Below are 54,516 nucleotides of genomic sequence, written 5' to 3'. Positions count from 1 at the left end.
CCTCGGGATCACATGAATCACACAGACCTGCATTTACAAAATCCAATCTTCACGAAGATGATTTCCTCAGGGACATCATCTGCTTAGCTCCCTGCCTCTCAGGAGACCTGCCACCGAAGAAGCCAGCAGCATTCAAGACATGATGGACATTCAAAAGAATTCAGATTAGTCATCACCAGTATACCAAAAAAAAAGAAAAAAAAAAAAAAAGCCCAACAGTATGTTCACCTTACTCAGAGGTTTCCAACACATTTTATTTTGTAGAGCACTGGTTTGTCGCTTTTGAGGACCAACATGTGTATAAATCCATGTCGGGTCCCGCACAGCGTACTTATGGCTTGAGTTCCAATCCCACTTGCAGAAAGGCTGCCTCTCTGGCTCCTCGTGAGGGTGCATCCAAGCGAGCCTCTTCTGGGGGCTTCATCTCCAAGGGGCGCTTCCTTGGGGAGGACAGGCAGGCTCTGATGTCCAGGCTTTGGTGCCTGGAGGCAGGAGGCGTGGGAGGCTCCTGGGCCAGGTGCTGTTTCTCTCAGGCGGACACTCGAGGAGTCAGCGCTTGTGCTTAATGACCACAGTCCCTCTCCCTTTTGTGGGTTACAACAGAGGGAAGCCTCTGTTCTTAAGTAACACGGATAAACACCTTTTTAGATCGCCTATTTGGTTCTAGAACTACAAAATTTAATTCAAAGAAAATATAGGTCCCATAAAAGACTTTAAAAAGTTTCTTTTAGATTTATTCACTTATTTGAGAGGGAGGGAGGGGAGAGAGAGAGAGAGAGAGAGAGAGAGAGAGAGAGAACATGCACACAGAATGGAAGGGAGAAGCAGCCCATGCCCCACCCTCTCAGCTGAGCAGGGAGTCCTGACTAGCTGGGGGCCTGATCCCAGGATCCTGAGATCATGATCTGAGCCGAAGGCAGACATTTAACCAACTGATCCACCGAGTCACACCTTCACTGAAAGAAATCTTTAAAACCAAACAAGAACTTTTCCTCTTTGATTTGATTTTCTACATGGAATCCTCCTTTTACACAAGGACTTCTTGTATATTTTTTAACTTAAAATCAAGATCATGAAAGAGTTGTATCCCTAAATATCTAGTGCGGTCAGTGGCTCTGTAATCTTCAAACAGAAAAAGCTGAACCTGTTACCAAAGCCTTCAAAGACAGAAAAGTGTATGGATAGTAAGTAGAAATAACAACATCTGGAAAAGTAGCTATTCATACTTTACCAAAAGTTAAAAACTGGCAACCACTGATCTTTTTACTCTCTCCACCAGTACTGCGTTTCCAGATTATCAGAATTGGGATCCTAGAGCATTTGATCTTGTCAGATGGCTTTTTTCACTCAGAAATATGCTTTTAAGGGTCCTCCATGTCATTTATGGCTTGATCGCTCATTTCTTTGTAGAACTGACTAATATTCCTTTGCCTGGGTGGACCTGTTACTTATCCATTCACCTGCTGAGAGACTTCTTGGTTGCTTCCAAGTTTTGGCAGATACGGGTAAAGCTGTGAAGAGATCCGGGTACAAGTTTTTGGGTGGACAGAAGTTGTCACATTCAGTTCGGTAAATACCAAGGAGCAGGACCGCTGATCGTATTAGTATGTGGGTTTTTTTTTTTTTTAAGATTTTATTTATTTATTCATAGAGATGCAGAGAGAGAGCGAGGCAGAGACACAGGCAGAGGGAGAAGCAGGCTCCATGCAGAGAGCCCGACGTGGGACTCCATCCAGGGTCTCCAGGATCACGCCCCAGGCTGCATGCTTCGCTAAACACTGCGCCACCGGGGCTGCCCTAGTATAGGTCTTATAAGGACTTTGTCCCAGTCTGTGGCCTGTCTCTTCATTCTTAGCATCTTTCACAGAGTAGAGATTTTTTTTGGTATAAATTCCAACTTGTCAATTTTTTCTCTGAGGATCATTGCCTTCGTATTGTATCTAAACAGTCATAACTAAAACTAATGTCCTCTTTTCATTTCCGATTTTGATTATTTATATTTTTCTCTTTTTTTTCTCAGTTATTCCAACTAAAGGTTTACCCATTTTATCTTTTCAAATGATCAGTTATTAATTTCATTGATTTTTTTATTTCAAAGATTTTATTTATTTATGATAGACATAGAGAGAGAGAGGCAGAGACACAGGCAGAGGGAGAGGGAGAAGCAGGCTCCATGCCGGGAGCCCAACGCGGGACTCGATCCCCGGGACTCCAGGATCGCACCCTGGGCCAAAGGCAGGCGCTAAACCGCTGAGCCACCCAGGGATCCCCTCATTGATCTTTTCTATTATCAGTTTCATCTTTTTCATTTATTTCTGCTCTGATTATTGTTTCCTTCTCTTTATAATTCCTTTAGGTGTAAAATTTTATTGTTTATTGGAGGTATTTCCTGCTTTTTGAGGTAGGCCTGTATTGCTATTACCTTCCCTCTTAGAATCATTTTGCTGCAGCTTACAAATTTTGCTGTATTGTATTTCTGTTTTCATTTGTCTCTAGGTATTTTTCCTCCTTCGATTTCTTTGATGACTTGTTGAGCATGTTGCTTAATTTCCACATTTTGGGGGATCTTTGTGTGATTAATTTTTATTTTCATACCACTGTGGTTGGAAAAGATGCTTGAGATAGTTACATTTTCCTAATTGTCCTGTGTCCTTTGTGTGCTCTGTTGTAGAGAATGTCCCATGTACATGTGAGAATAATATGTACAACCGCTGCTTTGGGGTGGAATGTTCTACATGTACGTATTAGGTGGTTCTGGTTTAATTGAAAACCATCAATTCCTTATTGATCTTTTTCTCTGGATGATGTATCTTGTACCCACCTACATTGGGGAAAGGGGCCTGGGTGTAAGTTACTCCGAGTTGAGATAACCAGGGATGGGAAGCAGAGGGAATGCTGCTCTGGAAATAGTAGACAAGGACTGAGACAGCAAGTGAGACCCAGGCCCCAACCTGCCACAGGGAACAGCCTGCCTTGAGAGCCTTCCGGAGCCTGGCCATTTCCTGGAGTGGTTCCAGTAAGCCTGATGAGTTACCCACTTCTCAGGAACTTCACAAACTGTCAAGATGTGCCACATTCCTGTCTGCATGATATCTAATTAATGGTGCCCCTCGTTACATACTTCAGACATCACCCCTGCCCAAACCCTCGTCCCCACCCTCCTTCCTCCCTACCTACCAGGACATATATCAGCCCCTCTCAGTGGGTTCAGGACTGGACATCACATTCTGCTTCTGTTAAAATCCCTGAGGCAGGGAATAACAACATGGAGTCAGGCATGCAGTGAATGAGAAAGAAAAAATAGGCTAATCTCTCAAAACATTTGAGTCATGTATGGCTATGTGAAATCTTTTCTACAACTTTTATAGAAGAAGGTGTACCTAGAACTAAGAAGAAACCAGCATTTAGCTGGTCAGTCACAGAAAGCCTATAAAGATGGGACAAATCCTCAATCTCATTATTATGAAAGGAATGCAAATTCTAATAACCACTTATATGTTTGCTTTCCTTTTACATAGTCAAAATTAAAAGGATTTGGACCATCTAATGCAGGCACAGCTTAGAGACACCCTTGGCCAAGAGACATTCTGAAATGGAATGGCCCTTTAGAGTTGCCTTGAGTTTGGGCTGAGAAGTGTCAGCTTTCATACCCCCTACGCAGTACCAGCTCTAACCGCTGTACCAGCCAGTGGACACAGGGCAGGGACATGAACCTAGACCAAGGCAGCTCTGCAGCTGAGGCCCTCCCTAGAGGGCTGACAGAAAGAACATCTGCTGACAGCCCTTTCAAAGCTAGAGATAATATTCTTTTTTCTTTTCTTTTTTGTTTTTAGGGAGCGAAAGTGCACACAACATATCAGCTGTTGAGAGGAGGTGGTAGGGAGAAGGAGAGGGGTAGAGAGTCTTAAGCAGGCTCCAGGCCCAGAGTTCAGGTGCAGAGCCCAACGTGGCGCATGATCTCACAACTCAGAGATCATGGACCTGAGCTGAAATCAAAAGTCGGACACTCAACAGACTGAAGCCACCCAGGGGCTCCCCAATTCTTTATTCCTGAAAAGAATCTGAACAGTGCTGCATGCCCCCACAGTATATTATCCTGTTTATCCTCTACTGTCACCCTAGAGGTCAGACATATGTGTTGCTACCTTACAGTAAGGAAACAGGCTCGGGAATGTTAACTTTTAGGAAGTGGCAGAGCCAGAGTCCCAAAACCTTCCACGTTCCTGTGAAATCCCCCTCCTCCAAAGCTTCCAGGGGGACCATCTGTGTTCAGGGAGGGGAAGCCCAGAATCATTATGCTAGGGCTTCATTTGCAAGGCTTTCCTCTGTAGAGAGTCAATCAGAAGCGTGCCTGCTTTATTACATGGTCCTTATAAACAATAAACATAGAAAAACAGCTTTGTAACAACATCATCACCCCCCTTCTTAACACCAGCTCATTTTTTAAACTTGTCTAACCCTCTAGCTTAAACCTAGCTATCCTCACAATAGGTTTGTCCCTGAGTCATTGTGAAGGCATAGTTAGCATCCAGTTGTCCTTGGAAGTACGAGCTAAGATTTTACCTTAGTTAAAAATATCTAACACAACACCATCTCACCTCTGTGAGGATGAATACTGCCAAGAAAACCAGAAAAAATAACAACACAAAAATAGAATAACAAGTACTGGTGGGGATTGTAGAGAATAATTAGAACTTTCATGTAATGTTGGCAAGAATGCAAAATTGGTGCAGCCACTATTGAAAAACAGTATGAGGGTTCCCTCAAAAAATTAAAAATAGAAAAACCATATGATCCATCACCCCCATTTCTGGGTATATATACCAAAAAATTGACAGCAAGTTTCCAGGGGCGCCTGGGTGGCTCGGTCACTTAAGTGTCTGATTCCTGATCTCAGTTCAGGACTTGATCTCGGGTTGTGAGTGCCTCCATGCCTTGCATGGAGCCTTACTTAAAAATATGTATCTTTGGGCGCTTGCAGTGGTTCAATCGGTGAGTGTCTGCCGTTGGCTCAGTTTCATAATCCCAAAGTTCTGGAATCAAGTCTCTCTCAGACTCTCAGTAGGGTACCCACTTCTCCCTCTGCCTATTGTCTCTCCCTCCCTCTCTCTGTCTCTGATGAATAAATAAATATTAAAAATATACATATAATATATGTATCTGGAATAAAAGAAAGCAATGTGTCTAAGAGATATTTGTACACCATGTTCATAGCAATTTTCACATTTGATGAAAGATGGAAGCAAACCACATGTCAACAGACTGATGAATGGATAAGCAAAACTGGGTATATCCATACAATATAATATTACTCAGCGCTCAAAAAGAAGGAAATTTTCACACATCACCTACTACATATATCAACTCTGAGGACATTATGCTAAGTGACATAGCCAGTCACAGAATGACAAATACTGTAGGACCACCCCCTGTCTGAGTTATCATTGTAGTCAAATTCATAGGGATGGAAAGTAGAATGGTGGGTGCCAGGACCTGGGGGAGAGGGAATGGGGAGTTAGTGTTTAATGAGGACAGAGTTTCAGTTTTTCAAGCCAAAGAGTCCTAGAGATGGATGACGGTGATGGTTGCACAACGATTAGATTGTACTTAATGCCACTGAATTAGAGGCCTAAAAATGATGATGGTGGTAAATTGTGTTATGTGCATTTTGCTACCATTTAAAAAATTCTTTAAGAATACTGAACCTAGGGGCTATTGGGGACACCTGGGGGCATGCTCATTTACTTAAGCCTCTGTCTTCTGCTCAGGTCATGATCTCGGGGTCCTGGGATTGAGCTGTACTTTAGGTTCCCCACCCTGTGATGTGTCTGCTTCTCCATCACCCTCTGCCCCTCCCTGTGCAGGATCCACCCATGGCCAAAAACAAACAAACAAAAAACAAAACTGGGGTGCCTAGCAAGCTCAGTTGGTAGAGCATCTGATTCTTGATGGCAGATTCATGAGTTCAAGGACCAAACTGGGTATAGAGATTACATTTTTAAAAATGAATAAAACTTAAAAAATAAAGAATATAAAACTAAAACTTACAAAATGTTGAATTCAACGGAAACATTTTCTAGAGTTCTGATGAGTGAGCAAAAACTCAGCCACAGTCACCACTTTTCCAGTGCCCCGCCCCCCCATACCACCACCTATAGGGGAGAGGTTTGGTGAAGAGAGCCCTGGAATTTGAAGTGGTTGGAACTGGGACACCTGGGTGGCTCAGTGGTTGAGCATATGCCTTGGGCTCAGGGCATGATCCCACCCAGAGTCCTGGGATTCGGTCCTGCAACAGGCTCCCCAGAGGGAGCCTGCTTCTCCCTCTATCTATGTCTCTGCCTCTGTGTGTGTGTGTGTAAGTCTCATGAGTAAATAAGTAAAATATATTTCAAAAAAAAGGAGAAGTGGTTGAAACATTCAGAAAAAAACATGTCTGGGAATCATAATGGGTACCGTGCAGGTAAAGTGTCTACATTCCAAGAAGACACTCTCTTATGTAGGAGGGACAGCTACAAAAATGAGAAGTTTGGTGTTCACATTGAACAAGCCATAAATAGTACGTGCCTCGAGTGTGAGTGTGCTGGAAGTGGTCACGGGGGACAGGAGGGGCAAAGGAATAGACAGGGCTGATCAAAGAGCCTACCCTCTCTATTTGGGAAGGCAGGGTCTTAACATGAAAAAAAAAGAACATCATCCCTTCCGGAAAAGTCAAGGGCCAAGTGATGGGCTATGCTGTACATACAGGATGGGTACGGGAGCTGAGTTGCCGGCCTGCCCGGGGTTAGTAGGAAAAGGTCTTGCAACAGGTGGATTTGGTTTGAACCATGCAGCCATATTACTAGGATTGGCTTTGGGAAAAGGTTACCACCCTTTGTTGATTCAATCAGAAGCTTTTCAAACTGCTTCAGTCTGTGGCTCACAAAGGAGGAACTCAAGCAGATACCAGGAGCCAAGGTCTGTTTTTCTGAGGCTGTCAGTGCCAATCATCAACGAAAGGGACCCTTTCTATTTGTTTTGGTCTGCACTTGGAGTACCTCCTATAGCCCTTGGAAGTGAGCCTCTGGGGAAATAAAAGGTTAGCCCAGGATAAATCCCTCCCCTTTACAGCCACTGGGAAACCAGGCTGCTCCTCATTCTGCCAAGATCCGGTGGTAATCCCGTCCCAGCTCTCCATTCTACAGCTGATCCTCCTGCCCACCTCTCCCAGGTGGGTCCACACAGACAAAAGGAGCCGTCCTAACTCCTCCACTTGTTGTCTTTCTTTGACATCTAGTCCTATTGCGCTGAATAGGAATGGATGCTTGGATGTTTGGGAAATGAATTCATGGACACCAGGGACACAGAACAAATGGGAAATGGATTGTTTCCTGAGAGACTAGTTGGCAACCAGAAATGCCTAAGGGACATAAACTGTGCTGTCTGCTTTCCTATTGAAGTTTATTTTTTCAAATGTATTTGAAATTTGAAGAGTTAAAAAATGTTTTTGCTAGAACAGTGCTCCATACATGCTGATTACACCGTATTCCTTATGTACATTTTATGTACAATTCTTCCATAATCCAATTTCCTTAAACCCTGTCAGGGATAGTCTTACCTTCTCCAGTTTCCAGCCAGATGTGAACTTAAACTGTGTGTCCTCCTGCACCTAGGTGCTCAGTAGGTTAAGCATCTACCTTTGGCTCATCTCATGATCTAGGTTCCTGGGGATCGAGCCCTCATTAGGCAAAGAGTCTGCTTCTTCCCTCTCCCTCTGAGCTCTCTCACAAGGAAGAAAGAGAAGGAAAGAAAGCGTCCTCAAAGAAACCAACAAAAAAGGTGAACGTCCATTTAGAACAACTTCTGCTTAGCAGATTGAAAGAAAAGGACTCCTTGTTATTCCTGATCTAAATTCTAACTGGTATGCTTAATAATCAGTAGTATGTGTCTTTGCTACCCTCAGCTGGTGTAGAAACACAGCTCTGTATTACAAGAAAGTCCCCATGGGGCACCTGGGTGGCTCAGTGGGTTAAACATCTCTGCCTTAGGCTCAGGTCCTGGGGTTGAGCCCCCATCGGGTTCCCTGCCCAGCGGGCAGTCTGCTTCTCCCACTCCCTCTGCCCCTCCAACCTGCTGCTCCTTGTGCTCTCTCTAACATAAATAAATAATCTTTAAATGAAAAAAAAAAAAAACAAATTTCCCCAGTTCCTGCCCATTAGAAATCGAAACTAACAATTTCCCTGTACCTTGAGAGAGTTTAGGTTTCATTCATAAATGCTGAGGGTTCCAGCTGCCTAACTAGCAGAGGAAGTCACCTTTGTCTTCCTTCTTCAGCAACAGAGAAAGATTTGGAAAAATTCTGGCTTTTCTTTAAGCAAGCTGGCTGGGTTGGAAGAGTCATGCAAGGACTCAAGGACACAAGGACATGTGTCAGAGCATGAACATCCACCCTTGTCCTCACTCCACAATGCCCCTTCATTAAACGTGTGTGTAGAGGACAGTGTTCTAGATCTGAGAAGTCTCTCATGCCATGAAATCAGTGGGTGGTGGGATTTCCAGAAGAGGGATGCGAAAAAGTCAGCAGACCCTGAGTTTCAAAGCTTTCCTTCTTGCTTGGGCAAAGAGCTAACTGGATGAAAGTAACTGAACACACTTAAATTAGACATCAGTGACCTTTATTAGGTGCAAAGTAGTATTCCTGACAATAGTAATATGCCACTGTTACACCTGTTCATCCATTAAAGCAACAGCCCCTCACCCAGAGCTAACCAGATCCCATAAAGTTCCCTGTAAGTGCGTTGTGATCTTCATAACAAGTGACAGGAAAGATTAGGACAGCTCATTAATAAAACAGGTTCCATAGGCATCTTGATTCCTTTTGGTTTCCTCTCAAAGAGCTCCAGCAGACGGCCACTTCAAAGGTTGGTCCTTCTTCCTTTCACCAAGCTGTCCTCCCAGTCTAAAGACATCCTGGAAATAAAGCCAACCACAAGGAGTCCACGGAACACTGGGAATGTGTTCAGCATAAGAAAAAAGTAGATTTCTAGCATCTACGAATAGTTAAGTGGAAAAACTCTCACAGTGGTCCTATCAGTAAATAAACCATTTTTTAAGACTCCCAATAATTTACTTGTCAACATCTGAAATCATGTTGAACAAACTGAGAGAGCCAGACGCCAGTCAGGCCAGTCAGCCTGTGCCAATTGGTGCTCCTGTTGACTACAGGTGTCCTCAACAGGCTTAGCATGCTGTTTGGTCAAGAAGACCTGTACTCCTTGTCTGGCTTTCCTTTAGCCACTCGCTGCCTCATCTAGAGTGATCTGCTCCTCAGTGAAAATCAGGTCATGATTTGGTATTGGGGTGATTTGGTATTATTGCTTTGTTCTTCATCAAACAACTGAGACTTTTGAGTCAACAAACTTTCTTGGGGCACCTGGGTTGCTCAGTCAGAGTCCAACTCATCTCAGGGTTCTGGGATGGACTCTGTGTTGGGTCCTGGCTCAGTGGGGAATCTGCTGGAGATTCCCTCCCTCTCCTTCTGCCCATACCCCCACCTCCTGCTCACGTTCTCTCTCTCTCTCCTCTCTCTCTCTCTCTCTCTCTCTCAAATAATTGAAATAAATACTGGCGGCAGTTCATTCATTTACAACCCTGACAAACTGCCAACACAATATATGCTTTTGTTTTCTGCTGCAAGAATCAGTGTGTTGCCCGGAAGCCCCACTTCACAAATAGGATGCCTTCATAAAAGCGTTTTAAAAAACTGGGCAAAGAGAGAAGGACAAGACTTCCCACCAACGGCAAATGAGAAATGAGAGTCTTTTCTGATATGGGGTAGATTCATAGGTTCTAAAGGGAGAAGGGGCCAAGGGGGAAGTAAGATTCTTCAGCTGGGAATGACTTTCAGAAGGTGATTCCCAGTGGCCCAGTAGCGTAGTGCTGGTGTGCGGTACTCTTCACAGTACTAGAGGGGCCGAGTTATCATTACATTCAGTCTACGTGGAGGTCCTGTCACCCCCTAGGAAAACATATATTGGTGATTTCTGCAAATTGGAACATAGGATCAGCCTCTTGGTTCGGAGGCTAAAATGTCTTTGTCTACCAGGCAAATATGTTTATTTCTTTGGCTTGACTGTAATTTGTCTGGGGATCATCGGCAGCACTGAATGCCCACTAGCTACACGCAACTACTTTACAAGTGTTGTGTATTAAGTAGCAAAGCATATGAAATAATGTCTCATGTCCCCTCTTGATAAGCATCAGTGGTTTCTGCCATCAGCTCCGTGGAACCCCAGATGCTAACTGACCCACACAGAAACCTGCTTGAGAATTGCTTCTGGGACAGTTATTGGATCTGCATATATGTAAATACTCTGTTGTAGAGAAATTAAGGGAGGCCTATGGGTAATATCCCAAACCTTTAACTTTCCTTATGTGCATTCAGAAGGTGGCTTTTGTTGCTCATTTGCTCTCCTCCAGATCTGCTGTTTCCTTTCCTACCTGCCTGTCCTGGAACAGGATAGCCTACACAGCACAGGGCGGCCAAAAGACATAAAGAAGTCTGGGATGCTCAGGTGCCCCACGTGGGGGAAGCAAGTATTAGCTGAAATTCTCAGTGGATCTCAGCAAGGCTTCTGCACGGTGCTCTAAACAATGCACATTATGCTTCCAAATTAAATCAGGGATAACAGAGTTGCCGGGTGGCTCAGCTGGTTAAGCCTCTATGTTCCACTTAGTTCATGATCTCAGGTTGCTGGATTGATCCCAACATCAGGCTCCCTGCTCAGCAGGAAGTCTACTTCTTCCTCTCCCTCTTTCTCTCCCCACTGCTCATGCTCTCTCTCCCTCTCTCTTTCTTTCTCAAATAAATAAAGAATATCTTTAAAAAAATAGATATGAGTATTGTCATGCATTGAAGAAAATAGTCTTATAAATCTTTCATCTCATACAAACGTACCTGCAAGCTGGTATCTTTCGGAATTCCGTATAATCTGTGTACTAACTCCATAACTTCCCTCTCAACGATTTCTTGACTGGTGCCTTTCACATCGATGTAGTGGCAGTCAGCACTGGCGAAATGGCAGGAAATTGCCTGTGCAGGGTGAAATGATTAATATTGGGGGAGAAAAAAATCTGTTAACAGCAACAACCAAACAGAAAGTCTTCTTTTAGAACATCAGCTATTTCACTAGCATTTGATTTCTAGAATGTTCCATCGTGTCTTGGATTAGCCTCTTTGGGGTTGGAGTCTTTTCTCCCCCTAGGTACAGCTAAAGGCTGACTGAGAAATTCCAAGAGGTTTTAAGCTCCCTGGGATACTTGTTTTCAAAATGGGCTGAGAACATAATGACAAGAGTAAGAGGACTTTAAACTTTTTAACATGTGATTTATCTAGCTAGTGCATATCCCCCAGTCCTAAACAGGAATGGGTTCCAGGGTTCTTCATCCTCTTCTTAGTCACAGAAGTTAGTTACTCAGCTGAGTTTGTGGTGCTTTGTTATTTTAATGTCTAAAGATCAGGGAAATCAACATTAAAAATACCTTGCAAAGGAAAATAATATACACACCCACCCCTTTCAAATCAAAAGGACATTTGAAGTCCAAGATCATTCACATAAGGTACACATCTTGTTTCCTTCTTAAGGGAAAGGAGGTTACTTGGTTCTCCCCATTCTTTTTTTTTTTTTTTTTTTTTTTTTTAAGATTTACTTATTTATTCATTCAGAGAGAGCGAAGAGAGAGGCAGAGACACAGGCAGAGGGAGAAGCAGGCTCCCTGCAGGAAGCCCAATATGGGACTCGATCTTGGGTCTTCAGGACCACACCCCAGGCTGCTCGCCACGCTAAACCGCTGGGCCACCGGGGCTGCCCGGTTGTTCCCATTCTTGAAAAGGTTATCAGCAGATAAACTTAAAACTCACTTTCCTAGTCGCATGTTAGTTCTCTTCTCTTGAGATGACCTCACCTCTCAGAAGGGCTGTCTGCTTTGCTTACAACATGAGATTTGTAGACAGTGGAGTCACAAATTCCATTTCCTTTTTTTTTTTAATTTTTATTATATATATATATATTTTAAATTTGTTCACGAGAGACACAGAGGGGAGCAGAGACACAGGCAATGGAGAAGCAGACTCCATGCAAGCAGCGCGATGTAGGACTGGATCCCCGGACTGGGATCACCCCCCTGAGCCAAGGCAGACGCTCAACCGCTGAGCCACACAGGGACCCCCATTTCCCATGGAAGCCCCCAAACCACACCAAGAAAAAGTGACATCCAAGGGGATAAGTACATTACCATATATGCATTTTTAAGTCTTTTTGTAGGGGTTCATCTTTTCCCAAATAAAGTAGTTCAAAAACTATTGAAAAATTACAAAGTTAGGATATTATCAATCACATTACTTGGTTTCTTATCATTTACCTTTTAGTTTCATACAGTAATCACTTTATACTATATTTTCAGGTTTTGACATGAGATCTTTCAGTATGTTGTTATCCTACTCAGTTTATAACCCTGATCATATAGGAAGTAATATAATTCTCTAACTCATACAGACTTTAAGACTATTTGTCTTAGCTTGCTGTTTTGATACAGATGCATATACATAAAATTCCATTTTTTATATCAAGTTGAATTTTGACACCAAGGACACATGATAAATGGCCAAATTCATGAATTTCATGAACATTCATATTATTTATGTCATTGTGGCTGTACCCCTGCTTGTACAGTTCTGAGGATCATGTTGGTGGGGAGTCTGATCTAGTCTTTATTTAAAATTTTGGCATTGTGTTCATCAAGGTATTTTTTGCATTGATTTTGATTTTCTAAATACTGCCTTAAACTATCATTTAACTTGATTGTTGAGGTGTTTGGCACCATCCCCCAACCCCTGCTAAATTTTCCCTGGAGGAGAGGGCTTTCTTGCCTCACCCTCATCCTGGCCCTGTTGACCTGGTGGAAATATGAATGAATGGAAGATGAAACATGGTAGCTAACCCTGCACCTAGGGAGACAATGGGTGTTGGTGTGACAAACTGGCACGCTTCACTCAACCCCAAAAACCCCCTATATATCGTAATAAGAGCCATGTAATGTGGAATAATGTCAGTCCACAGTACTGTCAGAGCTGCTGAATTTTTGAGAAGAGAGAAATCTGGGAATATGGGAAATTTTGTCAAATTTTAATGCAAGCAATGAAATCAATAGGTTTTTAATATATTCATAGCTAAGGGGCAAAAACCATGGCTCGCTGCTAAATCTTATTTCTGGGCAGCCAATTCAATAACAAAGCTATTATAAACTGCCGTCATAAATGGTTCCTATATCCATTTCCCATTTTAAGATTTTAGTACATCATCCATTCTTTCTGTCTCCAAAAGCACAGGCTGTGGGCTACCAAGCAACTCTATGAATGTTCCTAATTCACGATCAGTAGGATTGGGAACCGGAGGTCACATGGCCTCCTACTGATAACTTAGCAAAAAAGAATGTGGTATCAAATATATTTCCTGGTAAATAAACCAGAGCAAGAGCAGTTTAGTTAAACATCACAAATCTCATAAAGTTTCACATATCTTGACATTTTTGCTTCTAACCTATTCGTCTTTGGAAAGCACGGTGATGTAATGCATACCTTGCGGTATCCTTGAGTTCTGTTCCAGCCAGATCCGTGGATGAGCAAAGGATGAAAGAAAACGGTGTCTCCTTTCTCCATCACGAGGTGCACGCGGGGGCTGTTTTCATCATAGTCCTGGATCCCATAGAACATTAAGTTCACGCCCCCCTAGAACACATAAGAGAACCCAACTCTGTATTTGAGGAACCCAATGACTAAAAAGTAGATTTCCTAAGTTCTTCCAAGAGAAAGATAAATAGATTCTTAACAGGTACTGCAAATATACAAAAGCTTCTCAGATGTGTGGCTGTGAAAGTCACATTGTGATATTAAAATCATGGATTTAGGGAGGCAAAGGAAGATGCTGAAATTTCTTCTCACCCTTCATAACTGTATTATATTGAGGATCTAGATCAACGTTGCATGTTGCAGTTAACATGGGAGATCACCTTTCAAGCCTGAATGTATAATCATTCTTTCCCAGGATGATATTCTCCTCACCTAGAACTTTGCCTGAACCATTCTTCTATAACTCAGGAGTACCTCTAAGAAGCTAATTGTTCTCCCAAACCAGCAGAGAGAAAATCTCAATTTTTCTCAGCTCAGAAAGCACTGATGTCACATGCAGAGTAAGGAAAGAAAAACAGTAAATTAAAACATTCTGTTTTTTATAACTATTTCCCAAGTCAGTTATTTCATTAAGTAATAGTTATGGTGGAAGGACGGCATCACATTTCCCTTCCTGAGACTGTGCCACATTCTTCTGGGGAAAGGACTGCTTTCCTGCTGGACTCAGTTGTGGTTTTCATCCAGTGCACTTCTCTCCTGGCCAGGGTTGATACGTGACCTAAGCTAAGTCAATCTAACCGCCCACTGTGGTCACTTTGAATCTGAGCAGAAGATGGAAGGCACTGGTCATGATCACAGTTCAGTTGACCCCACCAGGTGCCCCACCCCGAGTGTTCCCACTGAACATAACCCCCACTCTCCTGCTCATCAGAGCTAGCCAGCCTTTCCATGGACTCAGCAGGTGCCTGCCACCCTCCAAAACACTTCGTTTGGCTTAAGTCAGCCACAGCCCACTTCTGTTGCCTGCACCAAACTTTCCCCAAAACTCAACTGAATTTGTGAATCTCACAGTTTCAGTTATATCAGAATCCAGACCCCAGTATTTTCCTTGGCACTAATCCTCAGTGCAAGAATCTAATTGAGACAGAAGTCCTGAAAGCCATATTCTTTACTTCCTACAGACCACATTCATTCTTCCTGCGTTAACAACCCGTGCTCTTCTCTTTCTGACCATCATTATGGGATTTCAAGACCATATTGTCTGATACCTAAAACACTTATCATCTCCTCTCTGGTTTCTCTGCCTCTGGAGCCCTACCTCCAGTATATCCTGCTCTAAGCCTCTAGATTATCATTATTGAAGGATCAATTTGATCTCACCATTCATGGGCTCAAAAGCCTTCTATACTCTTCCATCCTCAACTAGCTCAATTCCATACACCATGTAACAGTCATGCAATGGAATACTACTCATGCTTCCCCAGAGTCTTCATTGGTCTCTCTAGCAGTAAAGAGATGATTCCTCTCTCTTCTTTATGCCAAGAGCCATCAATCAGTGGGTAAGAAGTAGTTGGCACTTTACACATGCATGTGGTGTTGCAAGTGTTGACATCTTACCTGTGCAATTGGGCTTGATAATTTCATATCCTATATAGTACCTACCAAAGTGCCCCACACTGGTCAGCTTTCCAACACTTCTTGATGGAAAAATGGTTATTTTACCTGACATCCTTGAATCTTCCCTGACCCTAATTGTAAATCCTATAATGATGTTTTGTAAGGAAGGAAATGCCATCTGATTGTTAAAGCTCTTTAGGGAGAGTGATGTGAAATCAAAACAAACAATATTCTGGTTAAGATTTCTCCTCTAGGGGTGCCTGGGTGGCTCAGTCAGTTGGGCGTCCAAGTCTTGATGCCAACCCAGGTCATGATCTCAGGGTGCGAAGTTCAAGCCACATATCTGACTCGTGCTCAGCAGAGTCTGCTTGTCCCTCTCCCTTCCCCTTTGTCTCTCTCCTCCCCTCCTCTCCCATTGCTTGTGCTCTTTCTCTCTCTCTCAAATAAATAAATAAAATCTTAAAAGAAAACAACGACAAAAACAAACAAAAAACAGATTCTTCCTCTGAGCTAGAACATGAGACCCCTAACTCTGGGAAAGGAACAATGGGTAGTGGAAGGGGAGGCAGGCAGGGCGATGGGGTGACTGGGTGACAGGCATCGAGGGGGGCACTTGACAGGATGAGCACTGGGTATTATACTATAGGTTGAAAAATCGAACCCTATAAAAAAATACAAAAAAAAGCTAACCTAAAAAAAAACAAAAAACAAAAAACAACAACAAAAAAATGATGCCTCCTCTACGCAGACATACCTCCCATTGGGGATAATTGTGTGGCTTCAGATAGCCTTTGTGTGTGCCTGGGAACACACACAGACAGCCATTGTTCCTGTCGATGTGCTCCATGGCTGTCCAAGCACAGACAATTTTATTGCTGGGCCTGAAGGGGAAGTAGTGCAGATCCTGGTGCAAGGGATGGCGGGATGTCTTCTTGCCTGAAACAGAACCTGCTGTTAATACACACTTGCATCTCAGATTTCATCTCTTTTGCCTGCAAAACCACAGCAATGACTATTCCCACAAAACCCAAAGAAGTGAAACAACATTATTGAGAATCAGTCCAGAGAGATAAGCATCAAATTTGAATATCAAATCCACAGGACAACTCCAGATCCTCTATTTTTTTTCTGGGTTTCTGGGAGCCGAGGACTTACTGACACACAACATTCACTAGCAATTCATACACATGTCATGAATTCTATTGTGTTTTATTCCTTTGTAATTGTGGTTTGGGCATAGAAGCTAGAATTCAAAAAGTAAAAAAAAAGTTTGAGTAATTGAAGAGAGCAACCAAATTTGAGGTTCCCTGTTAGCCTTTTAAGTGGCTGATGCAAAAAATATCAGCTAACTAAGTTAATAAAAGGCCTCTAAGGGCTCTTGGGTGGCTCAGTGGGTTAAGCATTTGCCTTTTCTCAGCTCAGGATCTCAGGGCCCTGGGATCAAGCTGCAAAGGGTTCTGCTTAGCAGGGAATCTGCTTCTCTCTCTTCCTCTATGGTGTCTCTCCCTCTCTCTCAAAAAAATTAATAAAATCTTTAAAAGTAAGAAAAAATAACCATATAGTTGACATCTGAAATCCCTACTCCACGATTCTTATGATACATACTGGTTTTTTTTACATACTGTTTTAAGACTTAAAAGTATATACACATTTTTTTTAAAGATTTTATTTATTTATTCATGAGAGACACAGAGAGTGAGAGAGAGGCAGAGACACAGGCAGAGGGAGAAGCAGGCTCTATGCAGGGAGCCTGACATGGGACTGGATCACTGGTCTCCAGGATCACACCCTGGGGTGAAGGTGGCGCCAACCGCTGAACCACCTGGGCTGCCCTTATTTTATGTTTTTAAAGATCTTATTATTTATTCATGAGAGTCACAGACACAGGCAGAGAGAGAAGCAGGCTCCCTGCGAGGAGCCTGATGTACGACTAGATCCCAGGACCCAAGGATCACCACCTGAGCCAAAGGCAGACCCTCAACCACTGGGCCACCCAGGCGTCCCCACATTTGTTTTTTAATATTCAGCAGTTATACACAAAGCGATCCTTTGAATCCTTGAAACTTTTTCTTACTTTACCTTTCTCTATTTTTTTTTTTTTTTTTGGCTTCTACTTAACAAATAAAACCACTTTACCAGAATCTGGAGGTTTGTTTATAAGCATTGCATGCATGGCCATAATATTGGGTCCAGTGAAGCACTCCACATATTTCAGAATCTAAGAGTAAAGAGTTGCATGAGAAATCAAATAAACAACCACGTAGTACAATGTACACTTATTTGTACAAGAGTCAAAATGCACATAGTTATACAAAACACTTGGTAGAAGTGCCTGGGTGAGTCTGTTGCTTAAGCATCCAACTCCTGATTTCAGCTCAGGTCATGTTCTCAGGGTCATAGGATACAGGTCTGCCTTGGGGTCCTTGCACAGTAATGGGTCTACTTCAGGTTTTCTCCTTCTGCCTCTCCCTCTCTATCAAACAATTATTTAAAGGAAAAAAAAAAAAGTTGGTATTTCCCAACGTTGCAAACAAAGAATGAAAAACTCAGCACTGGAAATCTGTAACACTCTGAATTAAACAGGTTTTTTTTTTTTTTAAAGATTTTATTTATTTATTCATGAGAGATATAGAGAAAGCGAGGCAGAGACACAGGTCGAGGGAGAAGCAGGTTCCATGCCAAGAGCCCGACTTGGGACTCGATCCCAGGTCTCCAGGATCACACCCTGGGCCAAAGGCAGCGCTAAACTGCTGGGCCACCGGGGCTGCCCTTAAACAGGCTTTTTAAGCCAGTTGGAAACCAAACCCCATTTTCTATGAGAATGCGAAGAGTTTCTCTCAGCTTTCGACTGGGAAGGGCAGGAATACCCTCCTTTCACCTGACACTGTCCATAGATGCCCAGGGAGAAGGCACCTTCCTCTTCCCCTCACGGAGACTCTTCATAAGAAGGGACCACGAGGGGCACCTGGCTGGCTCAATCACTAGAACATGAACCTGTTGATCTCGGGGTCGTGACTGCAAGCTACTCCTAGAGTGTAGAAGTCACTTTTTAAAAAGGTGGTAGGGGGACACCATTGCAGCTCAGTCAGTTAAGCATCTGCCTTCAGTTCAGGTCATGATCCCCATGTCCAGCTCCCTGCTCAGAGAGGTGTCAGCTTCTCCCTCTCCCTCTGCCCCTCCCTGCCACTCATGATCTCTCTTGATCTCACTCACTTTCTCTCTCAAATAAGTAGAATCATTAAAGAGAATAATAAATGAAAGGACCATGAGAGGCCCCAATAACGTGCAGCTGCCATGCAGAGCCCAGGGGACAAGAGAACAGCAACAGGGGGACACTTCACAGTCAGGCCACCTCCCTTTCCACAGCTCTTCACTGAGGGCTACAAACCAGACAGTGATAGAAAAGGACACGCAGCAGGGAGTGAGATGAACAGGTCCCTCCTCCCATGGCATCTATATTCTGTTGGAAGGATGTTAAATAATGACATGGGCACTGGTGCTTGACAGCAAGGTGCAGTTACAGAGTATGAGGAAGCAGAGGCGGGGTGGGGAGGCTGAATTTGGCCAAAGGTCTGGCAGCGGGTGTGCTCCCTCCTACATCTAACCCACTAGGGAGGAAAGCACTCAGCTTTGCATGCCTACCACCTGCCAGGCGCTTTATGTGTCAGCCACTTAAGTCTCACAACAATCCCTGAAAAGTAATGCCCCCAGGAATTAAAGATCCTTTAAATGATCATTATCCTGCAGATAATAAAGTGCCCAAGGTGGCAGAGCAATTTCAACGAAAAGGACGGTATTCCATCTCCAGTTCTGTCTGACTTCAAAAAATGAAGCCTCTTCTACTGCTTTCTCACTACTTGATCTCCCGTATAAGCCATATTGGCAATTTGAGCATGAAACACTCGAAATGGTCCCAAATCCTAGGAGTCGGGGCTCATATTTGTTTTTTTTTTATAAAGGGTGTCATCTTTTATATTTTCTTGTGATATTTTCTTTGAAGAATATATTCCTCAAATATATTTCTTCATATACTTTCCTTTCCTGTTTCCTGGTTTTAAGTAATCTCTATCGCTTGAGCCCACGACTCTGAGATCAAGACTCACATGCTCCATCGGGCCATGCCTGCCCAGCATCTCCTACCAGTATTTTCTAAACTTCAGTGACTCAAGAGACATTTTACCATTTCTAGCATATGTTGCTAACTGCCCAATATTAGTCAATAATTTTCCTAAATTAACTCATGTCTTATCCTGATTAATAATATTCCTGAAGTCATAGGTTTGATGCACCAGCTACTTTTTCCAATACATATTGAAATAAATACCCAACTACTATATCGTACCCACCTCCTAAAAGTCATTGCATGAACCAGTAGGTGCATGGTGCACACTTGAGAACAGTGGGAACCCTGGAGGCCTCCGGGTACCCAGGGCCTCAGGCAACACAAGTTGCCTCTAACTTCAAGCTTTTCCTCCTTGATTGATGCTCACAAGTTCCATTTCCATTGCAAGACTTGAGGTTGGGAAGAATAGATGATTCAGGGACCTTGTCCCCCTTTGTCCCCAACCCAAGGGGCTGGACATGATAGGTGGCCTGCCTGTACAGTCTTCTCTCATGAGGAAAATATTCTTTCTTTTTTTTTAACATTTGTTTAAAGATCTTTTTAAATTTTAAGTAATATCCACACACAACCGGGACTCTTGGGTGGCTCAGGGTTGAGCCTCTGCCTTTGGCTCAGGGTGTGATCACAGTCCAGGTAACAAGTCCGGCATCGGGCTCTGTGTGAGGAGTCTGCTTCTCCCTCTGCCTATGTCTCTGCCTCTCTCTCTGTGTCTCTCATGAATAAATAAATAAAATCTTTAAAAAATAATAAAAATAAAACTAAAAGCATTTGAAATAAATGGTTCATAAACTGTGGTACATTGACACAATGGGATGCTATGCAGAAGTTTGCAAGTATGATATAGATATAGATACACGTGATAATATGTAAGTCATATGGGAAGATGTCTGAGGTCTATTATAAGTGGACAAAACACAGTGACAACCAGTTTGTTCCCGTGTTACACAAAAGGTGGGAACCCTGGAGGCCTCATCGTGATTCATCTAACACAAGTTACCTCTAACTTCAAGCTTTTCCTCCTTGATCGATGCTCACAAGTTCCATTTCTATTGCAAGACTTGAGGTTGGGAAGAATAGATGATTCAGGGGCCATGTCCCCCTTTGTCCCCAACCCAAGGGGCTGGACATGATAGGTGGCCTGCCTGTACAGTCTTTTCTCATGAGGACAATTTTCTTCCTTTTTTTAATTATTTATTTAAGTATTTTTTTTTCTAAATTTTAAATAATCTCCACATGCAACTGGGACACCGGGGTGGCTCAGCGATTGAGCATCTGCCTTTGGCTCAGGGCATGATCCCAGTCCAGAGATCAAGTCCTGCGCAGGCTCCATGTGAAGAGCCTGCCTCTGCCTCTGTCTCTGCCTCTCTCTCTGCGTCTCTCATGAATATCTCATGAATATCCTGAGTATCTCACTTGGTTAAATGTCCACCTCTGGGTTGGGGCTCAGGTTATGATCTTGGTCTAAGGATCCAGCACTGTGTCGTCCTCTGCACTCAGCAGGGAGTCTGCCTGAGGATTCTCCCCTCTACCTCAACCTGTGCCTTGTCCCCTTCTCATGCCAAAAATAAATGCATAAATCTTAAAAAAAAAGTGCATACCTCTTAAAAACTAAAAGATCCCCCATGCTCTACCAACTAAAGCAGCCAGGTTCCCATTAAGTCAAATTATCTACTAGCATTTGGGGTTATAATTTCCAAAATGTTCTATATGCAAAGTGCCCCTTAAAAAAAAGTGTGCCATGTGTCAAGGGACACATGAGTGGCTCAGTGTTGAGTGTCTGTCTTTGACTCAGGTCATGGTCCTGGGGTCCTGGAATCAAGTCTTACATCAGGCTTCCCACAGGTAGCTTATTCTCAATCTGCCTATGTCTCTGCCTGTCTCTGTGTCTCATGAAAAAATAAAATCTTTAAAAAACAATAAACAATCTAAAACCATTCTAAATAAATTATCCATAAACTGTCATATATTTATGCAGAAATTTGCAAGTATGATATAGATACATAAGTGATAATATGTAAGTGATATGGAAAGATGTCTGAGATCTATTATAAGTGGACAAGACTCGGTGACAACCAGTTTGTTCCCGTGATACACAAAACGTGGGGGGTTACGTATGCATTTTCATGGCCATGAAAGAATTCTAGTTGAATACACCTAAAAGCTTGGCAGTGAGTGGGGCTGAACGTTGGGAGACTTCACTTTACATGTTCTATATTATGTGGATAACTTTATAAACATGATTTATGCTTAAAGAATGAGAATTTTTTAGACAAGTTTAACTCTAAAGACCTACTTAAACCTCTACTACCAGATTCACAGAAACAAAAGCAACAATAAATGGATGTATAGTGAGTGGGATCTGCAATGTGACTCCTGTTGATATGCCCATATTCAGTGTGAGAGAGGCTCCCCCTCTCCACTGCAGAATTCCCGCCCTTCTCCACCAGGTTAATTACCAAGCGCCAGAGCAGGGTATCTCCACCTGGCCAGTATTGACATGTGGGGCCGGATAATTCATTAATTGGGGGGAGGGGCTGTTCTGTGCATTATAGGCTCCCTGGGCTCCATTAGCGGCATGCCCAGGCTCTACAGACCAAACCTTGTGACAACCCTACAGGGCTCCAGGCGCCACCAGATGTGCTCCTCCAACTGAGAACCACTGCTCTACAACCACCAGAGAGGGGCTCAGAGAAAGGAAAAGCAGCAATTCCTGGGGCAGGCATGTCGGTGGGCTGTTAACCTAAAAACAAAGAAAACACAGGAAGGTTCTCCAACCTCAGGGAGAGTGCAGTATCTGAAGAGTTCCTTGTCTTCTTGGAAGTCTTGGATCTTTGAAATCATCCTTTCACTTGGAATATATTCTGATTTTGCAATGGACACATCTCTCATTATTATCATTTGTTTTGGTTTCACCTCCCCTCTGCAGATCCTTTCAAACTGGTCCCTAGGAAATGAAATTGGCAGATGATGTCATTACTGCAGGCTCCAGGCACCTGCCTGGCCAGTTCTGTGGAAAGATCCACAAAGATTGAGGAGATGGTGTCTCTGCACCAAGTTGACCTCCAGGCCAGACTGAGCAGCTCTGAGCATAGGGTGAGGAAATGGCCAGCTCACAAGCCCCTGCCTCCTCACTGTGAGGCCAGAATTCGCTGTGAGAACTCACATCTTCCTTAGCCTAAGAAAACAGTGGGGGAAAATTTGTGATTTGGTTGCATCTGAGTAACAATGGCAAATACTTCTCTCCTCCATTCCATGGGCCAGGCCCGGTTGGAAGCACTCTGTGTGTCTTTTACCTTATTCAGTCCTCACAACAACACTAGGGCTCAGTACTATTATCCCCATTTTACAGATGAGAAAGGAGAGGCATGGAATGTAAATTGCCCCAGGGCACACAAGATTAAGTAGAAGGGCTAAGATTAAAGCCAGCCCTTCTTGCTCCAGAGCTCATGTTCCCAACCAGTTCCCAAGTAACCAGTCCCTGAAAAATATCTGAACATGCACACACTACTCTTACTACCCATGTTCCCATTGCAAACATACAACATATTTCTTAAAATAATGAAAGGTTACTGTACCTAAAGCGTTGAATGTCCGGGTCAGACACCAAACTTTTAATGACAAGAAACCCATTTTCTTCATAAAATTTTCTCTGTTCTAGGCTTAGGACATCATTATCCTGAGTATACCTAAAGGAAAGAAAACTTTCAAATAAGTCCAACTGAAAAATCACAACCCAACACTATGTATCAAGAACCTGAGAAATGTTTCTACTACTCTTCCATCCGGCATTTCTATTTTTTATTTACTCTAAGAAAATATCTGAACCTTTTTATTTAATGTCTAATGGTTTCTTTTAAGTTTGTTCATTTTTTTTAAAAGTAATCCCTATATCCATATCCCATATGGAGTTCGAACTCATAACCCCAAGATCAAGAGTCATGTGCTCTTCTGACTGAGCAAGCCAGGAACCCCTAAACTCAACATGTATTTAGAAAAGGTCTATGGGATCCCTGGGTGGCGCAGCGGTTTGGCGCCTGCCTTTGGCCCAGGGCGCGATCCTGGAGACCCGGGATCGAATCCCACGTCGGGCTCCCGGTGCATGGAGCCTGCTTCTCCCTCTGCCTGTGTCTCTGCCTCTCTCTCCCTCTGTGACTATCATAAATAAATAAAAATTTAAAAAAAAAAAAAAATATTAAAAAAAAAAGAAAAGGTCTAAATCCAAAACATTAACTACTGTCACCAAAAAATAGAAGAATAATTAATTACTTATGTCCACTCAATGGGATAGATAGGACTCGGGCTTTAAAAGTGAAGAGCATGTGCCCTGGGGTGGCTTAGTCGGTTAGGTGCAAACTGGTAATTTCACATCAGGTCATGATCTCATGGGTCCTGAGATTGAGCCCATGGCTTACTATGGCCTCAGTGGGGAATCTGCTTGAGATTCTCTCCCTCTGTCCCTCTCTCACTCACTACCCCTTATGCTTTCTCTCTCTTAATTAAATAAATCTTTAAGGGATCCCTGGGTGGCGCAGCGGTTTGGCGCCTGTCTTTGGCTCAGGGCGCGATCCTGGAGACCTGGGATCGAATCCCACGTCGGGCTCCCGGTGCATGGAGCCTGCTTCTCCCTCTGCCTGTGTCTCTGCCTCTCTCTCTCTCTCTCTCTGTGACTATCGTAAATAAATAATTAAAAAAAATAATAAAAAAAATTAAAAAAATAAAAAATAAAAAAATAAATAAATCTTTAAAAAAAATGAAGGACTTAATAGCATGGACAGTGCTTATAATAGTAAAATATACTTAGATTTGCACAAAACCAAGACACTACTTGAAATTAATGAAGAGAAATTTTTTTAAAAACATGTTTTTAAGTGATTGCCTTATGTAATGGAATTATGAATGATTTTTTAAAATTCCTTTTATTTCTCTGATTTTGTAATTTGTTTTGTAAGGAATAAGTATGGTTTTTAGGTGGGAATCAAATCCAGTAGATTTTATATTTTAATTTTATTTTAAATATAACAGATTTTATGTTTTATATTAAATCATACATTCTCAAAAAAAATCATACATTCTCAGAAGAAATCAAAGTTGAAAAATCCAAGTCAGTTTATGCACAACTCAGAGCATCCCATCCATTAATTTACATCAGAATTGTGGCTCTATGATAATATTCCATGGATATCATGTCTTCTCCTACAAAGATAATTTAAGATAAACCAAAGATACTACCTAATAGAGCAGTATGACCACACACTAAGGGCTAACTTCAATGAGGTGTAACATGCCTGAATGTGAAATAACCGGGGTAGGGGATCCCTGGGTGGCTCAGTGCTTAGCACCTGCTTCCACCCAGGGCATGATCCTGGAGTTCCGGGATTCAGTCCGGATCAGGCTCCCTGCATGGAGCCTGCTTCTCCCTCTGCCTGTGTCTCTGCCTCTCTGTCTCTCTGTCTCTCTGATGAATAAAAAAATAAATAATCTTTAAAAAGAATTAATCAGATTATACACTTCTAAAATTTTTTGCCTTTCTAAATGTTAAAATACATATAAAAATTAAGTCAAGGTCTTCAACATTTTCCCTAGGTTTAATTAGAACAAGTCCAGGCAACAGAGGATTTTTATAATGAATTATTTTTTTAAAATATTTTATTTATTTATTTATTTATTTATTTATTTATTTATTTATTTATTTATTTATTTACGAGAGAGAGAGAGAGAGACAGACAGACAGACAGGCAGAGGGAGAAGCAGGCTCCATGCAGGGAGCCCGACGCAGGACTCGATCCCAGGTCTCCAGGATCAGGCCCTGGGCTGAAGGAAGGCTCTAAACCACAGAGCCACCCAAGCTGCCCCATGAATTATATTTTTAATTTTATTTATTCTCTTTAGGGATGGAGGGAGGGAGGACAGGCAGGGCAGGGTGAGCAGAGACGGAAAGGGGCAAGCAGACTCCCTGCTGTGTACAGAGCCCTCCATGGGGCTCCATTCCATTATCCTGAGACCATGACCTGAGCAGAAATCAAGAGTCAGATGCTTAACACACTGAGCCACCCAAGCGCCCCACCCCCTGTGTAATAAATTCACCGGACAACATGATATGTTGTATTTTATATCTTTTTTAAAAATATTTATTTATTGTTTGTTTTTTTGTTTATTTGAGACACAGAGAGAGAGGCAGAGAGATAGAGGGAGAAGCAGGCTCCTCACAGGGAGCCTGATGTGGGACCTGATCCCTGGACAGGGATCACGCCCTGAGTTGAAGGCAGATGCTCAACTGCTGAGCTACCCAGGCATCCCCTGTATTTTATATCTTAATTACCACTAGAAAAAGCTGTATATATGTATATCATATGGTTTTTAATGACCATTAGATCTACTTACTGGAATTGTGGAGGATGGAAGCTGTTTGGAGACACAGCTCCCGAAGTGGGGTAAGCTACCTACAATATGAATTAAGGCAAATAAAATTAAATTTCAGAGTCAGCATTTTCTGGAACCCACAGTTGGCCCTGGATTAGCCCTCATCCGGGAAGTCACACAGAGCTGATGACAGGTATGCGCCCTTGCTTCCATCATTTCAATTCACAAAGTCCTGAGGAGGGGCTGGAAGCCCCAAGACCTTTATCAGCATTCCAGCTGCCCAGAGAAGGTGGCCTGGACCCCTGGGCTCAGTAACTGGTCCAAGGTCACCCAGCAGAGAATGGCTGAGCCCACACTTGAGCCATCACTGTTTCCTTCATAGATTTCCCTAGTTTATTCTATGTGACTATTCCTTCCACTAAACTACTGAACAAATAAACATTGTAAGGTTCATGTCTAACAGTGAGGAGCAATGTACTCTTCAAAAGAAGTATTGAAGTTAGTGGCAGTCCAGACCAAAATAGGAGAAGGAGTAAGGCTCGTTTAAAAAATTAAATAAAGAGTCCATTAAATCAACAGGCTCCACTCCAGAGCTGAGCTAGAAACAGGAATCAGATGCCTCGTGGACTGAGCCACCCAGGGGCCCATGATATCAAATGTTAACAGCAGTACCAGACTGGACCCAGTTATCCCTAGTCCCAGTATGTTGGTGCTTCTCACTGTTGGGCATGTATCCGAAACAAGTGAAAACAGATGGCTGGGCCCCACTCCCAGGTGTTTGGAGTCCAGGGTCAGAGATGAGCCTGGAATCTGCCTTTCTAGCAAGTTTCCAGCTGCTGTTGACGGTGCCCGTCCCGGGAACACACTGCTTTAGTTAAATGGCTTCGGTCAAGAGTGTGCCTCTCCCCTGGCCTGGGTTTCTGCTTTCTGGCCCGTCGGATGAGATCACCTCATCAGCCTTGTGGGAGGGCGGCTGGACTTTCGTTTACCGCTGCATCGCGGCTTGGAACTCAGAGCAATCCTACAACAGCCAGTCTCATTTGTAGGAAAGGTTTCAGGACCCTGCCCACAGCAGGACAGAGACTAGTCCCGCGGCTTAAGGGAAAATCGCGCGCAGCGTTTCCCAGGCTCCCCGAAGTGGCCCCCAGAGGGATCAGGAGGACCCGGTTTCTATCCCGGCAACTTGGTGTCCCTGTCCTGCAGCGACGTGTCCTGGATGCCACAGCAGTGGCGCCCACGGCGCCTGCGAGCTGCCCTCGTGAAGGCCGAGGCCGCGGAGAGCGCGGGCCCCTGGGCGCGGCGGGCGGCGGGCGGCGGCGGGCGCAACAGCAGGTGTACCGGGCAGGAGGGGAGCGCCGGGGCCCGCCGGCCAGTAGCGGGGCTCCCCCCGCGGAGGGGCCGGGCCCGGCCCGGGGGTCCCGCTTGCCGCCCCGACCCGCCCGCCCGCCCCGCCCGCCACGGGCAGGCTCCGCGCGTCTGGTGCCGGGCACCGTGCTTCGTCCTTTCCCCGGGCTCCGGGCGGGCCGCGGCCAGAGGCCCGGGGAGGCTGCGCGCACGCCCGCCTGCTCTCGCCCCGCCGGCGGGGCCCCGGGCCCCGGGACGGCCGGGAACGCCGGGGGCTGGGGGCGCGCATCAGCCCCGGGGCCCGCACTGCCCGGCGCCCTCCCGGCGGCCGGATGCCCCCCTGCCTGCCTGCCGCGCTTGCCCCCGCCCGGGACGACCCGGAAACAGGACGGGACCATTCACGGGGACGCGGGCGCCGACCCAAGGGGACCCTGGAGGCCACCCCTCCTGCAGCCCGAGCTCCGCAGCCCAAAGGATACGCGGTCCTGGCGGAGGTCTGGCCGAGGTGTCCCAGCACGACGCGCAGGCGGGCGGCTGCCTGGCGCTGGTTCATGGCCGCGACAGGAGACGGCTCAGCAGGGTCTCGGGCGTCGGCCTCCGCCTCGGCCTCGGCCTCGTTCCGGGCGGCGGGCGGGGCGACGAGCGGACGTCGGTCTGGAGGAGGGCGTGGAGCGCCCGGATTCTGCGTGGTGCGGAGATGCCCCGGGCCTCCTGGGTCCACGCACTGGGCGCCCCGGGCGGAGAGGAGGGATGCCCGCACACCCTGCTCCTCGAGATCGCAGAGATCCTTTCAAGGGCTTCTAACCCGGTGAAGGTCGTCCAGGGAGAAGTGAGCCAACACATGACCCATGCTCCCAACCGGGACTTTCAGTCTGTTTAATCCCACGTGACTGTGCCCCTCCCTCCCTGTGCAGATGCTCTGACAATTCACATGGTCGTTCACCCATACAAGTAGGTGCTGATCCAAAGAGGAATTTGGGGATCCAGTCTGAGGTTGCCGAAACATACTGGCTTCTCATTCAAGAAAAGAAAGTCCCTGAAGGAATGACTCTGAAGCTAGTGTGATCCACAGTCTAGTATTTTAAATTTTCTAAAACTCTGAAGTTTTATCTTCTCTCTCTCTTTTTAAATTCATTTATTTGAACTAATTTCTACTCAACATGAGGCTCGAAATGACCACCCCAACATCAGTAGTTCAGGATCCACCAACCAAGCCAGGCCTTCCCTTCTCTTCCCTTCCCCTCCTTTTCTTTCCGTTCCGTTCCAACAATTCAGTTTCTTTGGGGGTAAGTATGCATGATACTGCCACCACCATCGAGGTCATAACCACCATCCCTTCTCAAAATTTTCTCCCATACTCTTCACCTCACTATTTTGTTTGTATGTGGGAAGAACACAAGATAAGATCCACTGTCTTAGCAAATTTTTAAGTATATATTGCAACATTGCTAGCTGTAGACACTAGCTGTATTATAGACTTCTCGAACCACTTATGTAGCTTCACTGAAAGTTTGTAGCCTTAAACCGTCACCTCTCCATTCTCCCCTCTCTTTAACCCCTGGTAACCACCATTGTCTCTGCTTCTGTGAGTTTGACTCTTAAATTCCTTGGGTAAGTGGGAGAAGGAGGTACCTGTCTCTCTGTGACTGGCCTATCTCACTTAACCTAGTGCCCTCAAGCTGCATCCATGTTGTCACAAAATGGTAGGATGTCCTTCCTCACTAATGCTGAATCATATTCCATTGTATGTGTGTACCTTGTTTTCGTTACCTTTTCACTTGTTGACCACCACTTAGGTTTGCTTTATCTTGCCTCTTGTGAATAGTGCTAGGTGGAGGTGGGAGTGCAGATATCTCTTGGAGATCTAATTTCAGTTCCTTTGGATAGATACCCAGAAGTGGGATTACTGGATCATATGGCAGTTCTTTTTTTATTTTTATTTTTTTTTAAATAAGAGAGACACAGAGAGAGAGAGAGAGAGAGAGAGAGAGGAAGAGACAGAGACCTAGGCAGAGGTGGAAACAGGCTCCCTGCGGGGAGCCCAATGTGGGACTTGATCCCAGGCCCCGGGATCACCACCTGAGCCAAAGGCAGACGCTCAACCACGGAACCACCCAGGCGCCCCTCATATGGTAGTTCTAGTTCAAATTTTTGAGGAACTTCCATACTGCTTTCCATAATGACTGTAAGAACTAGAAATTCTTTCTAGAATATCTTTTCATCCAGTCTCTGCAGATGATTGACATAGCATCTCATTGTTTCTTTTTTCTTCTTCATTTTTCTCATTGTTTCTTTGTCTTAAGAGTTACTTCAGGAATGTCTCACCTTAGAAATATGTCATCATTTTGGTTTCTTCTTAAGATTTTATTCATCAATTTGAAGAGAGAGATAAAGGAAGTAGGGGTTAGGAGCAGAAGCAGTGCGACAACAGAGTACATGCTTAGTGCACAGCCTGATACAGGTGTCAATCCTAGAACTCCAGAATCATGACCTGAGCTGAAGGTGGACGCCTAACCAACTGAGCCACCCAGGTGCCCCCCATATGCACTATTCTCTCTAGTGAGAAAAGGTGCAAAATTACTGTTGAAAGTAAATTATATTATCTATGCAACCAATACCTTGTCTAGAGAAAAAGGGTGCTCCGAGCTTGGGGGATGAGAAGCTCAAGGAGGTAGGTTGGGGGAAATCTAGACCTCTCTCTGTGTACCCACATACATGCACACACAAGATACTTATGTATCTGAAGCATCATTATCTATGCTTGCTTTATTACTTCTAAAAATAAAGAAAAGCATCGCAGTAGTAGTACAGTATAGCTATTCTGGTCTCTCTTTACAGAATAAAACTGTAAAACTTAGAATTCGGTTATAACTCCTTGAAAGGCAACGCTAAATTCAGACCAAAACTGCTGGCTCAAACATCTCAGATCAGAACAACTTAAAGCACTCCCATTATTCATCATAAGGCATGCAGAATTGCAGACTACAACGTACTAAGTTATTTTAAAAATATTTGGCCAAAAAGTACATATTGCTTACACAGTAAGTATTTCAGCATCTCTTCCTAGGCAGAATTCCAAGTTTCAACACAGCCTGCGCAAATATAACAAGCTGAGCCTTGATATTGACAGGTAATTCCTGTTGCCCATAGGAATAACCTACCTCACCAGGGCCGTGCCCTTTCAGACTGTAGTTTTAAATGCCGTGCATTTTAACAAGCTGTATTTTTGTGTTTTTTTTTGTTTGTTTTTTGTTTTTTTTAAATTTATTTATTCATGATAGTCACACACACAGAGAGAGAGAGAGAGAGAGAGAGGCAGAGACACAGGCAGAGGAGAAGAAGCAGGCTCCATGCACCAGGAGCCCGATGTGGGATTTGATCCCGGGTCTCCAGGATCGCGCCCTGGGCCAAAGGCAGGCGCCAAACCTCTGCGCCACCCAGGGATCCCAACAAGCTATATTTTTGGATAAATCATAGGATTTAAGGAGAACAACTCACTATACCAAGTCAATGTGAAGTTTTAAAATGCTATCAGGAAGCCAAATAATTGTCTATTTATTAAGTATTCACCAAATTGGAAGATCTCCTACACAGATTTTGCTAAGAGGTCAAATATTCAATCACTTGATTCTTCAAGGAACTCTCCAAATTCTTGGGCGTGGGTGCGTGTTTGCTGGGCCCAGAGTGGTGCTGCCAGAGCAACTGCACTTTCCTTCCCTCCTTTGCCTCTTCCTGGCCCTCTGGGACACTCCTCAGATCTGTGGTCCCAACTTCAGTGCACGGAGCCACCTGGGATGCTGGTGGAAGACAGACTCCCTGGGCCACCCAGAACTCGGATCCTGCGGGTCTGTGGCGAGACCCGAGACCGTGCCCGTGACAAGCACCCCCAGATGATCTGGAATGCACTCTGGGAAACCCTGCTTTAAAGACCAGTTCTTCCTCCTCGGGATCACATGAATCACACAGACCTGCATTTTACAAAATCCAATCTTCACGAAGATGATTTCCTCAGGGACATCATCTGCTTAGCTCCCTGCCTCTCAGGAGACCTGCCACCGAAGAAGCCAGCAGCATTCAAGACATGATGGACATTCAAAAGAATTCAGATTTAGTCATCACCAGTATACCAAAAAAAAAGAAAAAAAAAAAAAAAGCCCAACAGTATGTTCACCTTACTCAGAGGGTTTCCAACACATTTTATTTTGTAGAGCACTGGTTTGTCGCTTTTGAGGACCAACATGTGTATAAATCCCTGTCGGGTCCGCACAGCGTACTTATGGCTTGAGTTCCAATCCCACTTGCAGAAAGGCTGCCCTCTGGCTCCTCGTGGAGGGTGCATCCAAGCCGAGCCTCTTCTGGGGCTTCATCTCCAAGGGGCGCTTCCTTTGGGGAGGACAGGCAGGCTCTGATGTCCAGGCTTTGGTGCCTGGAGGCAGGAGGCGTTGGGAGGCTCCTGGGCCAGGTGCTGTTTCTCCTCAGGCGGACACTCGAGGAGTCAGCGCTTGTGCTTAATGACCACAGTCCCTCTCACTTTTGTGGGTTACAACAGAGGGAAGCCTCTGTTCTTAAGTAACACGGATAAACACCTTTTTAGATCGCCTATTTGTTCTAGAACTACAAATTTAATTCAAGAAAATATAGGTCCCATAAAGACTTTAAAAAGTTTCTTTTAAGATTTATTCACTTATTTGAGAGGGAGGGAGGAAGAGAGAGAGAGAGAGAGAGAGATGAGAGAGAGAGAGAGAGAGAAAGAGAACATGCACACAGAAGGAAAGGGAGAAGCAGCCCATGCCCCACCCCTCTCAGCTGAGCAGGGAGTCTGACTAGCTGGGGGCCTGATCCCAGGATCCTGAGATCATGATCTGAGCCGAAGGCAGACATTTAACCAACTGATCCACCGAGTCACACCTTCACTGAAAGAAATCTTTAAAACCAAACAAGAACTTTTCCTCTTTGATTTGATTTTCTACATGGAATCCTCCTTTACACAAGACTTCTTGTATATTTTTTAACTTAAAATCAAGATCATGAAAGAGTGTATCCCTAAATATCTAGATGCTGTCAGTGGCTCTGTAATCTTCAAAACAGAAAAAGCTGAAACCTGTTACCAAAGCCTTCAAAGACAGAAAAGTGTATGGATTAGTAAGTAGAAATAACACATCTGGAAAAGTAGCTATTCATACTTTACCAAAAGTTAAAAACTGGCAACCACTGATCTTTTTTACTCTCTCCACAGTACTGCGTTTTCCAGATTATCAGAATTGGGATCCTAGAGCATTTGATCTTGTCAGATTGGCTTTTTTCACTCAGAAATATGCTTTTAAGGGTCCTCCATGTCATTTATGGCTTGATCGCTCATTTCTTTGTAGAACTGACTAATATTCCTTTGCCTGGGTGGACCTGTTTACTTATCCATTCACCTGCTGAGAGACTTCTTGGTTGCTTCCAAGTTTTGGCAGATACGGGTAAAGCTGTGAAGAGATCCGGGTACAAGTTTTTGGGTGGACAGAAGTTGTCACATTCAGTTCGGTAAATACCAAGGAGCAGGACCGCTGGATCGTATTAGTATGTGGGTTTTTTTTTTTTTTAAGATTTTATTTATTTATTCATATAGATGCAGAGAGAGAGAGAGAGAGAGAGGCAGAGACACAGGCAGAGGGAGAAGCAGGCTCCATGCAGAGAGCCCGACGGGGGACTCCATCCAGGGTCTCCAGGATCACGCCCCAGGCTGCATGCTTCGCTAAACCACTGCGCCACCGGGGCTGCCCTAGTATAGGTCTTATAAGGACTTTGTCCCAGTCTGTGGCCTGTCTCTTCATTCTTAGCATCTTTCACAGAGTAGAAGTATTTTTTTTTGGTATAAATTCCAACTTGTCAATTTTTTCTTTGAGGATCATTGCCTTCGGTATTGTATCTAAACAGTCATAACTAAAACTAATGTCCTCTTTCATTTCCGATTTTGATTATTTATATTTTTCTCTTTTTTTTCTCAGTTATTCCAACTAAAGGTTTACCCATTTTATCTTTTCAAATGATCAGTTATTAATTTCATTGATTTTTTTTATTTCAAAGATTTTATTTATTTATGATAGACATAGATGAGAGAGAGGCAGAGACACAGGCAGAGGGAGAGGGAGAAGCAGGCTCCATGCCGGGAGCCCAACGCGGGACTCGATCCCGGGACTCCAGGATCGCACCCTGGGCCAAAGGCAGGCGCTAAACCGCTGAGCCACCCAGGGATCCCCTCATGATCTTTTCTATTTATCATTTTCATCTTTTTTCATTTATTTCTGCTCTGAATTATTGTTTCCTTCTCTTTATAATTCCTTTAGGTGTAAAATTTTATTGTTTATTGGAGGTATTTCCTGCTTTTTGAGGTAGGCCTGTATTGCTATTACCTTCCCTCTTAGAATCATTTGCTGCAGCTTACAAATTTTGCTGTATTGTATTTCTGTTTTCATTGTCTCTAGGTATTTTTCCTCCTTCGATTTCTTTGATGACTTGTTGAGCATGTTGCTTAATTTCCACATTTTGGGGGGATCTTTGTGTGATTAATTTTTATTTTTCATACCACTGTGGTTGTGAAAAGATGCTTGAGATAGTTACATTTTCCTAATTTGTCCTGTGTCCTTTGTGTGCTCTGTTGTAGAGGAGAATGTCCCATGACATGTGAGAATAATATGTACACCGCTGCTTGGGGTGGAATGTTTCTACATGTACGTATTAGGTGGTTCTGGTTCTTTAATGAAAACCATTCAATTCCTTATTGATCTTTTTCTATGGATGATGTATCTTGTACCCACCTACATTGGGGGGAAAGGGGCCAGTGGGTGTACGTTACTCCGAGTTGAGATAACAGGGATGGGAAGCAGAGGGAATGCTGCTCTGGAAATAGTTAGAAAGGACTGAGACAGCAAGTGAGACCCAGGCCCCAACCTGCCACAGGGAACAGCCTGCCTTGAGAGCCTTCCGGAGCCCTGGCCATTTTTCCGGGAGTGGGTTCCAGTAAGCCTGATGAGTTACCCCACTTCTCAGGAACTTCACAAACTGTCAAGATTGTGCCACATTCCTGTCTGCATGATATCTAATTAATGGTGCCCTCGTTACCATACTTCAGACATCACCCCTGCCCAAACCCTCGTCCCCACCCTCCTTCCTCCCTACCTACCAGGACATATATCAGCCCCTCTCAGTGGGTTTCAGGACTGGACATCACATTCTGCTCTGTTAAAATCCCTGAGGCAGGGAATAACAACATGGAGTCAGGCATGCAGTGAATGAGAAGAAAAATAGGCTAATCTCTCAAAACATTTGAGTCATGTATGGCTATGTGAAATCTTTTCTACAACTTTTATAGAAGAAGGTGTACCTAGAACTAAGAAGAAACCAGCATTAGCTGGTCAGTCACAGAAAGCCTATAAAGATGGACAAATCCCTCAATCTCATATTATGAAGGAATGCAAATTCTAATAACCACTTATATGTTGCTTTCCTTTTACATAGTCAAAATTAAAAGGATTTGGACCATCTAATGCAGGCACAGCTTAGAGACACCCTTGGCCAAGAGACATTCTTGAAATGGAATGGACCCTTTAGAGTTGCCTTGAGTTGGGCTGAGAAGTGTCAGCTTTCATACCCCCTACGCAGTACCAGCTCTAACGCTGTACCAGCCAGTGGACACAGGGCAGGGACATGACCTAGACCAAGGCAGCTCTGCAGCTGAGGCCCTCCCTAGAGGGCTGACAGAAAGAACATCTGCTGACAGCCCTTTCAAAGCTAGAGATAATATTCTTTTTTCTTTTCTTTTTTGTTTTTAGGGAGCGAAAGTGCACACACATATCAGCTGTTGAGAGGAGGTGGTAGGGAGAAGGAGAGGGGTAGAGAGTCTTAAGCAGGCTCCAGGCCCAGAGTTCAGGTGCAGAGCCCAACGTGGCGCATGATCTCACAACTCAGAGATCATGACCTGAGCTGAAATCAAAAGTCGGACACTCAACAGGAATGAGCCACCCAGGGGCCCCAATTCTTTATTCCTGAAAAGAATCTGAACAGTGCTGCATGCCCCCACAGTATATTATCCTTGTTTATCCTCTCACTGTCACCTCAGAGGTCAGACATATGTGTTGCTACCTTACAGTAAGGGAAACAGGCTCGGGAATGTTAACTTTTAGGAAGTGGCAGAGCCAGAGTCCCAAAACCTTCCACGTTCCTGTGAAATCCCCCTCCTCCAAAGCTTCCAGGGGGACCATCTGTGTTCAGGGAGGGGAAGCCCAGAATCATTATGCTAGGGCTTCATTTGCAACGGCTTTCCTCTGTAGAGTCAATCAGAAAGCGTGCCTGCTTTATTACATGGTCCTTATAAACAATAAACATAGAAAACAGCTTTTGTAACATCATCACCCCCCCTTCTTAACACCAGCTCATTTTTTTAAAACTTGTCTAACCCTCTAGCTTAAACCTAGCTATCCTCACAATAGGTTTGTCCCTGAGTCATGTGAAGGCATAGTTAGCATCCAGTTGTCCTTGGAAGTACGAGCTAAGAGTTTTACCTTAGTTAAAATATCTAACACACACCATCTCACCTCTGTGAGGATGAATTACTGCCAAGAAAACCAGAAAAACTAAACACACAAAAATAGAATAACAAGTACTGGTGGGATGTAGAGAAATTAGAACTTTCATGTAATGTTGGCAAGAATGCAAAATGGTTGCAGCCACTATTGAAAAACAGTATGAGGGTTCCTCAAAAAATTAAAATAGAAAAAACCATATGATCCATCAACACCATTCTGGGTATATATACCAAAAATTGACAGCAAGTTCTCCAGGGGCGCCTGGGTGGCTCGGTCACTTAAGTGTCTGATTCCTGATCTCAGTTCAGGACTTGATCTCAGGGTTGTGAGTGCCTCCATGCCTTGCATGGAGCCTACTTAAAAATATGTATCTTTGGGCGCTTGCATGGTTCAATCGGTGAGTGTCTGCCGTTGGCTCAGTTCATAATCCCAAAGTTCTGGAATCAAGTCTCTCTCAGACTCTCAGTAGGGTACCCACTTCTCCCTCTGCCTATTGTCTCTCCCTCCCTCTCTCTGTCTCTGATGAATAAATAAATATTAAAAATATACATATAATATATGTATCTGGAATAAAAGAAAGCAATGTGTCTAAGAGATATTTGTACACCATGTTCATAGCAATTTTCACATTTGATGAAAGATGGAAGCAAACCACATGTCAACAGACTGATGAATGGATAAGCAAAACTGGGTATATCCATACAATATAATATTACTCAGCGCTCAAAAAGAAGGAAATTTTCACACATCACCTACTACATATATCAACTCTGAGGACATTATGCTAAGTGACATAAGCCAGTCACAGAATGACAAATACTGTAGGACCACCCCCTGTCTGAGTTATCATTGTAGTCAAATTCATAGGGATGGAAAGTAGAATGGTGGGTGCCAGGACCTGGGGGAGAGGGAATGGGGAGTTAGTGTTTAATGAGGACAGAGTTTCAGTTTTTCAAGCCAAAGAGTCCTAGAGATGGATGACGGTGAGGTGATGGTTGCACAACGATTAGATTGTACTTAATGCCACTGAATTAGAGGCCTAAAAATGATGATGGTAAATTGTGTTATGTGCATTTTGCTACCATTTAAAAAATTCTTTAAGAATACTGAACCTAGGGGCTATTGGGGACACCTGGGGGCATGCTCATTTACTTAAGCCTCTGTCTTCTGCTCAGGTCATGATCTCGGGGTCCTGGGATTGAGCTGTACTCTAGGTTCCCCACCCTGTGATGTGTCTGCTTCTCCATCACCCTCTGCCCCTCCCTGTGCAGGATCCACCCATGGCCAAAAAAACAAACAAAAAAACAAAACTGGGGGTGCCTAGCAAGCTCAGTTGGTAGAGCATCTGATTCTTGATGGCAGATTCATGAGTTCAAGGACCAAACTGGGTATAGAGATTACATTTTTAAAAATGAATAAAACTTAAAAAATAAAGAATATAAAACTAAAACTTACAAAATGTTGAATTCAACGGAAACATTTTCTAGAGTTCTGATGAGTGAGCAAAAACTCAGCCACAGTCACCACTTTTCCAGTGCCCCGCCCCCCCATACCACCACCTATAGGGGAGAGGTTTGGTGAAGAGAGCCCTGGAATTTGAAGTGGTTGGAACTGGGACACCTGGGTGGCTCAGTGGTTGAGCATATGCCTTGGGCTCAGGGCATGATCCCACCCAGAGTCCTGGGATTCGGTCCTGCAACAGGCTCCCCAGAGGGAGCCTGCTTCTCCCTCTATCTATGTCTCTGCCTCTGTGTGTGTGTGTGTAAGTCTCATGAGTAAATAAGTAAAATATATTTCAAAAAAAAGGAGAAGTGGTTGAAACATTCAGAAAAAAACATGTCTGGGAATCATAATGGGTACCGTGCAGGTAAAGTGTCTACATTTCCAAGAAGACACTCTCTTATGTAGGAGGGACAGCTACAAAAATGAGAAGTTTGGTGTTCACATTGAACAAGCCATAAATAGTACGTGCCTCGAGTGTGAGTGTGCTGGAAGTGGTCACGGGGGACAGGAGGGGCAAAGGAATAGACAGGGCTGTCAAAGAGCCTACCCTCTCTATTTGGGAAGGCAGGGTCTTAACATGAAAAAAAAAGAACATCATCCCTTCCGGAAAAGTCAAGGGCCAAGTGATGGGCTATGCTGTACATACAGGATGGGTACGGGAGCTGAGTTGCCGGCCTGCCCGGGGTTAGTAGGAAAAGGTCTTGCACAGGTGGATTTGGTTTGAACCATGCAGCCATATTACTAGGATTGGCTTTGGGAAAGGTTACCACCCTTTGTTGATTCAATCAGAAGCTTTTCAAACTGCTTCAGTCTGTGGCTCACAAAGGAGGAACTCCAAGCAGATACCAGGAGCCAAGGTCTGTTTTTCTGAGGCTGTCAGTGCCAATCATCAACGAAAGGGACCCTTTCTATTTGTTTTGGTCTGCACTTGGAGTACCTCCTATAGCCCTTGGAAGTGAGCCTCTGGGGAAATAAAAGGTTAGCCCAGGATAAATCCCTCCCCTTTACAGCCACTGGGAAACCAGGCTGCTCCTCATTCTGCCAAGATCCGGTGGTAATCCCGTCCCAGCTCTCCATTCTACAGCTGATCCTCCTGCCCACCTCTCCCAGGTGGGTCCACACAGACAAAAGGAGCCGTCCTAACTCCTCCACTTGTTGTCTTTCTTTGACATCTAGTCCTATTGCGCTGAATAGGAATGGATGCTTGGATGTTTGGGAAATGAATTCATGGACACCAGGGACACAGAACAAATGGGAAATGGATTGTTTCCTGAGAGACTAGTTGGCAACCAGAAATGCCTAAGGGACATAAACTGTGCTGTCTGCTTTCCTATTGAAGTTTATTTTTTCAAATGTATTTGAAATTTGAAGAGTTAAAAAATGTTTTTGCTAGAACAGTGCTCCATACATGCTGATTACACCGTATTCCTTATGTACATTTTATGTACAATTCTTCCATAATCCAATTTCCTTAAACCCTGTCAGGGATAGTCTTACCTTCTCCAGTTTCCAGCCAGATGTGAACTTAAACTGTGTGTCCTCCTGCACCTAGGTGCTCAGTAGGTTAAGCATCTACCTTTGGCTCATCTCATGATCTAGGTTCCTGGGGATCGAGCCCTCATTAGGCAAAGAGTCTGCTTCTCCCTCTCCCTCTGAGCTCTCTCACAAGGAAAGAAAGAGAAGGAAAGAAAGCGTCCTCAAAGAAACCAACAAAAAAGGTGAACGTCCATTTAGAACAACTTCTGCTTAGCAGATTGAAAGAAAAGGACTCCTTGTTATTCCTGATCTAAATTCTAACTGGTATGCTTAATAATCAGTAGTATGTGTCTTTGCTACCCTCAGCTGGTGTAGAAACACAGCTCTGTATTACAAGAAAGTCCCCATGGGGCACCTGGGTGGCTCAGTGGGTTAAACATCTCTGCCTTAGGCTCAGGTCCTGGGGTTGAGCCCCCATCGGGTTCCCTGCCCAGCGGGCAGTCTGCTTCTCCCACTCCCTCTGCCCCTCCAACCTGCTGCTCCTTGTGCTCTCTCTAACATAAATAAATAATCTTTAAATGAAAAAAAAAAAAACAAATTTCCCCAGTTCCTGCCCATTAGAAATCGAAACTAACAATTTCCCTGTACCTTGAGAGAGTTTAGGTTTCATTCATAAATGCTGAGGGTTTCCAGCTGCCTAACTAGCAGAGGAAGTCACCTTTGTCTTCCTTCTTCAGCAACAGAGAAAGATTTGGAAAAATTCTGGCTTTTCTTTAAGCAAGCTGGCTGGGTTGGAAGAGTCATGCAAGGACTCAAGGACACAAGGACATGTGTCAGAGCATGAACATCCACCCTTGTCCTCACTCCACAATGCCCTTCATTAAACGTGTGTGTAGAGGACAGTGTTCTAGATCTGAGAAGTCTCTCATGCCATGAAATCAGTGGGTGGTGGGATTTCCAGAAGAGGGATGCGAAAAAGTCAGCAGACCCTGAGTTTCAAAGCTTTCCTTCTTGCTTGGGCAAAGAGCTAACTGGATGAAAGTAACTGAACACACTTAAATTAGACATCAGTGACCTTTATTAGGTGCAAAGTAGTATTCCTGACAATAGTAATATGCCACTGTTACACCTGTTCATCCATTAAAGCAACAGCCCCTCACCCAGAGCTAACCAGATCCCATAAAGTTCCCTGTAAGTGCGTTGTGATCTTCATAACAAGTGACAGAAAGATTAGGACAGCTCATTAATAAAACAGGTTCCATAGGCATCTTGATTCCTTTTGGTTTCCTCTCAAAGAGCTCCAGCAGACGGCCACTTCAAAGGTTGGTCCTTCTTCCTTTCACCAGCTGTCCTCCCAGTCTAAAGACATCCTGGAAATAAAGCCAACCACAAGGAGTCCACGGAACACTGGGAATGTGTTCAGCATAAGAAAAAAGTAGATTTCTAGCATCTACGAATAGTTAAGTGGAAAAACTCTCACAGTGGTCCTATCAGTAAATAAACCATTTTTTAAGACTCCCAATAATTTACTTGTCAACATCTGAAATCATGTTGAACAAACTGAGAGAGCCAGACGCCAGTCAGGCCAGTCAGCCTGTGCCAATTGGTGCTCCTGTTGACTACAGGTGTCCTCAACAGGCTTAGCATGCTGTTTGGTCAAGAAGACCTGTACTCCTTGTCTGGCTTTCCTTTAGCCACTCGCTGCCTCATCTAGAGTGATCTGCTCCTCAGTGAAAATCAGGTCATGATTTGGTATTGGGGTGATTTGGTATTATTGCTTTGTTCTTCATCAAACAACTGAGACTTTTGAGTCAACAAACTTTCTTGGGGCACCTGGGTTGCTCAGTCAGAGTCCAACTCATCTCAGGGTTCTGGGATGGACTCTGTGTTGGGGTCCTGGCTCAGTGGGGAATCTGCTGGAGATTCCCTCCCTCTCCTTCTGCCCATACCCCCACCTCCTGCTCACGTTCTCTCTCTCTCTCTCTCTCTCTCTCTCTCTCTCTCAAATAATTGAAATAAATACTGGCGGCAGTTCATTCATTTACAACCCTGACAAACTGCCAACACAATATATGCTTTTGTTTTCTGCTGCAAGAATCAGTGTGTTGCCCGGAAGCCCCACTTCACAAAATAGGATGCCTTCATAAAAGCGTTTTAAAAACTGGGCAAAGAGAGAAGGACAAGACTTCCCACCAACGGCAAATGAGAAATGAGAGTCTTTTCTGATATGGGGTAGATTCATAGGTTCTAAAGGGAGAAGGGGCCAAGGGGGAAGTAAGATTCTTCAGCTGGGAATGACTTTCAGAAGGTGATTCCCAGTGGCCCAGTAGCGTAGTGCTGGTGTGCGGTACTCTTCACAGTACTAGAGGGGCCGAGTTATCATTACATTCAGTCTACGTGGAGGTCCTGTCACCCCCTAGGAAAACATATATTGGTGATTTCTGCAAATTGGAACATAGGATCAGCCTCTTGGTTCGGAGGCTAAAATGTCTTTGTCTACCAGGCAAATATGTTTATTTCTTTGGCTTGACTGTAATTTGTCTGGGGATCATCGGCAGCACTGAATGCCCACTAGCTACACGCAACTACTTTACAAGTGTTGTGTATTAAGTAGCAAAGCATATGAAATAATGTCTCATGTCCCCTCTTGATAAGCATCAGTGGTTTCTGCCATCAGCTCCGTGGAACCCCAGATGCTAACTGACCCACACAGAAACCTGCTTGAGAATTGCTTCTGGGACAGTTATTGGATCTGCATATATGTAAATACTCTGTTGTAGAGAAATTAAGGGAGGCCTATGGGTAATATCCCAAACCTTTAACTTTCCTTATGTGCATTCAGAAGGTGGCTTTTGTTGCTCACTTGCTCTCCTCCAGATCTGCTGTTTCCTTTCCTACCTGCCTGTCCTGGAACAGGATAGCCTACACAGCACAGGGCGGCCAAAAGACATAAAGAAGTCTGGGATGCTCAGGTGCCCCACGTGGGGGAAGCAAGTATTAGCTGAAATTCTCAGTGGATCTCAGCAAGGCTTCTGCACGGTGCTCTAAACAATGCACATTATGCTTCCAAATTAAATCAGGGATAACAGAGTTGCCGGGTGGCTCAGCTGGTTAAGCCTCTATGTTCCACTTAGTTCATGATCTCAGGTTGCTGGATTGATCCCAACATCAGGCTCCCTGCTCAGCAGGAAGTCTACTTCTTCCTCTCCCTCTTTCTCTCCCCACTGCTCATGCTCTCTCTCCCTCTCTCTTTCTTTCTCAAATAAATAAAGAATATCTTTAAAAAAATAGATATGAGTATTGTCATGCATTGAAGAAAATAGTCTTATAAATCTTTCATCTCATACAAACGTACCTGCAAGCTGGTATCTTTCGGAATTCCGTATAATCTGTGTACTAACTCCATAACTTCCCTCTCAACGATTTCTTGACTGGTGCCTTTCACATCGATGTAGTGGCAGTCAGCACTGGCGAAATGGCAGGAAATTGCCTGTGCAGGGTGAAATGATTAATATTGGGGGAGAAAAAAATCTGTTAACAGCAACAACCAAACAGAAAGTCTTCTTTTAGAACATCAGCTATTTCACTAGCATTTGATTTCTAGAATGTTCCATCGTGTCTTGGATTAGCCTCTTTGGGGTTGGAGTCTTTTCTCCCCCTAGGTACAGCTAAAGGCTGACTGAGAAATTCCAAGAGGTTTTAAGCTCCCTGGGATACTTGTTTTCAAAATGGGCTGAGAACATAATGACAAGAGTAAGAGGACTTTAAACATGTGATTTATCTAGCTAGTGCATATCCCCCAGTCCTAAACAGGAATGGGTTCCAGGGTTCTTCATCCTCTTCTTAGTCACAGAAGTTAGTTACTCAGCTGAGTTTGTGGTGCTTTGTTATTTTAATGTCTAAAGATCAGGGAAATCAACATTAAAAATACCTTGCAAAGGAAAATAATATACACACCCACCCCTTTCAAATCAAAAGGACATTTGAAGTCCAAGATCATTCACATAAGGTACACATCTTGTTTCCTTCTTAAGGGAAAGGAGGTTACTTGGTTCTCCCCATTCTTTTTTTTTTTTTTTTTTTTTTTTTAAGATTTACTTATTTATTCATTCAGAGAGAGCGAAGAGAGAGGCAGAGACACAGGCAGAGGGAGAAGCAGGCTCCCTGCAGGAAGCCCAATATGGGACTCGATCTTGGGTCTCCAGGACCACACCCCAGGCTGCTCGCCACGCTAAACCGCTGGGCCACCGGGGCTGCCCGGTTGTTCCCATTCTTGAAAAGGTTATCAGCAGATAAACTTAAAACTCACTTTCCTAGTCGCATGTTAGTTCTCTTCTCTTGAGATGACCTCACCTCTCAGAAGGGCTGTCTGCTTTGCTTACAACATGAGATTTGTAGACAGTGGAGTCACAAATTCCATTTCCTTTTTTTTTTAATTTTTATTATATATATATATTTTAAATTTGTTCACGAGAGACACAGAGGGGAGCAGAGACACAGGCAATGGAGAAGCAGACTCCATGCAAGCAGCGCGATGTAGGACTGGATCCCCGGACTGGGATCACCCCCCTGAGCCAAGGCAGACGCTCAACCGCTGAGCCACACAGGGACCCCCATTTCCCATGGAAGCCCCCAAACCACACCAAGAAAAAGTGACATCCAAGGGGATAAGTACATTACCATATATGCATTTTTAAGTCTTTTTGTAGGGGTTCATCTTTTCCCAAATAAAGTAGTTCAAAAACTATTGAAAAATTACAAAGTTAGGATATTATCAATCACATTACTTGGTTTCTTATCATTTACCTTTTAGTTTCATACAGTAATCACTTTATACTATATTTTCAGGTTTTGACATGAGATCTTTCAGTATGTTGTTATCCTACTCAGTTTATAACCCTGATCATATAGGAAGTAATATAATTCTCTAACTCATACAGACTTTAAGACTATTTGTCTTAGCTTGCTGTTTTGATACAGATGCATATACATAAAATTCCATTTTTTATATCAAGTTGAATTTTGACACCAAGGACACATGATAAATGGCCAAATTCATGAATTTCATGAACATTCATATTATTTATGTCATTGTGGCTGTACCCCTGCTTGTACAGTTCTGAGGATCATGTTGGTGGGGAGTCTGATCTAGTCTTTATTTAAAATTTTGGCATTGTGTTCATCAAGGTATTTTTTGCATTGATTTTGATTTTCTAAATACTGCCTTAAACTATCATTTAACTTGATTGTTGAGGTGTTTGGCACCATCCCCCGACCCCTGCTAAATTTTCCCTGGAGGAGAGGGCTTTCTTGCCTCACCCTCATCCTGGCCCTGTTGACCTGGTGGAAATATGAATGAATGGAAGATGAAACATGGTAGCTAACCCTGCACCTAGGGAGACAATGGGTGTTGGTGTGACAAACTGGCACGCTTCACTCAACCCCAAAAACCCCCTATATATCGTAATAAGAGCCATGTAATGTGGAATAATGTCAGTCCACAGTACTGTCAGAGCTGCTGAATTTTTGAGAAGAGAGAAATCTGGGAATATGGGAAATTTTGTCAAATTTTAATGCAAGCAATGAAATCAATAGGTTTTTAATATATTCATAGCTAAGGGGCAAAAACCATGGCTCGCTGCTAAATCTTATTTCTGGGCAGCCAATTCAATAACAAAGCTATTATAAACTGCCGTCATAAATGGTTCCTATATCCATTTCCCATTTTAAGATTTTAGTACATCATCCATTCTTTCTGTCTCCAAAAGCACAGGCTGTGGGCTACCAAGCAACTCTATGAATGTTCCTAATTCACGATCAGTAGGATTGGGAACCGGAGGTCACATGGCCTCCTACTGATAACTTAGCAAAAAAGAATGTGGTATCAAATATATTTCCTGGTAAATAAACCAGAGCAAGAGCAGTTTAGTTAAACATCACAAATCTCATAAAGTTTCACATATCTTGACATTTTTGCTTCTAACCTATTCGTCTTTGGAAAGCACGGTGATGTAATGCATACCTTGCGGTATCCTTGAGTTCTGTTCCAGCCAGATCCGTGGATGAGCAAAGGATGAAAGAAAACGGTGTCTCCTTTCTCCATCACGAGGTGCACGCGGGGGCTGTTTTCATCATAGTCCTGGATCCCATAGAACATTAAGTTCACGCCCCCCTAGAACACATAAGAGAACCCAACTCTGTATTTGAGGAACCCAATGACTAAAAAGTAGATTTCCTAAGTTCTTCCAAGAGAAAGATAAATAGATTCTTAACAGGTACTGCAAATATACAAAAGCTTCTCAGATGTGTGGCTGTGAAAGTCACATTGTGATATTAAAATCATGGATTTAGGGAGGCAAAGGAAGATGCTGAAATTTCTTCTCACCCTTCATAACTGTATTATATTGAGGATCTAGATCAACGTTGCATGTTGCAGTTAACATGGGAGATCACCTTTCAAGCCTGAATGTATAATCATTCTTTCCCAGGATGATATTCTCCTCACCTAGAACTTTGCCTGAACCATTCTTCTATAACTCAGGAGTACCTCTAAGAAGCTAATTGTTCTCCCAAACCAGCAGAGAGAAAATCTCAATTTTTCTCAGCTCAGAAAGCACTGATGTCACATGCAGAGTAAGGAAAGAAAAACAGTAAATTAAAACATTCTGTTTTTTATAACTATTTCCCAAGTCAGTTATTTCATTAAGTAATAGTTATGGTGGAAGGACGGCATCACATTTCCCTTCCTGAGACTGTGCCACATTCTTCTGGGGAAAGGACTGCTTTCCTGCTGGACTCAGTTGTGGTTTTCATCCAGTGCACTTCTCTCCTGGCCAGGGTTGATACGTGACCTAAGCTAAGTCAATCTAACCGCCCACTGTGGTCACTTTGAATCTGAGCAGAAGATGGAAGGCACTGGTCATGATCACAGTTCAGTTGACCCCACCAGGTGCCCCACCCCGAGTGTTCCCACTGAACATAACCCCCACTCTCCTGCTCATCAGAGCTAGCCAGCCTTTCCATGGACTCAGCAGGTGCCTGCCACCCTCCAAAACACTTCGTTTGGCTTAAGTCAGCCACAGCCCACTTCTGTTGCCTGCACCAAACTTTCCCCAAAACTCAACTGAATTTGTGAATCTCACAGTTTCAGTTATATCAGAATCCAGACCCCAGTATTTTCCTTGGCACTAATCCTCAGTGCAAGAATCTAATTGAGACAGAAGTCCTGAAAGCCATATTCTTTACTTCCTACAGACCACATTCATTCTTCCTGCGTTAACAACCCGTGCTCTTCTCTTTCTGACCATCATTATGGGATTTCAAGACCATATTGTCTGATACCTAAAACACTTATCATCTCCTCTCTGGTTTCTCTGCCTCTGGAGCCCTACCTCCAGTATATCCTGCTCTAAGCCTCTAGATTATCATTATTGAAGGATCAATTTGATCTCACCATTCATGGGCTCAAAAGCCTTCTATACTCTTCCATCCTCAACTAGCTCAATTCCATACACCATGTAACAGTCATGCAATGGAATACTACTCATGCTTCCCCAGAGTCTTCATTGGTCTCTCTAGCAGTAAAGAGATGATTCCTCTCTCTTCTTTATGCCAAGAGCCATCAATCAGTGGGTAAGAAGTAGTTGGCACTTTACACATGCATGTGGTGTTGCAAGTGTTGACATCTTACCTGTGCAATTGGGCTTGATAATTTCATATCCTATATAGTACCTACCAAAGTGCCCCACACTGGTCAGCTTTCCAACACTTCTTGATGGAAAAATGGTTATTTTACCTGACATCCTTGAATCTTCCCTGACCCTAATTGTAAATCCTATAATGATGTTTTGTAAGGAAGGAAATGCCATCTGATTGTTAAAGCTCTTTAGGGAGAGTGATGTGAAATCAAAACAAACAATATTCTGGTTAAGATTTCTCCTCTAGGGGTGCCTGGGTGGCTCAGTCAGTTGGGCGTCCAAGTCTTGATGCCAACCCAGGTCATGATCTCAGGGTGCGAAGTTCAAGCCACATATCTGACTCGTGCTCAGCAGAGTCTGCTTGTCCCTCTCCCTTCCCCTTTGTCTCTCTCCTCCCCTCCTCTCCCATTGCTTGTGCTCTTTCTCTCTCTCTCAAATAAATAAATAAAATCTTAAAAGAAAACAACGACAAAAACAAACAAAAAACAGATTCTTCCTCTGAGCTAGAACATGAGACCCCTAACTCTGGGAAAGGAACAATGGGTAGTGGAAGGGGAGGCAGGCAGGGCGATGGGGTGACTGGGTGACAGGCATCGAGGGGGGCACTTGACAGGATGAGCACTGGGTATTATACTATAGGTTGAAAAATCGAACCCTATAAAAAAATACAAAAAAAAGCTAACCTAAAAAAAAACAAAAAAAAAAAACAACAACAAAAAAATGATGCCTCCTCTACGCAGACATACCTCCCATTGGGGATAATTGTGTGGCTTCAGATAGCCTTTGTGTGTGCCTGGGAACACACACAGACAGCCATTGTTCCTGTCGATGTGCTCCATGGCTGTCCAAGCACAGACAATTTTATTGCTGGGCCTGAAGGGGAAGTAGTGCAGATCCTGGTGCAAGGGATGGCGGGATGTCTTCTTGCCTGAAACAGAACCTGCTGTTAATACACACTTGCATCTCAGATTTCATCTCTTTTGCCTGCAAAACCACAGCAATGACTATTCCCACAAAACCCAAAGAAGTGAAACAACATTATTGAGAATCAGTCCAGAGAGATAAGCATCAAATTTGAATATCAAATCCACAGGACAACTCCAGATCCTCTATTTTTTTTCTGGGTTTCTGGGAGCCGAGGACTTACTGACACACAACATTCACTAGCAATTCATACACATGTCATGAATTCTATTGTGTTTTATTCCTTTGTAATTGTGGTTTGGGCATAGAAGCTAGAATTCAAAAAGTAAAAAAAAAGTTTGAGTAATTGAAGAGAGCAACCAAATTTGAGGTTCCCTGTTAGCCTTTAAGTGGCTGATGCAAAAAATATCAGCTAACTAAGTTAATAAAAGGCCTCTAAGGGCTCTTGGGTGGCTCAGTGGGTTAAGCATTTGCCTTTTCTCAGCTCAGGATCTCAGGGCCCTGGGATCAAGCTGCAAAGGGTTCTGCTTAGCAGGGAATCTGCTTCTCTCTCTTCCTCTATGGTGTCTCTCCCTCTCTCTCAAAAAAATTAATAAAATCTTTAAAAGTAAGAAAAAATAACCATATAGTTGACATCTGAAATCCCTACTCCACGATTCTTATGATACATACTGGTTTTTTTTTACATACTGTTTTAAGACTTAAAAGTATATACACATTTTTTTTTAAAGATTTTATTTATTTATTCATGAGAGACACAGAGAGTGAGAGAGAGGCAGAGACACAGGCAGAGGGAGAAGCAGGCTCTATGCAGGGAGCCTGACATGGGACTGGATCACTGGTCTCCAGGATCACACCCTGGGGTGAAGGTGGCGCCAACCGCTGAACCACCTGGGCTGCCCTTATTTTATGTTTTTAAAGATCTTATTATTTATTCATGAGAGTCACAGACACAGGCAGAGAGAGAAGCAGGCTCCCTGCGAGGAGCCTGATGTACGACTAGATCCCAGGACCCAAGGATCACCACCTGAGCCAAAGGCAGACCCTCAACCACTGGGCCACCCAGGCGTCCCCACATTTGTTTTTTAATATTCAGCAGTTATACACAAAGCGATCCTTTGAATCCTTGAAACTTTTTCTTACTTTACCCTCTTTTTTTTTTTTTTTTTTGGCTTCTACTTAACAAATAAAACCACTTTACCAGAATCTGGAGGTTTGTTTATAAGCATTGCATGCATGGCCATAATATTGGGTCCAGTGAAGCACTCCACATATTTCAGAATCTAAGAGTAAAGAGTTGCATGAGAAATCAAATAAACAACCACGTAGTACAATGTACACTTATTTGTACAAGAGTCAAAATGCACATAGTTATACAAAACACTTGGTAGAAGTGCCTGGGTGAGTCTGTTGCTTAAGCATCCAACTCCTGATTTCAGCTCAGGTCATGTTCTCAGGGTCATAGGATACAGGTCTGCCTTGGGGTCCTTGCACAGTAATGGGTCTACTTCAGGTTTTCTCCTTCTGCCTCTCCCTCTCTATCAAACAATTATTTAAAGGAAAAAAAAAAAAGTTGGTATTTCCCAACGTTGCAAACAAAGAATGAAAAACTCAGCACTGGAAATCTGTAACACTCTGAATTAAACAGGTTTTTTTTTTTTTAAAGATTTTATTTATTTATTCATGAGAGATATAGAGAAAGCGAGGCAGAGACACAGGTCGAGGGAGAAGCAGGTTCCATGCCAAGAGCCCGACTTGGGACTCGATCCCAGGTCTCCAGGATCACACCCTGGGCCAAAGGCAGCGCTAAACTGCTGGGCCACCGGGGCTGCCCTTAAACAGGCTTTTTAAGCCAGTTGGAAACCAAACCCCATTTTCTATGAGAATGCGAAGAGTTTCTCTCAGCTTTCGACTGGGAAGGGCAGGAATACCCTCCTTTCACCTGACACTGTCCATAGATGCCCAGGGAGAAGGCACCTTCCTCTTCCCCTCACGGAGACTCTTCATAAGAAGGGACCACGAGGGGCACCTGGCTGGCTCAATCACTAGAACATGAACCTGTTGATCTCGGGGTCGTGACTGCAAGCTACTCCTAGAGTGTAGAAGTCACTTTTTAAAAAGGTGGTAGGGGGACACCATTGCAGCTCAGTCAGTTAAGCATCTGCCTTCAGTTCAGGTCATGATCCCCATGTCCAGCTCCCTGCTCAGAGAGGTGTCAGCTTCTCCTCTCCCTCTGCCCCTCCCTGCCACTCATGATCTCTCTTGATCTCACTCACTTTCTCTCTCAAATAAGTAGAATCATTAAAGAGAATAATAAATGAAAGGACCATGAGAGGCCCCAATAACGTGCAGCTGCCATGCAGAGCCCAGGGGACAAGAGAACAGCAACAGGGGGACACTTCACAGTCAGGCCACCTCCCTTTCCACAGCTCTTCACTGAGGGCTACAAACCAGACAGTGATAGAAAAGGACACGCAGCAGGGAGTGAGATGAACAGGTCCCTCCTCCCATGGCATCTATATTCTGTTGGAAGGATGTTAAATAATGACATGGGCACTGGTGCTTGACAGCAAGGTGCAGTTACAGAGTATGAGGAAGCAGAGGCGGGGTGGGGAGGCTGAATTTGGCCAAAGGTCTGGCAGCGGGTGTGCTCCCTCCTACATCTAACCCACTAGGGAGGAAAGCACTCAGCTTTGCATGCCTACCACCTGCCAGGCGCTTTATGTGTCAGCCACTTAAGTCTCACAACAATCCCTGAAAAGTAATGCCCCCAGGAATTAAAGATCCTTTAAATGATCATTATCCTGCAGATAATAAAGTGCCCAAGGTGGCAGAGCAATTTCAACGAAAAGGACGGTATTCCATCTCCAGTTCTGTCTGACTTCAAAAAATGAAGCCTCTTCTAGCTTTCTCACTACTTGATCTCCCGTATAAGCCATATTGGCAATTTGAGCATGAAACACTCGAAATGGTCCCAAATCCTAGGAGTCGGGGCTCATATTTGTTTTTTTTTTATAAAGGGTGTCATCTTTTATATTTTCTTGTGATATTTTCTTTGAAGAATATATTCCTCAAATATATTTCTTCATATACTTTCCTTTCCTGTTTCCTGGTTTTAAGTAATCTCTATCGCTTGAGCCCACGACTCTGAGATCAAGACTCACATGCTCCATCGGGCCATGCCTGCCCAGCATCTCCTACCAGTATTTTCTAAACTTCAGTGACTCAAGAGACATTTTACCATTTCTAGCATATGTTGCTAACTGCCCAATATTAGTCAATAATTTTCCTAAATTAACTCATGTCTTATCCTGATTAATAATATTCCTGAAGTCATAGGTTTGATGCACCAGCTACTTTTTCCAATACATATTGAAATAAATACCCAACTACTATATCGTACCCACCTCCTAAAAGTCATTGCATGAACCAGTAGGTGCATGGTGCACACTTGAGAACAGTGGGAACCCTGGAGGCCTCCGGGTACCCAGGGCCTCAGGCAACACAAGTTGCCTCTAACTTCAAGCTTTTCCTCCTTGATTGATGCTCACAAGTTCCATTTCCATTGCAAGACTTGAGGTTGGGAAGAATAGATGATTCAGGGACCTTGTCCCCCTTTGTCCCCAACCCAAGGGGCTGGACATGATAGGTGGCCTGCCTGTACAGTCTTCTCTCATGAGGAAAATATTCTTTCTTTTTTTTAACATTTGTTTAAAGATCTTTTTAAATTTTAAGTAATATCCACACACAACCGGGACTCTTGGGTGGCTCAGGGTTGAGCCTCTGCCTTTGGCTCAGGGTGTGATCACAGTCCAGGTAACAAGTCCGGCATCGGGCTCTGTGTGAGGAGTCTGCTTCTCCCTCTGCCTATGTCTCTGCCTCTCTCTCTGTGTCTCTCATGAATAAATAAATAAAATCTTTAAAAAATAATAAAAATAAAACTAAAAGCATTTGAAATAAATGGTTCATAAACTGTGGTACATTGACACAATGGGATGCTATGCAGAAGTTTGCAAGTATGATATAGATATAGATACACGTGATAATATGTAAGTCATATGGGAAGATGTCTGAGGTCTATTATAAGTGGACAAAACACAGTGACAACCAGTTTGTTCCCGTGTTACACAAAAGGTGGGAACCCTGGAGGCCTCATCGTGATTCATCTAACACAAGTTACCTCTAACTTCAAGCTTTTCCTCCTTGATCGATGCTCACAAGTTCCATTTCTATTGCAAGACTTGAGGTTGGGAAGAATAGATGATTCAGGGGCCATGTCCCCCTTTGTCCCCAACCCAAGGGGCTGGACATGATAGGTGGCCTGCCTGTACAGTCTTTTCTCATGAGGACAATTTTCTTCCTTTTTTTAATTATTTATTTAAGTATTTTTTTTTCTAAATTTTAAATAATCTCCACATGCAACTGGGACACCGGGGTGGCTCAGCGATTGAGCATCTGCCTTTGGCTCAGGGCATGATCCCAGTCCAGAGATCAAGTCCTGCGCAGGCTCCATGTGAAGAGCCTGCCTCTGCCTCTGTCTCTGCCTCTCTCTCTGCGTCTCTCATGAATATCTCATGAATATCCTGAGTATCTCACTTGGTTAAATGTCCACCTCTGGGTTGGGGCTCAGGTTATGATCTTGGTCTAAGGATCCAGCACTGTGTCGTCCTCTGCACTCAGCAGGGAGTCTGCCTGAGGATTCTCCCTCTACCTCAACCTGTGCCTTGTCCCCTTCTCATGCCAAAAATAAATGCATAAATCTTAAAAAAAAAGTGCATACCTCTTAAAAACTAAAAGATCCCCCATGCTCTACCAACTAAAGCAGCCAGGTTCCCATTAAGTCAAATTATCTACTAGCATTTGGGGTTATAATTTCCAAAATGTTCTATATGCAAAGTGCCCCTTAAAAAAAAGTGTGCCATGTGTCAAGGGACACATGAGTGGCTCAGTGTTGAGTGTCTGTCTTTGACTCAGGTCATGGTCCTGGGGTCCTGGAATCAAGTCTTACATCAGGCTTCCCACAGGTAGCTTATTCTCAATCTGCCTATGTCTCTGCCTGTCTCTGTGTCTCATGAAAAAATAAAATCTTTAAAAAACAATAAACAATCTAAAACCATTCTAAATAAATTATCCATAAACTGTCATATATTTATGCAGAAATTTGCAAGTATGATATAGATACATAAGTGATAATATGTAAGTGATATGGAAAGATGTCTGAGATCTATTATAAGTGGACAAGACTCGGTGACAACCAGTTTGTTCCCGTGATACACAAAACGTGGGGGGTTACGTATGCATTTTCATGGCCATGAAAGAATTCTAGTTGAATACACCTAAAAGCTTGGCAGTGAGTGGGGCTGGTGAACGTTGGGAGACTTCACTTTACATGTTCTATATTATGTGGATAACTTTATAAACATGATTTATGCTTAAAGAATGAGAATTTTTTAGACAAGTTTAACTCTAAAGACCTACTTAAACCTCTACTACCAGATTCACAGAAACAAAAGCAACAATAAATGGATGTATAGTGAGTGGGATCTGCAATGTGACTCCTGTTGATATGCCCATATTCAGTGTGAGAGAGGCTCCCCCTCTCCACTGCAGAATTCCCGCCCTTCTCCACCAGGTTAATTACCAAGCGCCAGAGCAGGGTATCTCCACCTGGCCAGTATTGACATTTGGGGCCGGATAATTCATTAATTGGGGGGAGGGGCTGTTCTGTGCATTATAGGCTCCCTGGGCTCCATTAGCGGCATGCCCAGGCTCTACAGACCAAACCTTGTGACAACCCTACAGGGCTCCAGGCGCCACCAGATGTGCTCCTCCAACTGAGAACCACTGCTCTACAACCACCAGAGAGGGGCTCAGAGAAAGGAAAAGCAGCAATTCCTGGGGCAGGCATGTCGGTGGGCTGTTAACCTAAAAACAAAGAAAACACAGGAAGGTTCTCCAACCTCAGGGAGAGTGCAGTATCTGAAGAGTTCCTTGTCTTCTTGGAAGTCTTGGATCTTTGAAATCATCCTTTCACTTGGAATATATTCTGATTTTGCAATGGACACATCTCTCATTATTATCATTTGTTTTGGTTTCACCTCCCCTCTGCAGATCCTTTCAAACTGGTCCCTAGGAAATGAAATTGGCAGATGATGTCATTACTGCAGGCTCCAGGCACCTGCCTGGCCAGTTCTGTGGAAAGATCCACAAAGATTGAGGAGATGGTGTCTCTGCACCAAGTTGACCTCCAGGCCAGACTGAGCAGCTCTGAGCATAGGGTGAGGAAATGGCCAGCTCACAAGCCCCTGCCTCCTCACTGTGAGGCCAGAATTCGCTGTGAGAACTCACATCTTCCTTAGCCTAAGAAAACAGTGGGGGAAAATTTGTGATTTGGTTGCATCTGAGTAACAATGGCAAATACTTCTCTCCTCCATTCCATGGGCCAGGCCCGGTTGGAAGCACTCTGTGTGTCTTTTACCTTATTCAGTCCTCACAACAACACTAGGGCTCAGTACTATTATCCCCATTTTACAGATGAGAAAGGAGAGGCATGGAATGTAAATTGCCCCAGGGCACACAAGATTAAGTAGAAGGGCTAAGATTAAAGCCAGCCCTTCTTGCTCCAGAGCTCATGTTCCCAACCAGTTCCCAAGTAACCAGTCCCTGAAAAATATCTGAACATGCACACACTACTCTTACTACCCATGTTCCCATTGCAAACATACAACATATTTCTTAAAATAATGAAAGGTTACTGTACCTAAAGCGTTGAATGTCCGGGTCAGACACCAAACTTTTAATGACAAGAAACCCATTTTCTTCATAAAATTTTCTCTGTTCTAGGCTTAGGACATCATTATCCTGAGTATACCTAAAGGAAAGAAAACTTTCAAATAAGTCCAACTGAAAAATCACAACCCAACACTATGTATCAAGAACCTGAGAAATGTTTCTACTACTCTTCCATCCGGCATTTCTATTTTTTATTTACTCTAAGAAAATATCTGAACCTTTTTATTTAATGTCTAATGGTTTCTTTTAAGTTTGTTCATTTTTTTTAAAAGTAATCCCTATATCCATATCCCATATGGAGTTCGAACTCATAACCCCAAGATCAAGAGTCATGTGCTCTTCTGACTGAGCAAGCCAGGAACCCCTACTAACTCAACATGTATTTAGAAAAGGTCTAAATCCAAAACATTAACTACTGTCACCAAAAATAGAAGAATAATTAATTAC

At 43.7% G+C, this 54,516-nt stretch overlaps 2 protein-coding genes across 2 annotated transcripts; both read right to left on the bottom strand.

Moving 5' to 3' along the window:
• Nucleotides 1-8,629: 8,629 nt before the first annotated feature.
• LOC119878928 (phytanoyl-CoA dioxygenase, peroxisomal-like) lies at nt 8,630-27,918 on the bottom strand. The gene is made up of 9 exons (XM_038589462.1): nt 27,568-27,918; nt 25,785-25,843; nt 22,979-23,089; nt 22,179-22,347; nt 17,417-17,498; nt 16,035-16,216; nt 13,613-13,762; nt 10,934-11,068; nt 8,630-8,946 (listed from the first exon to the last, which is right to left on the bottom strand). The coding sequence occupies exons 1-9, from the start codon at nt 27,658-27,660 to the stop codon at nt 8,866-8,868; spliced, it is 1,062 nt and encodes a 353-aa protein (XP_038445390.1). The 5' UTR covers nt 27,661-27,918; the 3' UTR covers nt 8,630-8,865.
• Nucleotides 27,919-39,711: 11,793 nt separating this feature from the next.
• LOC119878927 (phytanoyl-CoA dioxygenase, peroxisomal-like) lies at nt 39,712-54,182 on the bottom strand. The gene is made up of 7 exons (XM_038589461.1): nt 54,038-54,182; nt 53,238-53,406; nt 48,479-48,560; nt 47,100-47,281; nt 44,679-44,828; nt 42,012-42,146; nt 39,712-40,026 (listed from the first exon to the last, which is right to left on the bottom strand). Exons 2-7 carry the CDS (start codon nt 53,358-53,360, stop codon nt 39,973-39,975), a joined length of 726 nt encoding a protein of 241 aa, XP_038445389.1. The 5' UTR covers nt 53,361-53,406; nt 54,038-54,182; the 3' UTR covers nt 39,712-39,972.
• Between the last annotated feature and the right edge of the window lie 334 nt (nt 54,183-54,516).

Source organism: Canis lupus, unplaced genomic scaffold (assembly GCF_011100685.1).
Source record: "Canis lupus familiaris isolate Mischka breed German Shepherd unplaced genomic scaffold, alternate assembly UU_Cfam_GSD_1.0 chrUn_S2094H2293, whole genome shotgun sequence".
In the NCBI taxonomy this organism is placed as follows: domain Eukaryota; kingdom Metazoa; phylum Chordata; class Mammalia; order Carnivora; family Canidae; genus Canis; species Canis lupus.
This window is presented reverse-complemented; position numbering and strand designations above follow the sequence as displayed.

Coding starts and splice junctions, on each gene's coding strand:
- LOC119878928 (XM_038589462.1), bottom strand. CDS start 27,660: ATGAACCAGCGCCAGGCAGCCGCCCGCCTGCGCGTCGTGCTGGGACAC. Junction 16,217..17,416: donor AAACAAACCTCCAGATTCTG/GTAAAGTGGTTT, acceptor GTTCTGTTTCAG/GCAAGAAGACATCCCGCCAT. Junction 8,947..10,933: donor CGAAAGATACCAGCTTGCAG/GTACGTTTGTAT, acceptor CTTTATTTCCAG/GATGTCTTTAGACTGGGAGG.
- LOC119878927 (XM_038589461.1), bottom strand. CDS start 53,360: ATGATAATAATGAGAGATGTGTCCATTGCAAAATCAGAATATATTCCA. Junction 42,147..44,678: donor GAACTCAAGGATACCGCAAG/GTATGCATTACA, acceptor CACCCTGCACAG/GCAATTTCCTGCCATTTCGC. Junction 40,027..42,011: donor CGAAAGATACCAGCTTGCAG/GTACGTTTGTAT, acceptor CTTTATTTCCAG/GATGTCTTTAGACTGGGAGG.